At 35.0% G+C, this 72089-nt stretch overlaps 1 protein-coding gene across 2 annotated transcripts; it reads left to right on the top strand.

Moving 5' to 3' along the window:
- Positions 1-14500: 14500 nt before the first annotated feature.
- mirr (iroquois-class homeodomain protein mirror) lies at positions 14501-70269 on the top strand. Of its 2 annotated transcripts, none has more exons than XM_090101626.1 (5): positions 14501-14860; positions 34202-34506; positions 40643-40752; positions 67807-68105; positions 68287-70269. In XM_090101626.1, the coding sequence occupies exons 2-5, from the start codon at positions 34234-34236 to the stop codon at positions 68790-68792; spliced, it is 1188 nt and encodes a 395-aa protein (XP_089957752.1). In that variant the 5' UTR covers positions 14501-14860; positions 34202-34233; the 3' UTR covers positions 68793-70269. The 2 variants fall into 2 exon arrangements, with proteins under 2 accessions (XP_089957752.1, XP_089957747.1); XM_090101621.1 differs by having other exon boundaries at positions 34186-34506.
- Positions 70270-72089: the final 1820 nt, after the last annotated feature.

The following is a 72089-nucleotide window of genomic DNA, read 5'->3' as shown; positions in this document are numbered from 1 at the left end:
GAAAATATGTTCTGTGTATGACTTCATTCCATCTCAGGTACGCTGTTTTACTTGATCAATAATTAAGAGTTATGAACGGTATTCAATGAATTCCAGATATTATATAGTGAGCATGCGTTTGATGTTTGCTTACATAGTGTAAATTTTAGTTAATAATTAATATGTTAAACAGAAAAAAATATAATTGAGTGAATCAGTTGTTCTCGTTGTTTACAAAAGTATAGTTTAAACTAGTAAAGAATTTGCAGATAGATGGTAGTAAAAGAGACAAATATACTTATAGATCAATAAAAACACCTCTAAAGAAAAATACAAAGCCAACATTCAATATTCAGTACAATTTATTCTAGAAACAATCCACAATAACCCTATGAAAACACAACAAAAGCTTAACAAAATTCCGTGTACAATACAAAATCTGAACCTGAATCAATTCCGTAAGGACGAAGCAGTTTAGGTCCGTATCGACAGAGCAAAACAAGTAGAGACATACAGTAACGTTTAATCAGTCTATCCCGCACGGGGGGAGACTTCTAAATGACCATCCCCCTGTTAACCCGTGCCGTATCCGCAAACACCATACTCGGTAAGTGCGGCAAATGATCCAGCCTTGTGAGGTATAGAGCTGCCTGGTTAAACGAAGAAATAGTTTTGGACATGGAATTTTTGAGATTTTGAATTCGGATTTTTGGTGGGTTTAGATTTGGAATGGATTGGTGTGGAATTGGGATGTTGTGAATACTCTATTAGGAAGTACTGGGAGCACTTCGGAGGTTAATTTGGTATACCTATAATGAACGAAATAAACATCTTCGTGGTGACTTACTTTTGGCTCACACATCACTGAAGAGTCGTTTAATTAATCGTTAAATGATCTCATAATTACGTTTGGAGGAAGTGTTTGGAAATGTAATTGGAGACATCCTAAATAAAAACTACAGCATTTTAATGTGATTACAGCATACGCTATGTAAAATTATAGCATTTTGTTATCATCATGGCCACATATTTCAATAGTATTAAATTTCCAGTGCTCATATTTAAGTTCCAAAAGATCACATTCAATCACGCTACAATACTTCAATCGCAACATTTTTATAGAACAATTTCTACATCTCAATGTCACTAATAAAAAAAAAATTACAGAACAATTAACATGCGCTCCGCACTCGTCTAACCGCTCTTAGGTCTGTGGCGCTCGTTTCCTGTGTTGTCGCACCCCCTCCCCGAAGTCGCCCCCCACCCGGATTCATTTCTGCTTTTCGCTACTCTTTTTTGTCTTAAACTGTTTTTCGAACTTGTCTCCCTCCGAAGAAAATGTTTACCTACTTATTTCCCTGATTCTTCTTGCCTTTGTAAGCTCACTTCATTGCTAATGAAATAGAAGTTTTTTTGTCTTTAAGCTCTTTTTAGATTACGTTTATTTGATACGAATCTTAAGCGCTCAGTCGTTAGCATAAATTGTTTGTACTGGTACAACCTTTTGCAGTGTAGCTATTTTATTTTGATTACTTAGATTTTTTTAATTAGGCCAAGTTTATGCTACAGGTTTTAATAAATATTTTGATTGTGTAAATCCAAGTTTATGCTTATTAGAAAGATAAATAGTTTCAAAAGCAAATAATGTCCATGATTAGAGAGTCAAAGAAAATTCCAATTCGTAATTACTTATTACAGAAAAATAATCAATACAAAGTACAAATAATTGTAAAATTCTCAAACTTTCGTACTTTTGCAAGATTTGTCCCATTTATTTCTGTTCCCTGTAATTATTTAACACACACACAAGGTCAGTTATTACGCACACATGCATAATTATATTGATACTCACGTGAACAGGCAATGAACTACATTATAATGTGATTATAATGAAATGCTTACTTATCAGTCTCATTGTTTTAATTTATTGACGTCAATAGATTATTGGATTTTTAACGGATTACAACGATTCTTTATAGTGATTTTGAAGTATTGGCCCTTGTTTTTGTTTACTTTGAAAAATTGCACTAGCTTGCAACCGCGGCTTTTTTTCGCGTGATTAATATATTATGAATTATTTCTTAGATTTTTTTAAATTATCGATAAAAGGTAAAACATTAGATATTATAAAGCGAAAGCAGCGCTTATTTTTGTCTCGAATTTTTTTTAAGTGAAAACTTCTTTAACGCGTCAGGACTCAGGACACGTGGCCTGATCGAAAAAGCGTAAGACGGATCTTTTTTTTTTAGCCCTTGTATTCCATGCGTAAGACGGATACCATTCCAAAATATCAAACATGCTGAACGTAAATAATCAAGTTTTCACCTCTGCCGGCACTCCCGGAGTGCAACCCGTCATTTTTTTAAATAAAAATATTTCATATCAATATTTATGAAAAATTTTCCTACTTATGTACCGGTCTACATTTGTTATGATGAATACTGGTATTTAATTCTTCGTACTCATTTAAAAGTTCCTTTATAATATTTATTTTCATACCGATACTAATAATTGATCTTAGATCGACTAGTCTCGACGCCTTTCCAAAATTCTTTCATACAAAATGTATAAGAAGGACGTGGTGCAAAACAGATTCAAGAGGTGCGCTTATGGCACGCCCGCGCCCGCGCCGCTTGTGTTTGACCCGCGCCTAATAAAGTATTTAACGATAATATTCAAATGTCACGTAAACTGTCAAATACGGCAATTAGAATATACGTTTTTAAAATGGTAGTTTTATACATTATTCGACGAATAAGTTTTATCCAAGCATTGAAAAATCGGCCCTAATAATAAAGTATTTCATACAAAAGTGCGGATTTGTTACATTAGATTTTGGCGGTAGATCGAAATAAATGTGAACCTCACAAAAATTGTTAAATTTCATAAATATACATTACGAACACCACCAACATTATAATTATTTATTGATATGTACATACATAATTAAAGGAAAAAAAAATAAGTGTCTAGTGTTTAATGTTTGTTTGCGTGTTTTTTTTTTTTTTCATGGTAAAATGGGTAACTGAGCTGGTGGTTAGTCTGATGGTAAGCGATCACCACTGCCCATAATATTTGTTCAGGGCCTCTGCGAATTTGTTGCCAACTTTTAAAATGTGGGATAAGTGAAGTCCCATAGTGGGGTAAGGGGCAGATGCATTACATCTGTTATTGTTAACCGAGACATTTTTTTTTCTTCGTCGTCGGAATCGAACCCAGGACCCCTCGGTGCTACGCTCACGCGTCAACCACTGTACCAAGGAGGCGGTCAAAATGTGGGATAAGGAAAGGATTTACCATGGGAATAAAGAAAAAGACAAGTGAAAAAGGAGGAGTAGGAAAAGGATATGGGCCTCCAGCCCTCCACCACTTGAGATAGGAAACACATAAGCAAAGAGAATTCAAAATATCGTTTGAATAGCATATTAACGTACCTGTTGTAATTTGTCGTCGTCGTCGTCGCTTCAGCCGTGGGACGTCCACTGCTGGACAAAGGCCTCCCTCAAGGATTTCCAGTACGACCGGTCATGCCACTCGGCATACAGGTCGTCTGTCCATCTTGTAGGAGGTCGTCCCACGCTTCTTCGTCCCGTTCGGGGCCTCAATTCCAGAACCTTTCTGCCCCAACGGCCATCGGTTCTACGGGCTATGTGCCCCGCCCATTGCCACTTCAACATGCTAATCCGGCGAGCTATGTCGGTGACTCCGGTTCTCCTATGGATCTCCTCATTTCTGATTCGATCTCGTAGGGAAACTCCGAGCATAGTCCTTTCCATAGCACGTTGGGCGACGCTGAGCTTGTTCACAAGGCCCAGGGTTAGAGGCCACGTCTCTGTTCCGTAGATCATCACTGGTAACACACACTGCTCGAAGACTTTAGTCTTCAGGCACTGAGGGATTTTGGACGAAAAGATGTTCTTTAACTTCCCGAACGCTGCCCATCCGAGTCGGATTCGACGATTGACCTCCTTCCCGAAGTTGGACCTGCCTAATTGGACGGTATGTCCTAGGTAGACATATTCGTCAACAACTTCGAGAGTAGAGTTTCCAACAGAGACTGGAGTGGGCACAACATGGACATTCGACATAATTTTCGTCTTGTCCATGTTAATGCTAAGGCCAACTTGTTGTGAAACTCTGTAGAGGTCATCGAGCATTGCATTTAGGAATTAGGTCTTCCATGGATTCTGCCATGACTACGATATCATCGACAAAATGAAGATGAGAGATGTACTCGCGATTAATATTGATGCCAAGTCCTTTCCATTCCAACAGTTTGAAGGCATCTTCCAAAGCAGCGGTAAAAAGTTTGGGCGAGATCACGTCGCCTTGTCTGACACCGCGCTGCAAGGGGATTGCCTTTGTACACTGATCTTGTACTCGGACTGACATGGTGGCGTGTTCGTACAAGCTTCTCAATACTTGGATGTACCGATAGTCAATACGGCACCGCTGGAGAGATCTTAACACGGCCCAGGTCTCGATCGAATCGAAGGCTTTTTCATAGTCCACAAACGCTAAGCATAGTGGCAAATTATACTCCTCGGTTTTCTGTATAATTTGCCGCAGCGTGTGGATGTGGTCTATGGTGCTAAAGCCTTTACGGAAACCGGCTTGTTCGGGAGGCTGGAAGTCATCTAACCTGCGTTCGAGACGATTCGTGATAACCCTGGAGAACAGCTCATAAACATGGCTCAAGAGTGATATCGGTCTGTAGTTCTTCAAAAGGGTCCCCTTTTTGAAGAACAGAACAACCACACTCCTGCTCCATGCTTCAGGCGTTGTGCCCTCGAGTAAGGCGGAATTAAATAGCCTCTGTAGCATTCTGAGGATTTTTTTTCCACCCGCTCTCAGAAGCTCAGAGGTGATTCCGTCCTCACCCGGCGCCTTGTTGTTCTTAGCTGTTTCAGAGCTATACTAATCTCGTACAAGCTGATGTCCGGGATTTCTTCGGTGAAATGTCGGGATAGTCGGGCTTTTGGGTCTTTCGTCGGACTAGAAACAGGCTTGGCAACTGAGGTGTAAAGTTGCCGGTAGAACCTCTCGACCTCTCCTAATACCTCTGGCTTGGCCGACACTACTACGCCATGATCTGTCTTCAGCTTCGTCAGCTGGCTCTGCCCAATAGACATATCTCTTGCAAACACTTTCGAGCCTTGGTTTCGCTTAATCGCTTCCTCAATGCTTGAAGCATTAAAGGAGCGAATGTCGTGCCGCAGAGATTTAGATATCCGTCTATTGAGCTGCCTATATGACTTAGCATCTTCAGATGTGCGCAGTGGCATAGAGCGCCGGTCTGCCATTAGTTTTAGAGTTTGGTCCGAGAGTTTTTGCGGATTTACTTTACGGGTTTTAAAGTGGGACCCAACCGCGCGGATAGTTTCTACCAGCCTGTTATTTAGATCGTCCACAGAGACGCTACTGTCGAGGCAAGCGAAGCGATTTTGGAGCTCCAGTTGAAAGCTTTCGGGGTTTTGGATCTGAGCATGGGAAGAGCGGAGCGTAGACTTCATTAGACGTGATCTTTCACGTTTAACATTAATATTCAAGATGCCTCGTACCATTCGGTGATCGCTTCCGGTTTTCACCCTATGGATCACAGATACATCTTTGAATATTTGTCTCTTCGTGGTCAGAATGAAGTCTATCTCATTTTTCGTCCTTCCATCCGGGCTCAGCCATGTCCACTTCCTGTGATTCGGTTTCTGGAAGAAGGAATTCATCATAAAGAGTCCTTCCTTCTCCAGAAAATCAGCAAGTTTCTGGCCCCTCGGATTACGTTGCCCAAACCCAAATTGCCCCACTCTCAACTCATCATCGCCTCTCTTCCCCAACTTTGCATTGAAATCTCCCATCACAACATTGAAGTGTGTTTTCGAGGTATGTATGGCTCTACTTACTGTGTGTACTTGTAATTTGTAACTAATTAAAAAATTGTCGCCAGCCTGTCCTTGGATTGCCAGGTTTGATCTGAGATAAAAAAATATTTGTAACGCATAAATATGTAAGCTTTTTATTGGTTATAGTTATAGAACTCTCAATACGGTGAGTTAGTTTCTGTGATAAAAAATCTTTAAAAAGCCACTTACTATATTTTATACTAGCATAAAATTTGATATTTAAGCGAGCGAAATCGCGGGCTCCAACAAGTTAAAAGCGCACAGGAAACCGTAGACCTTACGACTCAAACGTGACCATTTCGACGCGGGCATTAATATTAAATGTGCGCTTAATTACATATTTCGCTGCTAATTAACTAATTGTATGACTTGAAACTTTGTCACGTTGTAGCTGGATGCTTGTGGGTATATATGTTTTAAATATTTTTACACTAGCTTTCGGCTCACGGCTTTGACCGCGTCTGTCGGAAACTTAATAAAATTATATGCGAGATTTTACATAGTGGCTACTATGTAATATAAATCTCGCGTCTAACAATTACAGATCGCTTAGTGTGTGTAGCTTTTTCTAGGAATAAATGTTTTTTCTTTCTTTCTAGTGGAAAGTGACCGCCCGCCCAAGAACATTTGCAGATTTAGAGCTTCTGCAAAGCGTTACCTGTATTTATTTATAAGGGATAAGGAAAGGATTGATCATGGGAATGAAGGAATGGACTGAGAGGTAAAGACTACAGGCCTCTGGCTTCCCCTCGAATCGCATGAAACAGTAGCATTGGTAGATACCTATACCTTAATATGACGCTGATCTTCTGTAGGATTGAGGTACTCTCCCTTGTGCGAGCCCAATTTGTACTAAGAATAATCGACTCTCAGGGCCAGTAAGTAGGTACCTACTAAACATAATTTTTGATGACTTTTCGATACTTTCAGAATGTCGATACCTTTAGTTCTCGTCGACATTTTTAGACAATAATTTTAGACCCATAGTCCACACGAAGCACGTGCATAGAAATATTAAAATTGATGACTTTCAAAATAATAAATGGCTACTATATTTTTATTAATTTAATGTTTTAGTCATGTTCCGAAAAACTTTATAATGACCTCTTATCTATTGTCACAAAACCTAATACCATCATACATACCTACTTCCGTCGTCACTTATCTATTATTACTTTTAATATAATATTCTTCTGCAGGAATATTTTACACAATAAAAAGTAATAACTAATTGTGTATCCAACTAGCGACCTTCTGTTCCTTCAATTCTCCTCAAATTCATTGAAGGAAACAATACATCGTTAAAACTTGCCAGTATAAGTAGACCTTCCTTTTGTATGGCCGTTCCTTTGAAACAGAGACCATCGACTTGGTAACCTTTAGTCCAATCATGAAAATATACACCAAGTTTTTAATTGAAGCTATGTCTAATTACGACAATATCTTTTTTGAGTTCTATAAAAACACACTATTCATTTTTTTATTTAATTTCTATTTTTTTCTTGACCAGATGAATTGTAGAGTGAATTTGAAGAAGTTGCTTCATAATAATATAGTATCTCTTAAAATAACTTAGATGGTAGGTAAACCTTCATAGTAATATGAGGATATAGTACAGTGGTACTTTAATAATCTTGAAGTTGTTATAAAACATAAATAGAAAATAGTCCTGTTTAATGTTCTTCTGTTCTCGATGTCCCTGATGAATTAATATCCCATTACAGGATAAATGTTCTTTATAGCAATGATAACATGTTCTCGAAGAGGAGATGTTAGCAAAAAATACCTATATATGTGGAGCTAGGCGACCGGTTTAATAAGTGCAAACCGAGTCGGAACCGCCCGCACCTCCTAAGATCAAAGCGCGAAGCTCGACGCATTCACACGGGCCACATCAGCATCCGTACCGAGTATTTACCAGCAATAAACCAGCCATCTAATACCAACCCCTCCCCCGGTCCCCTCCCGCCCCGCGCAAACAATCCTACACTCACGGACTCTCTCAGTGGACTCATTTCGTATGCAATTTTATTCATTATTTGTAATCTACTCCGATGGAATAGGGTCCCAGTATAAATCACTCTTAGGATCGCGACAGGACGTATGTAGATCAACGCTTTTAGTGTGGTATTTGAATGTCTTTGAATTCCACGCAGACGCTAATAAAGGCCGCATATGAGATCTCAGAAGCTCATTTGGGTAAAGTAAATAATCACATTTTTATTCAGCTTGAAAGACGCCGATGGGTCTTCCGATTTCATTGCGATCTGTCGGTGAGGCAGTTTGAAATGAATTAATCGGTGCTGTGAAAATATGAGCCGTTCAGCAGATGTGACTTCTGAAAACTTTAAAAGATCAAAGATTCGCCCCAATTATTTTTAACACAGACGTCTTGGAGTTATAAAATCTTCACGTGACATAATAATTGTGGTTGGATATTAAAATAATACGAATGTTCGTTTTTGTTCGTTTGAGTGTCGAAACGCAAATTGTTTTATTACTTAGAAGTTTATTTGTGGCAACGTTTACTATAACGTTTTCTCATTAGATCTTACAATGATAATTAAATATTCCTTTTGATATTAGATATCTTAGGTAGCCAAGTTAGCTGAAATAAATTAAAAACATTTTTTTAATTAACGTCCATGTATAATTGTCATAGTACTACTTCAAGTTATCACAATTTATTAAAAAAAAAACACAAACACAATAAAAAATACATTTGGATAAAAGGATGTCTACACAAGATTAGCGTTTAATAAAAATAATTTGCATTTACAAGATAAACAACAAATTGCAAATTAATTATCGAATTAAGATTATAGGTAGGTAGGTAGGTACCTACTATGTAATGGGATGAATAAACCCAAAATTAATATATAAAGAGCTCGTCTGTTTGGTTTTTGCTATAAATATTTTAGCATCTAGACAACAAATCTCTATTTTATAATAGGTACCTACCTAATAAGTAAAAAGAAACATTAAATAAAAAAATGAGTGTTCCTTATTTTAGCGGAATACACAGAACTTCTTAGTTTTGAAATAGTGGATTATGCTCGCCAATATTACCTAGGTATGTCTGATTTTTGTTTGGTAATAGATATTTTGTATTCCTTCGTACCTTCGTTTCAAATTGTATGTAAAATATAAAAAAAAAATAGTATTTAAAATAATTAATAGTTAGGCACCTACTAGATATTAATTTTGTCACTATTAATTGATTATAACATGAAGTTAAAAAAATAGGTAGGTACTTATATCTATACTATAATAAATCTGTAGAAGGGTCAATTCTGTACATTGAAAATATTGAAAAAATAAATAGCAGGGGGTGTTACTGGATCGATACCAAACCCAAATATGTGATTAAAAAAATTTTTGTCTGTCTGTCTGTCTGTCTGTCTGTATGTGAAGGCATCACGGGAAAACTGACGGTTCGATTTCGATGAAACTTAGTATAATTATACCTTATTACCCTGGGCATAAAATAGGATACTTTTTAGTTTTTATCCTGGGAAAATACGTAGAAAAAAAATAAATCTTAATTTTTTCAGCTTCCTCCATAGACGTTGTTCTGTAGAACCGCGAACACACGGTCACATACGGGTCTAATATTAATTTAGTGAGAAACGTCTTCCCAGTTCAAAATGGAGAAATAAACCATCCACGCGAAGACCAACATCCGCGCGGACGGAGTCGCGGGCGGAAGCTAGTTTTGAATATTTCGTATGATATATTACCTAGATTACCTACATCGATTTCCTAGAAATTACATTTGAATAAAAAAAATTGCAAATTCGAATTTTAAAAATTAAAAATTAAAAACATTCTCGATTCCCACGAGAAATTAAAAAAAATCACCTATACTAATGAAAAATAAATATATTTTAAATAACGTTATGCAAAAAACAACATATATATTTAAAAAAAACTAGTAGAGACTAGAGCAGTGGCTGCTGTCAACAAAAAAATGCTTTTTTTATTTAAATAATAATAAAAACTTGTTTAAAAATATAATTTTAATTTGTTTTAATATTTTATTTTAAATTTTACTTAATACCACACACGTTTATATGTATATTCGTTATATTTTTTAACATTAAAAAAAAATATTAGAAATTGTCATAAAACCTGAAAAAAGAACAAAGCGTTTTTAAATTAAGATAATTCGAAATAATTATATTTACATCAGATTCATCAGCATTTCGTCTTCACTATGCGTTTATTTTTTTTTTACCTACGTATTCATTTCTTTAGTTCCTGCAAAATGTTTTGAGATCATCCACGAAAATTGAGTTACTACTAGTTGATACATTATCTATGTAGAGTTGTAAACCATTATCACTAAAATGTTATAAATAAATTAGTCTTTTTCTTATAAATAATAGAGATTTTTCTTGATTCTTCCTTTCCAGATAACACTCGCACACAGACCATGGGTCGGATTATGGACCAACAACTAAACGGTGAGAAGTTATTGGCATTCTCCTTTCTTCTATAATTCTTCTTCGATGTTTATCAGAATGTCTCTTAGCATTCATCCCTTCTCCTTTTCTACACTCCATGTTTCTGTATCATCCTCATTTCTGATCTATCTTCCTCTCCCATCCTGCTCAGATATTGTTCATCCTTTTCAGAGCCTCGGAGGCTAGAAGGTACCTACCTAGCTACGTGACATCCTGTAGGTAAATAAAAACATTTATTTATCTATCTCACAAGGGTTAAAAACATTACAAAGAGTAAACAAAATATAATCAATTAGGCAACCTTATGAGTGCTGGTGCTTAAAGTGGGTTTGTTCCTGAGGCTCCTTTTGGCATATGGGGCACAGTATTTATATTATTTACTAGCTGTGCTCTGCGGTTTTACCCGCAGTGCACTGCTCCTGTTGGTCTTTGCGTGATGATATATTATAGCCTTCCTTGATAAATGGGCTAATATGTTCGTTTTTATTTATCACTGCTACATGTAGGCATCGAGTGTGTGACTTAACATCGTGTCTGAAAAAAAATAATTGTAGGTACCAACTTTCATGTCACCATCAGAGAAGGCTTCTGTTGTTTTGTCTCTCTGTAACATAAAAAAATAATAATTTAAAATTCAGAAATTCAAATAAAATAACATAAAATGACAACTTTTAAAGTCTCATTTTCCTATTTTTTCAAGAAATGAGAACATAAACAATATTTTATTATCAGATGTTTTATAACTGATTTATCATAAATAAGGTTCATTAGATAATATAACATAGGTAATAGGTAAAAAAAATATCAATATTTATTTTTAAATGTATAATATTTAATGCGACGTGACAAAACTGCTCAAATTTGTAGCAAAAAATTAATAAGTCTATTAAAATATTTTATTGCATTAAAAATATGATTTTATTTCGTCTCTACATATTAAGGATAATTAATGTTTTGCTTTGCTTAAAATCATTTGGTTAATGTGTTTATGCAGTTTTTTTTTATTTAGGTACCTAGGTAGGGTAATTGCGCTGGTTTGCCGTCCAGTTTCGGTTTTCGTCCATTTGACTGACCTGCTACAATCACGTGCGTAAAACTTGAATACAAACCTACCTTCCCGCGCAAGTTTGCACTTTTTACGGTCCTTAATGTGTAAGCAACAGTACTATCAACATCAAAATTTGATTTGACAAGAAGAGAGTTCAAAAAATTAACGTAAAAAGGGCCGCTTCCCATCCGTGCCTTGCAGATGTCATCGCGCGAGAGAAAAATTTGCCGGCGAGAAAAGTTCATGGTAAGTTAAATCACTGTTTTAGCTAGTTAACGTAATGTTTTTGGTATGTATGTTTAGTTATAAGCCTATTAAACGCAATTAGAAGTGTTTATCATACTTTTTTTATAATACTCTTCGAAAAATTAAGTGGACGGATACTAGGTTACCAAATTCTCAAAATATTTGGTTTTCGTCCAAGTGGACGAAAACTCAAACAGCTACGTGAATATTTGTTAGGTTCTTTTTACTGTATCGGACCTTTAAAATACTGAATAGTTTCTCCCGAAGTGATCTTTATTGCTATTAGTTTAGATTTTTTGGTTTCCGTCCACTGCTTTGTCAGTGCTGCCAAAATAAAAAAATATTTAAAGAAGTGGACGAAAACTAAATTTAGCTTTAAACGTTTCAGTTTTCGTCCATGAATGAGTATTGGAGTGGACAAAAATTAAAAATGGCTATTCTTTTGAAGTACTTTTCGTCTTTTTTACGTATTGAAAAGTTTTCTATTCAGTATCTTCCTTATAAATAATTGGTGAGGGCCAGAGTGTTGTAGGTACCTAATATTGTCATTCATTCAGTCATGTATCATTCTCCTTATGTGAAGTAGAGTCAATTATTCGTGGCATAAATGGGGGTAGGTCAGACATAATACACTGTATTTTTCTTGATTATCATTCACTTGAGTATCATCTTTTATTCTAGGTCTGTTTTGCCAATGCAATATTTTTTTATTCTACTTACTCAACGTATCCTAAGAAAGATCTTATTGTTTTTAGATGGCCTCGAAAAAAAGGTATTAGAGGAATTATACAATTTGCAAATTACAGTTATTATTGATAATTTCCAATTTGCATTGTTTTTTTTCATTATTTGTTAGGTAATAAATACCTAGTAAAAATAAAAATTGGTAATAAAAACATTTAGTTTATCATAAAAAAATGGTTCCTATCTAATAATATTTTAATTCCTTTCTATTAAAAGACTAGCGGTCCGCCCCGGCTTCGCCCGTGGTACATATGAAAAATAGATGTTGGCCGATTCTCAGACTTACCCGATATGCACAGAAAATTTCATGAGAATCGGTCCACCCGTTTCGGAGGAGTATGCAGACTAACATTGTGACACGAGAATTTTATATATATAATAAAGATATACCTAGTATCAATTACATAAACCCTAGGAAGATAAAACTTGTTGCTTGTAAATAGCATAATAATAAAATAAATATGGAATAGTCAACAACAACGCGACAAATAATAATATACGTAAACGTTATATCAATATATTTTATTATATAATTATGACATAGATTTATATAATTATGACATAAAAATATATTTAATTATCAAACAAAATATGACGAGTTTATTTATAGCAGCTGTGACGGAGCAACATATTATTATGATAATAATTTCAAGTGGATATCTATTATGTAGGTAACAATAACAATAAGTAGGTTTAATGAATGTAGAGCTAATTCTAATTTATTTTTAATAACGGAAGTCAAATCCTTTTTTTTACATAATAAAGATATGTAAATGTGTCATGAAAACAATGCATTTGTTTCATTGTGTTCGTGTTGGTAATAAAAGTTTTACAAGTGTTAAAAAACTTTTAACACTAAATACAGTAAGTAGTAAGTACAATGATCAAGTAAATAAGTGGTTGACAAGGTTTGTTTGTGTTCGATAGATTAATATAAATTAAATCCTAGATAAGAGAAGAGATGGCCGTGCGTGCATCCGCGGCGCGGTGTGCACGACGACTGAGCCGAGCCGCGCGCCGCCCGACCCAATTGGTCGCTCGTCACCGCCCAGGGGAGGGGGCACTCACACAAATAACACCTAAGATAATTTATTTTATGTTACACCGTTTGAATATTTTATATCTGTGTGAGTTTTTTGCGTTCACTGTGAAATATTCGCGCGATAAGAAAGAGGGGATCGATCGAACGCTGCGCTTTTTCGACACTTGCTTTTGTTTAATTGTGGCGTCTTCTTGTTTTATTGTTCAATCGGTCATAGCTTGCCGCCTATTTGACGGACAGTTGGGTATGTCAATGTAGGTAATTATAGGTTTTGTAACAATTGACCAATTATGCTACCTGATATATCAGATATTTTATTAAAACAATTTAGTTCGTAACCATGTACAAGTATCGTAAATGTAACAAAAACATTTTGTATTCGCTCAGGCAATATAATATATAAATACTAATAATTGTTTGGTGTTATCGTAGTGTAAATAATATAACCAATAAATATTGTCCAATGTCAATAAATTTGTCACAACTCACAAGTCACAGCTGTATATAGAGCGACACTTATTGTACAAAGTGAGAATCAAGAGTAGCAGTATGTTAGTCTCGGCGAACGCAATACATACACAGTAGAGATACACACTGAAGAGACCGTTAATACACTGTCACCGCTTACATGTTCCCACCGCGGAGCGACCCCAGCAGTATAAGCTATCGAGTACGCAGGCCGCAACGATTGACTACGAGACCTCTATAGCTACCTAATGTCGACGCCGCTCGAAAATAAAAATTACAAATGTCACGGTTACCTTTAATCACATGCAAAGCTATCATTAAGTCGGCTACGAAGTCGCTCGTCGTGCGTGTCCTCACTGTTAATTATCACAATATATAAGTATGAAAATGAAATAAAAGAGACCGCTTCATACCGACAGCAGCGTAAAAAATACGAGAAAAGAAAGAGACGCTTTTAAAAAAGAAAGGAGTGCATTCCCCCACCTACGTCGCCCCCACCGAACGGGGCCGCCCCGCAGCGGGCGCCACCCATCGCACCGCAAAAATCGAGAGCGTCGCTTGCCGCTTGCCGCGCGGGGTCAAACGGCGACGAGCGTGAAAAGAAGGAGAGGTGTGCGAGCAGCAGCGCCCGACGCACACAGAGCCGCCCGTGCGTGTGCGCGCCGAGAGGGACGGCCGCGCCAGAGAGGGACGGCGGCGCCAATTACTATCACCTGGCGGGCAGCTACCGCATTACCCATTGCCGCCGCGCGCGCGACCACGCGCTCGCAACCCGCGGTCTGACTCGGCCCGCCGGCTCCCGCGAGCGATCGATCGCGCTGCACCGACTGCTCGTGCACTACTAGTGACAATATGAAACTGTGAAGTGACACTCAGTGACTGTGACGGACCTTGCGTGATTTTACCGGCGTTTTATTCAGTGAAAATGACCTCCCAGTTCGCCTTTCGTGGATCTCCTCCGAACCAGGTAACGGCTCGAAGCCGAGAGCTGTACCCGTTGAAATTCATTTAATGCACAGCGAAAATTTTATTTGTTCCATTTATTATTTATTGGAATGTTTACGTGGTTATCTGTTGTCTTACGTAGCAACTTTTCAAAATAAATTCGTGTTAGTCACAAAATAATGTAGAGTTTGAAAGTAACGAATAAATAATTCGAATTAAATTCAACCGATGCAGTTTCGCTGCAACAATAATACCTACATATTATTGTTGTTTGATGCAAGTGTAAACAATTGAAAAGCGATACCATTAGACGCATACAAATGTAATCAGCTTACAATATGCATGATTAAAGAAAAGGATTTAGGTATATCTTAGTATGCTACGATTCGTGTATTTAAATGGAGCCTAAATCGATTTGTTTATTGCATTTTGCACAACAGTAACTAAGTAAAGTAACTTTGTTTCCAAGTTATTTAAGAGGTTAAAAATAAAATGTAGAGTTTAATATTGTATTTAAATATTATTCAAAATTTCTTATCGGGTCTATAAAATATGATTTACATTGATCGATATAAATAAAATCACATATTATATTAAGAATAATAGGACTATTAAATGAAAAACATAAATATGTAGTTTCATAAAACAATGGTGATATTACCTACCTACCTGGTATAGGTATATTATTTTAATGTCTTTAATCTTCTTTCATACTGTAGTTATTTTAAGAAAGTTATTTTCTACAGAGTTGTTTAAAAGAACGTTTATTTCAAAGTAAATAAATAACACATAAATCATACTTAATTATGAGGTTAATTGAAACTAATTTTAAATCTAAAAAACTGCTTGACGTGTGTATCGGTACACTAGTCTTGTAATTATAAAATATTAATTCTGTAATTAGATTAATAATGCCACGCTAAACTTTCAGTTTCTTTAAATATAGCTACAAAATATTTAAGAAGTAGGTGGGTAGGTACCTACCTAATGTTCCAATTGGCTGTGCAGTAAATTATTCATTTTTTTATTAATATTGATAAAATTAATTTGTAGGTTTTATTTTTATGTTTTCTTTTTCTAAATTCTTTCAGATTGTTGCTATTTTCTGGATAAATAAAAAAATACAATTTTTTATAAATTCCGTGAAGCATTATTTAGGCTACTATTGACAAAAAAAACGTTATCTATTATTGTCTTAATTACTTAATAAATCAGTTAAGAATTGGAACTGCTGTTGACTTTTAAATAACTTTATGTTGAGATATTTTTCTTCCTTATTAAGCTATCATTATAAAAGAAATCTAGCTATTTCAATTACTTACAAAAAACTTTATGACATAAAATAGGTAGGTATAGGTACTTATTATCTGTAAAGTGCTATTATATTTAAGTATCATCATATTTAACTGTATACCTATTCTTCTTCATATCAAAGTAAAGATACATAAATACATAATTACTTTAATATACTTAAAATACATTAAAAATTCATAAAACCATTTAATGTTAAAACAAATGGTAAAATACAATTAACTTTTGGAACTATTCTTGATAGTATTATAAATTATGCCACTTTATTACCAATTTAACTTGACATATTCACTTAGAAATCTTATCAGTCTACAAATCTTCGGAATATAATTTAAATTATACTTAAAAACAAGCAAACATAAATATTTTACAACAGTATTACATACCTACTTTGTTGGAAACGTAATATAATTGTATATTTAACATTAATAACTATAACACTATTCATGCAATCGCTAGCAATTAATTTTTTTGCTAGAAAATTAACACACGTTTCTAAAAATGGCCACCGATACTAATTGAATTCATTTAATACTCAATTATAGCGGTGTCAACTTATAAGCAACAAGCTGTTGCCCGCAGCTTCGCCTGCGTGGAAAAGATAAATAAACATGATACAAATTTGCATCCCCTATTTTATCCCCTTGGGGGTAGAATTGATCAAAATCCTTTCTTAGGGGACGCCTCCGTCCTAACATCTACCTGCATGCCAAATTTCAGCCCGATCCGTCCAGTGGTTTGGGCTGTGCGTTGATAGATAAATATATCAGTCACCTTTGAGTTTTATCTAGTTATAGATTAGCATATAAAAATAATAAAATACAGACTGATCAATTTATCACCCCATATCGATTGTAAACTCGCTTCATACTATTTGCATACAAAATAGCATCATAAAATATTTCGTTCGCCCCCATAGTAAGACAATTTTACCGTAACCCACAATTAGGTATAGTTCTTATGACGTGTACAAACTCCTTATAATTACAGAGAAGACGGTTTGCATAAACGTTGAACAATTAACGGGCTAGAGGTAATTAGGTCCTAAGCAAATAAGCTCCGAGTTTCAAATAAGTCCATTTGTGCCGTGTAGTGATGCCGTAACGTCTAAACCGTCGTTTTAAACTTTTATGAACAGGAAAATTATGAGAACGGCTTTTGAAGCTTCAATCTAATGAAGACTGAGTTAGATTTCAAATTAGACAATCGCTCTATTTTTTGTAAGGCTCTTATAAGAATCATTACGTTTCATTTTCTTATTATAATTATTGTGAGATGATAAGTAAAAGTCAGTACCTATACTATATCTACCTATACAACCAAGGATAACAATGTCATAAATTCGTTTCTTGTTTTTGCAATACTTTGTTCCAAATATAACCCTAGTTATTTCTGAACTTTGCATTCACTAAAAGCATTAAAACAGCGATAACTTAGCATTTCCATGAGTTGGATCCAAGGCGTGTATGTGATACAATAGTGAAAGATACGAAAGAAAAAAGTAATCACTATAATAAATAAAACATTACTGGATAAGTCCAAAACCAACAAACGTTATCAGCTTAATAGAATTATTATCCAAAAATCAGTACAAAGCTAGCCAATATATTGGTCATAGTCACTTATTTGTTATCCGATAAAAGTTAATTAAATTTCATGGCTGTCGTATTAATATCGGCCTCATTATATTTATCTGTCCGTGTAGTGGTATATTGAAACAGTGAGTATGTTAGGACATTATTAAAGATAATGTTGGAATGATTCGGTTGCCGCGGGGCGCGAACTACTTTTGCTATCTCCGTGATAAGATGCCACCATGTGGACGGCGGCGGAGGGCTCGACCCCCTGCTTCAGAGGATTATCCTCATTATTTCTTACACTCTAGCTCCGACCGACTGCTACCTAATAGCTTTATATTGTGGGCGGTCAGTCGCCTTTCTTAGCCACCACTTCCAAAGCTTACGGGCTAAGCCTTATCGAACGGGATGTCTTATGATTTATTGCTTCTAATTATTTATTGAGACGAATTTTTGAACGATCAATCTCCGAGTTTTAGAGGCAATGTAATGTGATAAGTATATGACTGTCTATTATAAACAGATTACGTAAAGTGATGATATTTATGATTCAACTTAAACATATGTTGCAATGGTACAATAGTCGGTAATTATTTCCACCGCCCTGGGTGTGTTTAAAAACTATATTTATTGCGTCACGAAACCTTTGAATTGGCGAGTCATTAAACATCTGTAATCATTATCATTAATTACAGGATTTATTTGGTAATATAGGTATTTGTATGTATATTTTTTTACTGTCACTTTGTTTAAGGTAAATAGGATTAAATCTAAAGCCATTTCTCATATAGAACGATCATATATTATTTATGCAAAATACAATAATTTGATATGGTACCTTACAGAAAAAAATAATAAGTACACATAGATAGGTACCTATAAAGTATAAACTATAAAACCTCTTGTATAAAAACATGAATACATTCCAGAAAAAAGAATCAAATAGTAAAAGTATGTGAAATAGTCGAAGGAAATAATACAAACAATTTATTTAAATGTAAGTAGGTACCTACTATTATTTCAAAAACTTAGACAACGTCCTCACACCTTTGATAACAATTCTCAACATAATATACCTAGTAGGTTAATAGATAATATTTAAACTGTTCATTAATTTCAACATTTAAAAAAGTACATATAAGTACAATTTCAGTTAGCTATTTTATAAACAGTGCGTCATTAAGTACCTACTTTTTAAATTTAAATGCAATATTAACTCTTGAATGACTGATTGAATCGATAACGAAAATAGTATAATACAATAATTTACATGTTTTACTCACAAAAGCATTAATAATTCCAGATAGCCAACAGAGACTCAGTATTTTATTTCTCTATCTACATACCATTTCCGTTTTGGACGAAATATTACAAAAAACCTTACTTACTTAAAAATTTCGAGCGTCGATAAGCATAATATAGATATGGATAACTCATCACCTGTTAGTAAAAAATTAATTATCTCTTCTTTTAATTCTATTTCATTCCTAATTACATGGGTAAAGTGCTATAGTGGATGATTTATAGATTTTATTCATTGTTCTTCATATCTATTACTGTTTAGTAGTTTTTTAAGTGGACTATCGTCTGGCCATTATAAGAATATTAATACGCGTGTGTACCCATTATATTCGAATAATGAAACTATTTGGAATTGCTGTTTATGTTTCCGTACGCGATAAAATGGTGTACTTAGTCTCTTTTAAGCAATATTAAAACATGCATAGTATGAGTATAAAAAAGTATATTCATATCGATTGATTCAGCTATAAACCAAACGCATAATTATTTTACTTTGCTAAAAATACATTAGAAAATATGAAAATATGAATACATATGAGAAGCCATTTCGTACGAATCTACCATAACCATTTATATTAATAAAAGTCGCGATAAGTACTGCTGCAAATCGACCAAAAAGCTGATATTTTAAACAAAGAACTCAGTAAAAAACCGTCGTAAAAATGAAAGTATAGAATTTTTGTTGTACTCTCCACGGTCCAACGTTAAAATACGAGGAACGCGACATTTTTTCCCTTCCAGGCGTATCCCATTGCTTTCATGGTTTTTATTTAAATAGCAATTAAGAACAAGAATGGGCTGTAAATGTTTATGCAGAGTTGTGTCGTAGGTTTAAGAGCACGGTCCCACTAAGGCTCTACAATTTACTCTAAATAAACTTTGTTTAATACTCGTATTTACGCACGATTCTGGATACGCTCATGTGTGTCGGCTCGGATGTGTTTCGACTATTTTAAGTAGCGATTGATAAAGATGTTGATACGGTATCTACGTTACTTGTATCGCTTTTTCATATTATCTGCAATCTTGCTATTAATAGTGCAGGTAAAATGACAGTTTAAATTTATCGTATGAGAATGCGCATCTTTTTTATAAATTCAATTATCAGCAGTTATATTTGCTGTCAATACTCAGAAAAACAACTTGCATCCATACAAATCATAAGCACAGTATTACAATATTATTTCCTATATAGATATTGTAATACTGTGTCATAAGCCTTTAAAACTCATATGTAACAAAATCAACATAATATAGGTATTCAATAGATACTGTGTATTAAGTATACGTATAGTTACATAAATGTATGCGTCTAAAATAAATAACATTTGTAGGTACATTCGTACAGTCTGGAAGTAAAGCTTACAAACATTTGTACACAAATGAGGTAGAACATACAAGTTAGTATTTAGGTCACACTGTCGCGCTAAGTGTGAAACTTGCAGTCGTGGTACTCATGAATATTTCGAGACCTCAGACTGATTAAAATTCCCTCCCTCCCTCCCTTAAGTATTGAGATGCCATTAGTTTCGCCTCCTGTATTTGTCCGAATTCAACATCTGTGTTTTGTTATCGTTAAGATATTTCGATTTTGTTTTTAATTATCTTTAATGTTGCTATTTTTACAGATAATGTACCTAATTCGCTGAAACGTTGCATTTATAGATCACGTTTTAGTTTATTTAAATTGTTACATAATAGATATAAAATTAAAGAGGTTATGTTTTGATGATTATAAAACCACAAAATCATACACTACTTGAATAAGACAAAACTAAAACTAAGGTTAGAGTTTAACATCAATGAGACAATTTATACAAAAAACAACTCTGAACATTTGAAAATATGGCACATTGCAAGAATGCATATCGCCCTTATAACGTCTGAATTAAAAATCCTTATTAATCTGTAATCCTAACCACTGCGACAGCCACACTTTCAAATTAACAAAGGAATAAATTCATGGACATAACCCCGTTCCAGGCTGGTCGCAACTCAACAGCTCGGGTCTCAAAAGAGAACAAAACACGGCACCATTCATTTAACTTCATAATGAGCCATGAACAATCTTCATCATTTCTGCAGTTTGCACTCCGACGGAGACCTGACCCCTTTTTGCTCGTACGCGCAATTTAACGTTCCATGCTTACCTTTTCGATTCACAAATAAAGAATAATAAAGACGTAATTAAGTAAACTCCGGCCACTATTGTTCTTCGAGTCAGTTTGTTTTACAAACGTAATGTGATATTTTTTATAAGCTTAAATACGATGTATTTTAATTTAAAAATTCCAGTCGTTCATGATTGGATTAAAGCGCTATAGTTATACAATAATTCCGAACGCGAAAGAGGGTCAATAATCCGCGTGTCGAGTAATAAGTTTTAATGTCTAGCTACTTTTTTTCTATCGGACTCGTATGTTGCATGTGTTATTGAATTTCTACATACCTTTATACGCGAGTTCTTAAGCACAAAAAATGTTGACAGAAAATTTTTAATAACGAAACTTTATCATGCATGCTAAGATGACGCGGTTCGGTATTATAGTGTCGGAATAAAAAAATGTTGTCAAAAGTTAATTAACACCAGATCAAAATAAAAGAGGAATAATTTTCGCACACGGGACATCGATTTTTAGCCAAGCGTGAAATTTGGTCGAGATGGCAAAACCGACACACCTGGCGTTATACATGAAGCCGATAAACACATTAAAATTATCCTCGAGCGAGCCACAACCCCTAATCAGATAGGCGAAGCGATTCTCAGAAAGTTTAATTAATTTCTCCGAAATCATGGGAGTCGTTCATGACGATAAGTATTATTTTATTCACTGGTTATGGTGGCGTAAGCGTATGAGCGTAGTAACCGGATTTGTGTGGCTGTGTTCGTGAGCGAAAGAGATAACGAACGCCATCTATTGTAATATCATCACGCAACAATGAGAGACTTAGAGAGTTGTAATGTTTGTTGACAGAAATCATTTTCCTATCGCGGAGGAATGTGGAATCTGATTGCGTCATACGCGAGCTGAACTGCGCTTTAGCTGAACCGAATTATTCGCCGTATCTGAATAACTCCCGAGGAAGGATCCCACTATCTAAATTACACGTGTTTGACAATTAGTAGCGTTGTATCGCCCACAATCGGAACGTACGAGGTGTGCACATACTATAACTGTCACTTGTCACCTCATCACGGCGCAGAATCTTCGAGAAATCGGCGCGTTCATAAATGTTCTACGCGAGACGTCAACACATCCATCCATGCGCAGGCAATTCCTGGGAAATTAGAAGTCCTACGTTCTGAAAAACATCAAAGAGACGTCCAAATCAAACGTTTATCATATACAGGTTGTAATGATAATATCTTAGATATAACTTATCGACTGGTGCATTGTATTTGCCGCATATCAGTCGGTATTGTTACAAGTGATTGCGACTTCAAAAGAAATATAATTAGCCGATTATTAGCTTTGTCGGCTACTTATTACGTAGTGCGAATACAGGGTGGTTCATTTAATTAACTTATATAAGCTTCGTAAAGAATCCGCAATAAAATAATTAAGTGACACACATATGCGTCCGTAAAACATAAATGTTAATTGCCATGGAGTTATTCCGTTATTAAAAAATGTGAATATCATATGGAAGCTAGGTTCCTTTTATCGCCGTACATTAAAGAGTTAAAAGAGGCTAAATGTAGATTCCACAACCGTGTGTTTGGTTTGGAATTCGCAGTTATTTTAGTAATAGTGGTCGATTAGTAGGTAACGACAGGGAGTAATAAAGGATCGTTCGGGAACAGCACGGGATGTTTTGAATTGGCAGCGCTTTAATGGCGCCAATATTCGATAATTCAATATACGATCGCATTATGCGATTTGAACATGTGTAGGGCTATCGAGTTTTATGACGTTAATGATAAATTCGGATTGGGTACCGGACCGTAACGCCGTAGATAACCGCAATTGCCTAGGTACGAAATTTTAGGCAGCCATACCGTGGAATTTCGGGATTTGCTCTCATAATTGATTAGGTGTATCATTGAAAATTAATCTATGTACTCTCGGACTAATTATCGAAATTGAGGTTATTGGGCGAATTAACGAAATTACGACACAGTTTTTTTATTAATACATTGATATGTTATGATTTAGGAGCATACTGTATGTATCAGTATGAAATGATAAACTGATATTAATCTAATAACTTTAATGTATTGTTATGAAAAGTTCACAGAAGTTTTTCCAATTCGAAACTAAATCCAATAAGTATCAGAAACTAGCTGAAGCATGCGGACATTCTGTACAGGTATTGAAAAATATTTGCTACCTTTATTACAAGGTACACTTAGATATTTATGTGAAATACTTACATGTAATAATTTAACTATATTTTTTTAGCGATAATGCTTGGTCGAAAGCCAAGAATCATTTGAGTTTTCAAATAGACATTTGATTCAAGTAATAACTAATAAGTTTTATAAAATTACTGTAAAATTAATATTTATCAACTCCATTACGGGAATAAAATTTTCGAACTTCCATAAACTATTTCTCGTCAATATACACACAGAAACGGCTAATATAAAAACAGTTCACCCAGGTCAAGCAAAATAGCAACGTTATTATTAGATTCACTCAAACACATGTTATGCTGAAAGCCGATAAATCTCTTAAATCAAAACGACTTCATTTAACGAACATACAATGAGTTAAAGCTGTATGATTAAAGAACAAAAATACACACAATCATATAACTGAATTAACTGATAAGAACGCATCAATATTAAAATTAATATGCAGGTAACTAAAATATTCGCGATGTAATAAAACAAAAAAACAACACCATCTATAAAGGACCTTTTAATTTAGTTTATCAATTTTATTAAATGAATTGAAACATTTTAGCAACATGATATCCTTATCCATTACGCATTAAGTGTTTAAATATATTATAGTTATTGAAAGGAAACGAAACAATTTTCCAAAAGAGTCGTAAAAGTTACAAAAACACCGGATTTGATTGAGCGAATCCAAAGTTTCGGATTGTTGCCATCTCAATTTTATGAATGGGCTGTTTGAATGAAACACAATTATAACGCTGTTTCGCTTGAGATGACCATAATATACGAATCAATGGTTTTGAGATATATTTTTAAACTGGAATTTCATACATAATTATTTATTGCGGATAACTAGGGATGTAACGATACCGATACCGCTACCGATATATCGGCCGATATATCGGCAAGCCGATATATCGGTATCGCCGATAATAAATCAACCGATACCGATATTTTTTTATTAAATTCTTTCTTTTCTTTTATGTTTTTGCATTGTATTCATTCATATTGTTTTATTTCTGTTTCTGTAATAGTGTTAAGGAAGAGCGGAACCTCCTGACACAAGCATTTTATTTGCTTAGTGTTCCAATCACAAATTTGTTTATGTAAAGGAAAGAAATAAATAATTTTGAATTTTTTTAATTTTTAACGTGATAACGTTTTTAAAATCGTTTTAGTCGGGTGACATGTTCATAAACTTGTGTCACACCAAAACCTCACGAGCGCGATCGCAGGTATAACGAGAGAGAGACGGACCGATCTCCCGTTTCATCTCGAGCGCTGCCACTGTTATGACTTATGTTATCACGTAAACATCTCGATCGTAAACCTACTTTACAAACAACCAATTTTTTTGATATCAAATAATTCAAAAATCCGCGCCCAACGAACGATGCGGGAGGCCGCCCGCGCGTGCGCACTTTGTTTTCTGAAAAAACTCTACCAATACTGCCGTCCTTTAACTAAAAAGCCGTTAACCCTCAAATGGTCAATTTTCAGTTTTAAATGTAGGGTGTTAGAGTTCAGAATTCTCTATCTTTCTGTCTAAGAATCATTAATAGTTATAAATATATGAAAATATTGTAAGCCGTTAAGTAACACAATTTTCAGCGATTCCATAACTTGAAAGCGTCTAACCAACACTACTTCGCTAAATTTCCTTTAAAGTACCTTAACCGCCAGATTTAATAATTATTTTTTAGCTTTTTACTTGACTAAAAGTACCTACGTTATCAGATTATACTTGACTATAGAGACGCAAAAGGACTATAACTGCTTTATGATATGCTTTCATGTAACGATTCCAATGGAAATCCTTACCTTATTTGCAGTTACTCGCCCTTAACGCTTTTTTAGTTAAGTAATTTTATTTAGGAAAAATTCTAATAACACTTTTTTGCTTAGCTACAAAGCAGCTAACCCTCATTTTTTAGCTAAAAGGCAGTTATCCGATTCTGGTGATGCATCAGTTTTGGGGATGAGAGTCATGATTTATTTATTTATTTATTTTATTTATTTATTTATTTATTAGGTTTACCAGTAATTGTTACACAAAATAAACAAGTATATAATATATGAAATTAATCTTAAAACTAAGTGTACAATTTAAGGTAGGTAAACACCACATGCATACATTTAAATTTTAAAAGGTTTTATACATGAAACAAAAAGTTAATCTAAAAACTTAAACTAAGTGATGGACAATGTACTTAAATTTATTTAACCTAAGCGAGAACATATCTAGATCTTTAGCAAATTCATTGTAAATTCTACAGAGTCTAGGAATCGGAGAACTGGAACCAAGGACAGTCCTACGTAATGGGGCAGATAGAAGGTTAACGGGATTTCGTGGATATTTAAAAGGAACTTTAATTTTAAATTTAGATAGCAACGCCGAACAGTTAATATGACCATTTAAAATTTTAAATAAGTACATTAAGTCTAATGCGTTTCTTCTTTTATCTAAGTTTTTAATTTTGAAATGAGTTAGACGGTTATTATAGCTTCTCAATTCCTTGGATTTTCCTACCGAAAATGCAAGATGTTTTAGAAAACGCTTTTGAATTCGCTCTATTCTGAGACTGTGCACTGCATAATGAGGTCTCCACACAACAACACAGTACTCCAGTATACTGCGCACCAGCGTATTGAATAATATTATCTTGGTTTCAGCTTTTTGGAACGATTTGGTATTTCTAATAATAAAACCCAAAGATTTTGAAGCCTTTTTAATTATGGCATCAATATGAGGAACAAACGTCAATTTTTTGTCCATAATAACCCCTAAGTCTCTGATAGATTTCTCAACTTGCAAGTGAGAGCCATTCATCGTGTAATAGTGGATGATAGGATTTGTCTTACGTGTGAATGTAATGTGCGAACATTTTTTGATATTCAGCTCCATACCATTGCTTTTGCACCACGCGTACAAATTATCGATATCATGTTGCAGCAACAAAGCATCATCCGTGCTATTTATAGTCATTGTCAACTTAAGGTCATCGGCAAACATGTAAGGGGTCGAGTTAAGGAAAACATTTGGCAGATCATTTATGAAAATGTTGAACAGGACGGGCCCTAGGTGCGAACCTTGCGGCACACCTGAAGTTATATCATATATATCAGATTTATAGCCATCAACAACAACATAGAAATACCTGTTAACCAAATAGGAGTTGAGCCATTTAAGAAAATGGCCTGTGAACCCATATGAAGATAGTTTGTGAATTAGTACACTATGATGAAATAATGTCGCTCCCAAGCAGAGTACAGATTGTTTTTGATTTTCTTTTACAAGACGTATTGTTTCTGATCAGGTTTACTAAGTTTTAAACAATCTAGCAGCTAAATTACGGAAAATATAACAAGTCAAAGTTACGAAAATTTGGTAGGTAATGGTTACGACAGTGCGAACTTTCAATCGTACTTCTCTGTTTAGACTCTGATTTGTCTCTGTAACCGAGAAAGAGAAGAAAGACAGTCTGTACTATTTAATTTTTAAAACTATTTATTAATTATGTAATTTACCCCTTGGGTGGAATTAGTAATCGACTGTCAAGCAATGTACTAGAGATGGTGATACAAAAATTGTTAGGAGTACACTACCTTTGACCCGCTGACGGGGAGTCCATTTTGCAACTATTGCTATTTTTTCTTATCTTTATATGTATTAGATTATTAAGATTTGTATTTTTGACATTGTAGCAAATAAAAAGTTTTCTACCTCCTGCTATTTTCCACATATTCTGGTATATTATATTTTCTGAATGTGGATGAAAGAGTCTTCTAATCATTTGATAAGCGGTTCTACATTATTTATTAAGAGCGTCCCACATGTAAGAGCTTGAAGCCCTATTGAAACCAGGGTGTATTTTTTCAAAAACCTTGTGCACAAGTCTTAATTTTTTTTCAGGAAACGATTTATGTTTACATTGTTTGTGGTTCTATATGTACTCACATATCCGTGACTCGTATGATGGCTTCGCAGAAGAATATTTATAAAATAACGTTAAAATTGCAATTCTAAATGAATATACGGTTCCAAAAAAGAAAAGCGAGTAGATTTATCTCAATATTAACTCCTTAATGAGCCACTGTAATGAAATAAACGTGAACATGACGAGAAATAAAGGTTAATTTTATCGAAAACTTAAAAGAGTCATTTAGTAAAAGAGTTTAAAATACTTGTTACTCACAATAAGACGCTAAAACAATTAATTTAGATAGTGTTTAAATCCTTTATACTTAAACCTAAAAGCTTTTGATCCTTTTCCTTTCCATTGGTTGACCTAGAGGATGTAATTCCCGAGAGCAAAGCCTCAGACAGCAGCAAATTTTTAACATTAGTAAGATTAAAATTTAGTACAACTATATAGAATCATAGTACAAAAGCATCCAAAAGCCCTTAAACGCTGATTATAAAGTTTTTGAAATTTAAATTAAAACGAAAGTCATAGCTTAAAAGTAGTTATAGTAGCTTAACGACGTTTTAGGTAAGCATTTTATAACTAAATAAAAAAAAAACACAAAATGAAAATAAAAATACTAAATTACTTAGCTAAAAAGTCGCTATGGTATGTGAACGGCCGTCTTGTCCAGTAAATAGTTAAAATTTTCAGATTATATGCTGAACTAAACGAGAAAAAGTGAATTTAAAAATAAATTATGTACAACAGTTTCTGGGTAAAAACTAATATATAATATTATAATTAAATGTCGATCGATGTATCTCACAATAATTATTGTAAGTGTCATAATTTTTAAGAAATAACGATTTCCGTGTTTTTTGCCATTTACTCGAAACTCACTTCGTGGGCTTAACGGCTTTCTAGTTAAAGGACGGCAGAATAGTAAACTTTTATTAGGTACTGATTGTATGTGTATTACTTAAAGTTTAACTGACTTCGTAAAATAATAATACCTACTAAAATAAATGGTTTTGTTGTTTTTTGATTTGGCATTTTTATTTAAAAGAATACGATTAACAGTTGTCTCTGTTAAATGTTGGTAACTTTTTATGCATAATTCACTATTTATTTTTCTACCAAGCCATCGATATCGGTATCGGTATCGGTATCGCCGATACATTACTACAAATATCGGTATCGGTATCGTATCGGCAAAATCATGTATCGTTACATCCCTACGGATAACTGTAACCTTAGAATTTAAAAATAAATGTAAGCTAAGCTACACCATGTAGAAGTACAGAACTTTCAAGAAATACTTGTAGCCTAATTAGTTAATCATAATAATATCTAACTATCGGTGAAGATCCCTTCAAAGCGTTTGGGAGCTTAGCCAATAGCCAAGATAAATATACCCTCACATTTTTGGGTAAGTCATTAGAGCAGTTGCTAATTTCAATTGCGTGATAAGCTTATAATTTGATATAAAATCATAGCCTAATTATTTACTCATAATATCTAATATCTATCTATCGGAGAAGATCCCTCCAAAAATTAAAGCGTTTTGGAGCTTAGCCAACATAAACATACCCTAACATTTTTGACTAGATCTAATCCAAAAAATAATATGTTCAATTGCTTAATAAGTTTTTAATTTAATATAAAATCATATTTTTCTATATACTATTTTTAAAACCGGGCTACAATCAATTTATTATAAGGGTTTGTGCTTACAATATATTAGTCATATTTTACAACAAAGAGGGCATTCAAGAAACAAGCGAATTCTTAAAGGCCAGAAAAGCAGCTGTTCACTTCAGATAGTGAGATTGTTTATGGCGTACAGTGATAATTTGTCTGAAAAAATAGATACGATAAAATAAATTGTGTTCTTAAATTGTTTTAAGTTCAGAGAAAGCCGTATGTGTTGTTGTAATATTTGCAATCTTTTGGAACACTTTTATCGGATTAATTTTCTTGATTGCCAGTGGATTGAATATGATTACGATTATAAGTCTTTAAAATTTCTCTAAGACATGATCCGGAAATAAAGATCAGCCCGAAATATCTCTCGATACACTATGCATTTATAAAAGCATTACAACGCATTTATCGTTTTAGTGTTGTGGCATATTTATAAGTTGGCCGGTTCCTTCCTATACCGGCAGTATATTTCACCGTTCCCCAAATCGTCCTTAATTAGGGAAGGTGTGAATTCCACCAAAGGTATTATGCGTTCGGGGGTGGGCCAATTTAACTTATCACCGTGGATATCTTTAAGCGGGATTCGGGCGGGTAGTAATCGCTCGACGCACCATGTAATTGTCCAATTAAATACACAATTTTATGTAAATATCGCGAGATGATTATACCAGAATAACAGCCGTTTTGAATTTTACAATAACACATTGTTCGAAAGGTGTTTCGGCCGAGTCACTGACCTGTGTGAATCCGATGAAAGTTTGAATTAAGTTCCACATCGATCGCATGTTTCTAACGTCGATGTTTCGAGAAACTGCAAATAGTAGTAATTAATTAATGTTCTCCTATTATCGCTTAGTTAAAAATCACACGATTATTAGGTGTTCATTGTTTAACAGAATAACGTTTTTTGTAACAGTAAATGTTGCAACGTTACACATTAAATGCAAGCTTGCTGTACTTTTACCCATATTGATAAGGTCAACGATGTTTTTATTCGAAGAGGAAATTATAAAAACTGCCCTAGAGGTATTCGATATGACTTGATCTATTTAAATGGCGTAAGTTAGTTATAGTCTCGTATCCTGTTATCGTAGTTAGCTTGAGGTTGTTATTCAATATATTTTGTGTAAATATTTAATTTTGCAATACCGCGATAACAAATGCTTTAATATGTATGTATATATTCATATAGGATGCATTTGCGTTAAACAATTATTGGGCTTTTGAAATAATAAAACGAGGTTGACGTGTTGCGCGGAGGTGGGTATGTCGAGTATGTTACTTTTAGAATGCAGTGCAGTGTTAAATCCAGGTAGGTCATTATATAAAAGGGGATTTCACACGTCTGAGCGTTCACAAGTTGCCCTAATCCAGGTGTTACCGTTTAGTCCCTATGACGAACTGATTCACGTCCATTCCAGCTTTCGCCTCTCGATTTCTAGATATTCTGTGGGTTTTAAATAATGTTTGGCTTAAGATAGACATCGAAAACCTTTTTAAAAATTTCTATATAAAAACATAATGTACTTTCACAAGTACTAAACGGTATTTGTTAATCATCTTATTTGATTCGAACCTTCTTCAGTTGTTTACATTGAGGATCCAAGCGTGCTTTTTGCACGCATAAATACAGTTTTGTACAAAATTAACGTCCACGTGATTGTAGATTGAACAAATTATGATATAATTAAATTTAATTGCAATTAACAAAGTGCAGGATCGAGAATCACTCTCAGGCACGGCGTGGAAGCCAACGCTCCGTGACGCTGTTCCCTTATCAACAATTTAATCACTTTGTCATAGTTTTTGTTTGTATATAGCATGTTATATTACCATCGGCTTATCTACACGAAGTTCATCTATGTTTCTCCCATGGCAAATATCTAACTGAGTTCCATAACAAAAACATAATTAATTAGCTCTGATTTTAATGTATTGGTCTTTGTTATACTTACATTAATAATGCAAATGATATTGCGTGTTACTTTATTATTCTCGTACTAAAATAGAAGCTTCTGATTTCCCTCCATTTTAACAAACAAATCAATCAATTGATAATTGAATGCCGTTACGAGAAAAAATATAATTAAATCAAAGTACTTTTATTGCACTTATTTTCCTTGCAATTTGTCCTCTTATAAATTACAATATTGTATATCACTAACCTACTACAACCTCTTAAAATAATCTTGATGCTTTATACATTTAATTCAAGTCAAGGCACTACAAACCTAAAACAAAGATAACACTAACGTAGGTACCTAATGTCTCGATAAAAAAATACTATCATTTGTAATTTAATCCCGCGGAATAAGTTGATAACGTTTTAGTGACACAGGTTCCTTTGTCCGTCTTGTCTTTGAGCATATTAGTCGAATTACTATACAAGGTCCAACTTACTGTAAATTTCTAAAACGTCAGCAAAAAAACTAGGTACCTGCTGCGTCGTCACTCGACATGTCACCAATATTTTTTGCTTGCTGATGTCTTTAACAAAATCGATGTCACCGGGTCCGATTTCTCGTAGATTAAAGTTTTTACATTATTTAACAAATAGATCGGGTCGCGTACGTTCGAATATTCAGATACATGGTTTAACACTTAAAAGGGCTTAACGACTTTAACACATCCTGCGGGTTACGATAAAAAAGGGAAAAAGAGAATACTTCTTGTGTTTGTTTTTTAAAAGATGTCTGCAAGAGATAAGATGGAGCGGCACTTTAATCCTGAACCGTCCGATATTTGAAAAGGATGCGATGACAACTTTTTTTTTGTTTTTTTTTTTAATCTAATAAATACACATTAGTGCGTATAACTAATACTCAAGTAAAACACATATTGTAGAGAATGGTAAACTTTTAATATTCATTAAGTATATAAATTTCTAGTAATTACAATTAGTTCTGTTTATGAGCGAGCCTCCTAGTATTTATTATGTTTATCAATGCAATTACTATTTATTAAGATGCACTAAATTTATTCGCTAAATCAAATGCCTATTTATTTGATAGGTCCTTGGTATATTATTTATTTTATATTTATAATATACGTACATATTTCACTTATAACAAAAACTCAGTAACAAATCATCTAACATCTAATAACCTACAAACAAGTCAGATTTAAAAAGCCATACAACTAACCATTTATTAGTGCGGGCGTTATCAGACCGTTTTGCTGTTCCAACAATTAATGCTCCTGATAAGGCGTGCACTCACTCATCGAAGCACTAGACACCCACTTAGAATCGTATAAACTACAACCAAGTGATATATCGACTCGAGATAAAACTCACTTATTGTATTCATAAATATTATTCAAATCAATAGCTTAAATTTATCTGGTACTTTTGTTAAAATGGGTTTGTTTGCTTAATTATTATTGTTTATCTTGTTGTTTTTTAATTGAACGTTAATTTCAATTCTAATAAGTCTCTTTATATATTCTCTTCAAATACATTTGTTTAATTGCACTGCTTCATCAATAATTAGCAAACTTTTGAAACAATTTCGGTAAAAGTCCGAATATGCCACATTGCAAAAACGTTGACAACGATGGGTGTTACACAAATGGTCTTATAAGTGGCTGTTTCCGCGAGCGTCTCTCGAGACCTGGTGGTGATAATCACATGTGATGATTATGAGCCCTTCGAGTGTCAAACACTTGTAAGCATCGGTCTCTTAGGGAAATACATACACAAACATAGAAAGCTTCGACATTTATATTCATAGCCGTGATAACTGAATGTACCTAGCCAATACCAATCGGTACCTATTTCTGAACTATAAATATGCAATCTATTTATTCGTACCCATGTATTTCCTAGTATAACTCGTTCCATAATGGCTGCCTACACGGATAAATCAAACATTATGTTATACTGATATTTCGTCGTTTCATTCAACCAACATTCGTATCATTTGAACGGATTGAATCCCTTTTAAGCACCGGCGTCAATTTCAGTGGGTGACGTGGAACACTCCGATTCGATCTCTATTACGATCGACATTAGGTCGGGTTAACAGCGGCACGGCAATAATACCTATAGCACTGGAACCTGCGGTATAGGTAGTGTTGCGAGTAAGGATTAAATAACTATGCAGGGTATGTAATGTACGTAATGCAGGGATTCGACATTTAACGGCTTCGGGATTACCTCGATAATACCCTCGGCACAATAAATGTTTTCAGGCGCGGTGGCAAGCGCTGCCTCGCGATAGGTCGAAATTTTCAAACAGCCATGTAAAATGGCGTTAGCGTTTAGGGTGGAAGCCCTATTTCTTCTAGGTCACAGCTCCGCCTCGGCCGGTCGGCAGCGTCGTGACCATACGCTCCTATCGCGAGTCGCGACTCGCAACTGTCTTACGCAACTAAAGGTTAAAAACGACACATTTACAAGCGAAACGTTTAACGCCACACAGAAAATGTCAGAGAGCGTTATCACAATGCGAGAGATCTATACTCAAATATAATTTATTTCGTCCGGAAATATCCTATAATAACACGGAAAGGACACAAAGGCAGTATAATTCTTATTTTCTTTCAACTGACGGGTAGTATCATAAGCGGGTGGCATTTCTCGGTTTTTAATCCTATTGAGAGCAGCATTTGTTAGGTCAGCGGGACCATTTTTCATCCGAATGACAAATATTTAGAAAGTTATTTATCCACGTATGAATCCGCAACGCTCAATCGGAAAGGACGTTAAGGGACGGTTCGCGAGCTTCCTTTGTTCGCTTTCAACGATTCAATATTTGCTCTACGACCGCGCAATCGATTCAGGTAGGCCGGTAGATAATTCCATTATGACAATAATGTGTTCCGCCTGAGCCCATTGTAATCGTATTCAAAATTTATCAATCGCGTCGCATTAGCGTCAAGACGACGCATAATCTAATTCGCACAATGCGTCGAAAGGGTTTCGCGAGCGTGTCCGATTTGCGTACGTCGACTGATGAGGCGGCGGCTACGCCCCGGGTGCACCCCTTGCAATCGTTAAATCCTCATCTATAACCCATTTTTTCGCGCTCGTATTTCAATATGCGTCAAGACTGATGGATAACCACGTAAGCATGCAACGCGACAGTGCTGTGCGAGGAGGCCTCCGATATCTTTTTTTGTGTACCTATAACATTGTGTGTGTTGCAAACGCGAATGTGGAAACTCGCCATAAAGGCATTTCAAAATTTACAACTTACAGAGCACCATATCGACAGCCTCCAACAGTCCGCCGCCGGCGCAGGCGGGGATGAGCGGGGGGGCGGGGGGTGCGGCTCGGCCGAGCTCGCCTGCCGCCGCCGCCGCTCGCTGCTGCGACACAGGCCGGCCGATCTTCCAGGACCCGATCACGGGGCAGACCGTGTGCTCTTGTCAGTACGAGTTCCTCAACTACCAGCGGCTGGCGTCGGGCGTGCCGCTGTCCATGTACAGCGCACCGTACCCCGACGCGGCCGCCGCGGCCGGCATGGCTGCTTACTTCCCCGCGCTGGCCGCGGACCAACCGCCCTTCTATGCCAATACAGTAAGTATCGCCTAATGTAAGCCATACATGCTACGTTCTAATGTGCAGGTATGCTTACGCAGGTCGCTTGACGTATGTGGGGACGATCAGGTGTACCGTTCAGATCTTGTTCCAGTCGCCTGTACAGGCTCACAACACAGGTCTGCTCCCACACACGTCCATATACAGGTCACCTCATATGTATGTATGTATAACGGTTGAAGACTCCAACCAACTTTTATAGGTGATATTCAGAAAATGCGTGATAAACTTTTTAGGCAAATCAATCAAATAAATAATAAAATTAAAATAAATAATATTTGTTTTTATCGTAATCACACGTCCAAATATTTATACGATTACTTTTTATGATGTAGATTAAGGATTCTTCATTAATCTTATAAAATCCGCGTAACATCAACTCGTGTCATATAAATTTAGATAAAATTGGTTGATAACAATAAATAAATTAATAACGGCGGACACACATACTTAGGGACTCCATGAATGATGAATCATTATACATATTATAATACCCACCTACCTAAACTTTATAATTTAGGTACCATAAATAAGTACTTACATTATAATAAATTATGCAAAATAATACATTAAGGAATTAGGCTTAGTAGTTTACCAATTAAAAAAAACACATCAAAATATATCTACGTACGAAGTAGTGCGTTCTAAATAGTAATTACATAGAAATATATTCAACTTACACAAATAAGTGAACCAACAAACGCCCGAAGAATATTATTTGACCCACATTCCAATGATTAAATCGAAATCCGCGTCAATCAATGTGCTAAATTAATTATGTATTCTGTTCAATTAAATTGAAATGAGTTGTGTTATGGTGTTTTGCTTTATGTATGTCGAAACGTTGGAATTGTATAGGTAATTCGTGTGTACACTGTACAGCAAATGTATTTTTATTGACACGAATTCTCTCGTCACGAAAACAACGACATTAATTAATATTTATATAACATTTAAATTGTCACAATTCAATTTTTATTTGTTAACATAGTAAAACAAAATTTGCAAATTGAGACATATATTCCCGTGCAAAATTAGATCGAAAGTATGTACTACATTTTTACAATCGCTAAACCAAATAAAAAGTGTTGTATAGGTGTAAAAAATGCGACATTCATAATCAGTTTCTATGTTACACTTGAAGCTAGATCAAAAACACGATTTATAAACTTGTTCGCACGTTGTATGGCATTGATCTTTATCTGACATGCTAATGTGGGCCTAATGAACTAAATCTATTTAATTATAATTACAAATAGGAAACCTCATTTGACAACAGGTGCCATTGTGACCTTAACACCATGTTTACCATTTTATCTATTAAGGTTTTAATTAGGTATGTGGTTGAGCGTATAGAAACATTTTTATACAGTTATTTTTCAAATATATGAACATTGGTAAATACTAAATGTTAATCGTGAATAAACTTGAACGTTTAAAAGTACTTTGCATCTTAAAACCATAAAAGTAATTGACACAAATATCTTATAATAAATATAACATTTAACTATAATATGTTACCTATGTAGGTACTAGGTACGAACTACGAAGTATAACAATGTCATACACACTTGTCATACATTATTAAAAATACTAATAAGAAAGGTTGATATTATAATACGAAAAATGTCGCAAGAACGCAAGTGTGAAGTCACCTTAATAGACATATGGTTCAATATGTATGAAACCACACTGCTTGTAATTAGCTATGTTATATAAACAGGTAAACTTATAGAAAGAAACATGTCGTGTTTAATGTCAATAAAATGCCTATTTGACAACATTTTTTATTATAAATGGCAATAAATCTATTGTTATGTAAAATAACTACGTTTTATATCTTAATATAATTACATATAATAAAATTTGAATTATGGTTTTTGTTGAAAATCTTAGACGTTTGTAACAATGTAGGTAATGTAAGTAGGTATATGAAATGAGTGTAGCCTATAGCCATACCAATACCTTGGTAAAATATCGCAACAACACTATGTTTTAAAAAATTGGTTGTCTGTAAAGTCGGTACCTGTGGTCGGTACTGACGATAGTTGAACGTGACCACGTCCGTGTGCTTCTTTGTCGCTCGTTCCGCGCTCTCGCTTGCACAAGCCTAACATGGAACGCCTCAGAGCGAGGTAACGCCGCGCCACATGAGTCATGTTTTTTCGTGCGTGCAGCCAGCTCTATCGAATTATTAAGACGTTGTCAAAAACCTATTTCCGTATATTTTAGATATTTCTTAACCAACGCATTTTATTCTGGAATACATCTCGTTTATTTAAAACGTATTATACATATTATATAACCATCTGCTATATCTAAACAGGTCCTAACAATTCGCAAACACTCAAACAGCTATTCGCGTAAACATCAATGAATCACTTTTGGAATAGTTGTAGAACTATATTATAGACAAGGTAACGACGGCTATCAAATTGTGATGATACCAAACCCCTCATTAATATATTATACGAAACGAGTTATTGACACGTTTTCGCACTATCTCGCCAGTATCAGTAGACAATCAGACATTGTATAATATTATACTTACATTATTAAAAAGCGGGACAAATTAGATCTTTATCATTTAAAAGCAAATTCGTTTTATACTAGTCGTCAAGGAAATTATTCGACGCCGTATAAATAAATGTCAAATTTAATTATTGTATAGAAATGAAAACGTTTTTTTGAAATCAATGTTTTTCGAAATATTTCGACTCCCGTGCTCGCTTCATACGCTAAAGGATGTTTTCGATACACGAAAACTCGTTTCATCAAATCGAGATATCATTAAACTAAAGAAGATTAAGAGCCAGCACTTATAAGTACCTTTTTTAATGTCTTTTTTGTCCTCTATAAAAAGTATTACCTTGAAATAATTAGGATCCGATGTCAAAATATCCCAGTAAAAGAGGCTGCGAGCATCTTTCATCGTGTTAAGTAGATTTAACAATAACCGTCTCCGAATAAAGAATACATATAAATTAGAATCATAATCCGATGATGCATGTTCTTTACAAAAAACGCTCCTACCTCGGTCGGGTTTAATAACTTAATACGTTTAACAAATGTATTGAGATTCCAGCGACGCGCTGAATAATGAGTTATCGCCTACCGAATTCAATACGTGATGGTGATAGTATTGTCTTACCGCGTTTCACATGTGGAACTGCTATGCGGTGATAATAGCCGCTATAGAGGTACGACAGTGTGGGTGCAGGGTGACGGAATGATAATTATGTTAATATAAAAGTAGCCAGGCGCGTTATATATGACGTAGTAAAGCTGGAGGAAGGTGTTAAAAGGTGTGGTCGAGAACGTGTGCCGGTAGACGATTCAATCATTCATGGAGATATGATCATTTATCATATGGCGAAAGTGTGAACTTGCGGCCGATCCGTGCTCTCGGTGGTATCTTTTTTTCCATTCACACGTTTTATTTTGAATACGACGTTTGAGCGTTCCCAGTTTTTTTTCGTTTTTCATTCAGCGGTAGTTATAAAATATGTCGGTATGTTAAATATTGGAAGTTTTTAACTTAATATGTGAGCTTGATGTTTTTGTTGCATTCTCGGTTTGATAAATCTTCGATATAAGTATATGGTAGTCAATTTGCAGATCGATATAGTGACAAAAAGGTAGTTCAACTGTATAAAAAAACGTAACGTGTGTACTTATTTACTTATTCCTGTATTTTTTCCTCAAACAAGTATTACTAATCTAATGATTAATAAATCTATCAAAAACTGTCAAACAAAAAGACAAAACCAAAAGAAAAACTATCCAAATTCAAATTAAGGTATTCATGATGCGTCGAAATAATATTTACGACGTATTTAATTGATCAATGCGTCTACGCATATGGTGACACAGAACGGAAACTACCTAAATCATAACCAAAAAAAATAATTTATAGTTACAATGAAGTGGATAGAAATAAATACATCACTTCGCTAGAACTGATTTAATATATAGTTTATTATTAAAAGCACTTTTATGAACTACCTACAGTTCCACTAATTCATATGTTAGGTTAATAAAACAATATTTATGTTTGTGTTTGTTTTATTATAATAGACCTCGTTACACTATATCTAAAGAATAAACATTGAACAAAATATGTCATTTTGTTTTTGAATGTATAATGGGTAGTAGATAGGTATTGAATCGATAATCGCGATTGATTTGATAAATATTATTATCTTTATAAATCAACGTTTTTAACTTCAGTCATTAGTGTTAAGATAACCTAGTCCAAATAAGGATATGTATTATACCATTTATGACGTGCATCTTAAATATAATTTTAGCTACGATAAACACATTTCATCACACCCCTTACTTCTCTAAAGAACTGCAAATTGAAAGTCATTATATCGAAGATTATGAAATACAACACGTTGCGTATAAAATTTCATATCACAAAGTCAAAGTTATAACAGAATGACGCTCCGAATTCACCCTGCTACCCTCACCGATTGCGTGTCAACAATATAATTCAACGGATTATAAACACATTCGTCCCATAAAAATATCCCTTTGGAACATATTATTATTAATGTTAATGGAAGAATAGTTTCCATTAAGCTTACAGAACCAATCAAGATTACGACGACCTTTTTATTTGTGACTATCGCGATCATTATCAATTCCACCTTACAGTAATGTTTTAGCTACAAATGAATCGAGCGCTTTGCAATAACTTCGTTTATTAGACGTCTAATTAATTTTTGATTAATGTTGTTATTACCTTGTATTACCATGTTCAGTTTTAAATGTTACGACGTTTTAAGGATACCTAATTATTACAATTAACGTAAACAATTAACATTTTTTACAAAATAATTGGTGACTTAAAACAATGGAATTGATTTTATAAAACGTTTTCTTTATCTATAAAATTGTGTAGCGTTGTTTCAAATTAAACTTCATTAATTACAAAACACTTAACAAAAACTAATAACAACGCACCAAGTAAATAGAACGGCAAAGATAACATTTCAAAATAATACGCTCACCGATACGCTCACCGATTCGGTGCTCAAGGCTGAAAACGCAAATCATAATCGACAAAGCAAACATTACAAACAATGTGACGCCAATAAATCCAGGTAAGTGCAGATTCTCGTCACGGCTTAGCCCGATTATTTAACAGAAAACTGGAATTGTACCAAAGAGATCGAAGCAACAAAGAACATCACTGCGACTGGATTACGCTGTCGTACTTGAGTAAAATTTATTATCGGATTTTCGATTCGGCCACCAATGAAGTTGTTGGACAACAAAATCTTTTGATAGATTTATCCTGGCTGACCGCATTAAGATCCGCTCCTGAGTTATTTTTAATGTGTCACTATAAATTTGACCCTCATCGCACTATAGCGACGTAGAAATCCAAAAATTGCAACGATTTATATATACTCTTTTATATTGTGTCGTTGTCGAGGCCGACTGATATTATACTTCAATTAAAAATACGTTTCAATGAATTTCGAATCGTCGAAGAAGATATCGACGAATCGTAATTTAGAAACTATTCTCTCGTAATAATTGAATGAGACATCTGTTAAATAAGGTCACGACCGGCGAGGGCAAAACAAATCCCTTTTTAAAGATACATTTGTCTATTCCAAGATGATTGATGAACGCCTCTCATATCTTTAGCCATTAAATAATAATAGTTAAGACAACCGAGCGATCGATCAAAAAATCAATCCGTTGAGGTCCATTTTTGTAATGGATTAAGTTAACGCTTCCGTATACGTGAATGGAATTCGATAGTTTAGATTGTATTATATTCATTTCATTGTGTTTACAATTACCGCGACTGTGAGACTAAAGTATAATTATTAATTTCTTAATAATGTTATAAATCCAGCAATAAATAGACATTAATAAGAGCCAACAGGCAAGGATTTGCAAGCTTTGAGTGACTTATAATTAAGAAATATTTCCAGAGTGAAACAAAAAGATAATCCGTGTCCTTTTAATTATCATAAAATTTAAATATGTTTAAAAATAAAGAACCTAGGTATCTACTACCGATGCTTTTAAGTGTCGTAGATTGTATATTAAATTGATAGTATATTTTAATAAAATAAATTATATTCAACAGGCAGCGGGCATCGAGCTGAAAGAAAATTTGGCAGCAAGTGCCGCAAGTTGGCCCTACCCGTCTGTTTATCATCCTTATGACGCCGCGTTTGCTGGATATCCTTTTAATGGGTAAGTTTATGTTCTATAAATTTTCTCACAATACTATTGTTATTCTAATACAATCCTAAGATAAGATCTTCCGGTCCTAGATAATCTTTACGTAACCAAAACGTAAACATGAAATCTACATCAATCGTCTATTCAGTTTTACAACCAATCACTGCAATGCTGAAATAGGCAAATTAATAAATTTGCAATGCAATGGATTCCCAGGGAATGATCAAATATATCCGTAAGCAGCGGACCGGCTTAATCTAAAATGCATCCCCCAATGCGCGTCAGAGCACTGTTTAGAACCGGCATAATTAATTTTTAACTACACGTTGCATCGCTGAAATCATGGCCTGGGCTTTGCCAGCGAATTGAGCGACGTAACATACGTGAAAATGCGAAAAAGAGCATCACACACGCTTCAGTCTTTCACGCTCCAATTTCCAAAAACCTCGCGCGGCCTTTCGTTCCTTTTTGGGACGGACATTACCCAATCGTGAATACGTGAATTTAGGGAATTTCGCTTCGTTTTCGCCAGATTTTTTTGTATCGGTCCCCGATCGTTCATCAACATTCATTTATCAGTGCGTCCAGAGTACCGTTGGAGTCGAAGGAATAAGGATCTTGTGTGAACCGATAGCAGCGTCCTGTAAAGGTCGGAGAACATGAGTTTATTAGATATGAATGTTGTAGCAGATTATCTAAACTGTATCGGATTGTCGGCGAGCTACATAGAACATGGCGCCTTATCGCCGACCGCGCTTTATATCAATTTTCGTAAACGATTCTATGGTGGCGGCAATTATTTGATTTGTAATTAGCAATTCAATTGATATGATAGCGTGTTTGTTGGTAGCCGCTGAAAATCTGATAAGCTGATTGATTTTAGTGATTATTTCAAATACGGAAAATCGTGGAATAATAATTATTCAATAACCATGTTGTGACAAAATACCGCGCGATATAAATGTATAAACAATCGAGGAATATGATAAAAGCTGATTAAACTATGATTCTTTGTATCGAAACTATAAAAGTTAAAAAATATTTCATGTCCATGTCCAATCTATTCGATAGCATTTGACGTAAGTAAGTGGTTTTCGCTGAAAATGTTTGGTTTTCGTCTTCACGCAAACTCTAACTTAAACTACCACTTTCCTTATTGTAAATCATTTCTAATTACTTATATTAATTCCTGAAATGCATCACTACTTAAGAGAGCTTGGGGTAAAGATGGGATTGTATCTTATAACTAGCTGCTCCGCGCGGTTTCACCCCCGTGGCTCCACTCCTGTTGCCCGTAGCGTGATGAAATATAGCCTATATAACCTTCCTCGATAAATGGGCTATCTAACACCGAAAGAATTTTTCAAATCGGATCAGTAGTTCCCGAGATTAGTGCGTTCAAACAAATAAACAAACAAACAAACTCTTCAGCTTTATAATATTAGTATAGATGAGGAAGAATATCATTATAATATTATAACAACAACATATATGCCATGGTTTTCTGTGAAAGCGTGGAATACCTAGCGTGGCGTTGTTTCTTGCCGAAGCATGCCAGAAATATAATTGTAAAAAAAGCTTTTTCCTGGTGAGATTGCCAATTTCAAAAAATATTCGTTGTACTCTCGAACTTGTAACTACGTGCTTGTAGTGAATAGAAACAGGCATAAAATTGAATTTAATTTAAAAGGAAAAACGAGCATAAATGTAAATCAATAAATACTTGAGACCCTTTCAAATCAAACATCATAAAATGTATAGGTAATACAAAAAATCCGAATCACTAATTAATTATTTTAAAGAAGGCGTTTTATCAAAAGATCAACATTGATTTATTATCTATCAATAAAAGTTTGTGAAATCGATGTAAACTAAAATATTTAAGTTGACGTTAAAGATAAATACCTTAGATATATAATACGATATTTCTTACATTACTTGTGTTTTATTTTAATCGTAATCACTGTATACATATATAATTACATGGAAATGCTACCTCTTTTGAAACATAATACATATCACAACGGTTATTATCGTTAAATCGAAATGAAACCAAGGTTAGATTGTTTGAAAGTGATTTCGTGAGTGCCAATATTATTTTTTCGAGTCTACAGTCGATATTGACAAGTTAATTACAAGTAAAGGATTGAAGACATGTCAATTGTTATTTAGAACAATATTGGAATTATTATTAGATACAAACGAATGAATCTGGGTGTGTTCCTGACATAAATCAGCGAATTACATGAAATTTCAATTAATAAACGACTGTTAATTACTTGGAAACAGAACTCGATACTTTACCGGTTCTTGGAGAAAAATATATAAATAATAATTAGAAGTAATGATGCGTAAATACATGTTACAAAATTGGGGAAGCATTGCCTAAGAAAATACTCAGTTAATTTTAGTATGATAATGTAGTCCGTACAGAAAAAAAGTTTTTGGAAATATCAAAGCTTAACGCATATAACATTGCATAAATAATTTATATGTTAATTGCACTATAAATAATTATATAAGAATCTTCGAACCATCATTTCTATTTGTCGTCACAATTACCTTGAAATCACTTACCTAAAATTATGCTATGAATATTGAATAATAAATAATACTTAAATAAATTCTTTATTTGACAACAAAAAATATACATGTACATGCAATTATGGGATAACTTACATAGTATAAGTAATTAATTGCAATATTTGAACAATGTCTCCTAAGCTAGGAAATGTCCTGTGTTACAGGAGACATTTATCCGTCCGTTGATACAAGTTATATACCTGAATATTATAACAATTCTATACTATGCAAGTATCACTTTAGCCAAAAATTTGATGATTTAAAAAAATAAACTCTTACAAAAAAATAATAATAATAAGAGAAATTGAACTAAAAATTTAAAAGAAAGGATATACGTATTGAGTGTGTGTGTGAATAATAGTTGTAATTTATTATAATTTGCATATAGGGAGTGCCGGCCGGATAAAGTCAGTATTGCCCAGTGCCTGCTAACGCAGTGTCTTCTTCCGTATCGTATTATACAATATATGTACATATTTGCTTATGACCACTCTAACAGAACGGAGTAAATCAAGCTATGCCTCATTCATTGAGAGATATTTGTTAAGTACCAATAATTGTTCAGAAATATTCTTTATTGAACAAAAATGTATAAAAGATCGCTGCTCGCCGATAACGCTGCGTTTTGTTTATTTTTTATTACCTTTTACATTCAATCTATTGCTTGCTATTCGCATCTATAAGAATTAATGGAACAGTTAACAGACGCGCTTTTAATTCAATCTAATGTAGGAAAACAGATCTCAGCGGTAATTGTTGATAGTGAGCTTTAAAAGCTTCGATTAAGGTCGGCTTTTCATTGCAGTGACTTGATTACATAGTGCGTCTTTCCTTGTTAAGTCTCAATCTACACCTATGAACTAATTCGATTTAATTACCTTCAGTGGTTTCGGATCAGCACTGATGAATTAAGCCAACCGGGCCAATTTCTATTTATATGTCAGTCACAGTGTAAAGCTGATTGGTCAGAGTTAGTATTTTATTGTGTTTATTATATCTGTTATGTAATTTAGGGCCGATTTTTCAATGCTTGGTTAAAACTTATTCGTCGAATAATGTATAAAACTACCATTTTAAAAACGTATTCTAATTGCCCGTATTTGACAGTTTAAGTGACATTTTAATATTATCGTGTAATACTTTATTGGACGGATAAGTTTTATCCAAAGATTGAAAAATCGGGCCTTAATACAAATAATACATTACTTATTTACAAAGAACTAATTTGAAAAGGCATAATTCAAAAGATAGAGCGATAGAAATTTGCCATAAATAAAGTCAATAAATTCTCCTTTCATTAATTTGAGAAAAACAAAACATTACAACTCATAAAATTCGTACCGTCACGGGATGTAATCATCAACTATGAATCACTTATTGGTACGGTCTATTGAATTTTCTAAGTGCAATAGGACAGCGAAATAACGATTCAACCAAGAATCCAATTTACTAGAAACTAATGAACCTCATGACTGAGTTAACTGCGCTTGCATCTAAATTCGCTCCAAACACGGTAGATTATTCGAGAAAAAACCGGCGGAGGTATAATACGGCAATAGCTGACACCTTTTTCGTCACTGTTATTGATTCACATAATTAGCTTAGCGCCTCTTCTCGGAATTTTTTGCCCGAGTTAATTAAAACTAAGTCTTAGTACATCGATCGTATAAACTAAAGACCGTTCTTGATGTTTTTACCAGAGAGTTAGCGAGCCGCGACGTTGTAGTTATAATTAGCAATTTATATCACTTTAAAGAGTGAAACATGATTTTTCTATTACAGAACGGTCATTAATTTGTGTCGGTAAAAAGATACGCATGCGTTGGTGTTAATGAAACGTTTGGAGTTCGGAGAGAAAGATTAATATTGTCCACGGGTACTTTGTCAACATCATCATTGGCAGATGCCTCCGCCCACATGGAATTGCTGTAATTAACTACCTACTTTTTCTAAATAAATCTGCCGTATTTCGGCTAATTTTCGTTGGTCGTAGCGTGATGATATATAGCCTATAACCTTCCTCGATAAATGAGTTATCTAACACCGAAACAATTTTTCAAATCGGACCAGTAGTTCCCGAGATTAGCGCGTTCAAACAAACAAACAAACAAACAAACTCTTCAGCTTTATAATATTAGCATAGATAAGTATATTATAAAAAGGGCTTTATCGTGGTTACCGTATGTAGCTTTATAATAAACAACCTTATAAATTTATTACTTTGTTTGTCAATTTCACAATAACGTAATGAGAAGTTATTATACATACTTTTTACCCGTATGTATTATACATGCAGAAAACTAATAGACTTGCACTTCTATGATAATTGCAGTTCAGTTACATGAATATGATAATTAAAAATTAAATAATGGGCTATATTTTACATTTTATAAAATGTTATTTGACAATCTACATTCTACAATGATAAAAGGATAGTGTTGAATGTGTTTTGCATCTAATTATGACTTGTATTAGATACATTTGCTTACCTTATTTTTTTGCAACCATTCAACATCTAAAATTGTCCACTTAGAATATTTGCGTTAGCGCCGTTAGAATTTAGTGTGTATTTAAATTGTTTGACACAAATTACAGTATCAATCGCTTCAGCTTTAGAACTTGAGATTTATTTCTATACCTATGGTATAACAATTATATAATAATAATTACTCAATTCTCTCACCGCTTACAATTAACTGTAAACTAACTGTAAAATAATTATAACAATAACATCCTAAAAAAGCTATTCCGTTCTACATCTAGTAACAGAAAATCGATCAATTTCAAACCATACAAAAACTATAAGAAAAAGCTATACAGTCAACACATGACCATAAGAATTCTCGATTAAACTTCAAAGATTAGCTCAATTGCCTTATTTCTATATTAGCGTGGGTGAAAACATGATTTATATGTTTTTAATTGGCGCACTGTACCGGCTCCATACATCGAATATATATCACGTTCTTTTACAAGAACCATAATATTAACCGTTATTTTAATTACTAATTGAATAACTTGCAAGCAGTGGGTAGATACCTAGTAGATACTTTAAAAATTAAAATAATCACTACATAGTATAAAAAAGCGTGTAACAAAGTTGCTTTCTCTGTTCCTATGTCCCTTTGTATGCTTAAATCTTTAAAACTACGCAATGGATTTTGATGCAGTTTTTTTAATAGATAGAGTGATTCAAGAGGAAGGTTTTAGTAAGTTAAGTTATAATTTACTAGCGACCCGCCCCGGCTTCGCACGGGTGTAAATTGTAATGCTGATACTAAATACACTACAGAAAAACTGTGAACATTGTATATATAAAAACATAGCGGCCCGCTCCGGCTTCGCACGGGTATAAAATATTATATAGCCGGGCGGCCGGCCAGTTAACACAAACGTAGCAAACGCTACGTCCCGCAATTTTTAAATCTGTAAAATCTTCGAAAATATTCACTTAAATCATACGGTGTAAAGGGCCATATAGATCTATATTAAATGAACAGTGTATTCAATGTATTTATTTATTTACGACATCACATTAGAAACCTCAAAAATAACAGTACTTCTCCATTATTTAATGGATGTTATTATACATATAAACCTTCCTCTTGAATCACTCTATCTATTAAAAAAACCGCATCAAAATCCGTTGCGTAGTTTCAAAGATTTAAGCGTACAAAGGGACATAGGGACAGAGAAAGCGACTTTGTTTTATACTATGTAGTGATAGTGATGTAGTGATTAGGTTTTAGACAAAGCGGGCGAAGCCGCGGGCGGTATGCTAGTTTGAGATAAAATGAATTGCTTTAAGTAAACAAATGAGTAATAATAATGCACTTATTGGTTGATTCAATTAATGTGTTTATATCATTTTGTAAATGCACAATTTGCACCTCTTTATCCGTTAAGTATTTATTATGCTGTTTTAAATCTAGATGATGATTAAACGAATAATAATACAAAATTATGTTTTATCTGTATAATATAAACACGAAATAACTTTAAAAATATTATGCAATAATTATACATACTCAAAATAGAACGTGTTATTTAAAACTTCTTACTATTACGAAATAGTATTCCTTTTCAAAGCTTCAATGCACTTAATATAATATTTATGTTACCAACTATTAAAACTTTCACACAAATAAAGAATTTAGTTAGTCAATTACTAACTAAATTCAGATTATAAAAAAACGTCCATAAGCTATGAATGCTAAAAGAAACATACACATATTCAATCCATCAAATCTTTAAAATCATAACAAAATTGGAGTATCAATTATATTGTTATAAAATGGGGGGTGTTACAGAACTAATAACGGTGTAATAGGCCGTTTTTGATGCGATCAAAGGCAGGTGTACGTCACTCTTATCTGATCTAGCACCTCACATCAACGATTTGATGAAACCAACTAACGTGTAATTATATTAAGTTTTGTAGATTTTACGTAATTATTAGTGGAATAATTATAAGAACTTGTATGCATTAAACATTAGCTAAATGAATAACTAACGGTGGAATTATTGAGATAACTCAAAATTTATGTAAAATAAACACAATTATGTATTTCTAGTGTTAGTCTAGAAATAAAATAAAGATGTCTGTCATCGTGCTCGCGTAGCTACGCTTTATGAAATACTAGCGATCCGCCCCGGCTTCGCCCATGGTACTAAGGTAGGTACATGGTACAACTCGAAGGGTTCAGCCTGCGTTTGCAATGTAAGCGGAAAAATGTAATTTTTTACGACATCACATTAGAAACCTCAAAAATAACAGTAGGTACTTCTCCACTTTTTAATAGATGTTGTTATACATATAAACCTTCCTCTTGAATCACTATATCTATTAAAAAAAACCGCATCAAAATCCGTTGCGTAATTTCAAAGATTTAAGCGTACAAAGGGACATAGGGACATAAGGACAGTGAAAGCGACTTTGTTTTATACTATGTAGTGAAAGAATTTTTGAATCGGTCCAGTACAAACCTTTATATGCATATTAGCGATCATTGAATGTATAACACAACTTTTTACATATTAATTAATAAAATTAATAAAACAATAAATGGATTTATGTAAAACACGGGTTTGTCGGGTTGTATGCATATTCAAGAAACGGAAAAATTTATACTTATATTGAAAACATTATACATATATTTAAAATATTGAATTTACTTAAATCAGAAGTTGGAGCTTCCATCAATGATAATTACGGCTTGGATCAAATCCATTTATTTTAAGCCTTTGCCTTTGGGTATTCTGTTCGGTAGGCCTAAACTAATTTGCAGATCGTCTAGCCAATTCGTTACACCAACTTGACGTCATGATTATTGTTATTCTGTCCCTGAGTTCCAGCGTGCGAACTTAATGCCATTATATGTAGATATATGTGCAGTCCATGCAATCCGGTACAATATTCAATATCGAATTGGCATATAGGGATTTGGTTCTTTTAAGCTAGCGTGTCAACATTCATGAATGTACTTTAAAGTATTGTTAGCTCTAACTATTTGGAACATAACTTTTAACTACGTAGTAGGTAGGTAAAATAAGCCCGTAAAATATAAAAATCATATTATAAATGTCATTCCTTAAAATCTATTTCTGGTATGAAAAATTCTTCCTAATTTTTTATAAATCCTACGCACACATGCAACGATCACACACACATATTTTTTTTAGAATGTCAGCGTTTAAACTATTTTAGCACAGACTACCAAACTCATAACTTAGTTATTATTTATACCTAAGAAGCTGAACGCAACATTAATATTCCTGTTACGATACCCGTTTACGATTTGTTTAACTGTGAAGATGTTTTAATTACATAGTCCGTTGATATTTTAATTTTAATTATTTTAAATCGACCTTTACCAGTAATACTTCCGCTCAAATGTCAGTTCCACTACTTAAGCTCAAACAAACACACACACACGTACATATTATTAGTTGTTAAGAATTATAATTACGTTGTGTTGTTGTGTTCTTTTTCAAATGGCCATAAACTAATCCGCCACCGCGATATGCGTTTTTTCATTGATTTTTTCAATGTTTTTCAAGTTTGTTACAAGCAAGTACAATTTTATGGATACTTATTGTAAAATATGACTGTTCGACCACTTCTATGAATAAAAACTGTTGTAACTGAGAATGAGTTTAAAGGATATACGCTTGTGAAGAGCAAATCCCATAGCCACTGTTGTTTATAACGAAAGTTAATATAAAAAAATGTTGTGTGGTTTTATGAAACCACGGTAAAAGTGAAACTGTTCGAACGGTTCCGAACACTGCTTTGTGTAGCGCATGTCGCGTGACGGTCGGCTGCCGAGTAGGTACCTATACTTACTCGGCAGCCGCGATACACGCGACATGCGCTACACAGACCAAAAAGTTTGAGACGATGTAATAAAAGTTTCACTTTAAAATATTACGTAATAAATTATGATATACTGTCGAACTAATAAATACTCTTTTCCTGTTACATAAATGCATCAAGGTTAAGGTTTTTCGTCAATGCATAATTATTGTACGTTCAACGAATTAGGTATTCTAATTAACAACTTAGAATTTAGCTGTATTAACATATTGTTACACATTAACATATTATAAAGTGTGAAATTAAAAAGACTATTCCGAAAAAATCTCCATTGATTTGAATATGTTTAATGTATAAATTGGACACATCTTTCTGTTATAATTACGGTAGGTAACATGAATTTATTTATTTACAATATATTGATTACGTAACTGCCCTATGTTACATTAACTAATAAAAAGCATGTAAAAATAACAGCGTTATTATCATAGGTAGGGTACATACAAATTTTCTGTAACAAGTGTTAATTCCACAAGGTTACACGTCATACCGGCATGACTTTCATCAGAAAATGCAGTACACAATACAATCGAAATTTTCCTCCCATTGTACCTATAACAGAAACTCCCTTGCGATATAGTCGCGCCGATCACCATAAAGGTATCGAACCCGTTACCCGCTGGTCGTCACCCACGATCGTGACCGGGGTACCAACCTCTGCCCACACTTCCGCTCTGCTGCCGCATAATTACAAACTACACCATACGCGACAATCGAGACGAATTTCGTCGAAGTACAACGAAAATTATCTACAATATCGCTTTAACTGAAACACGACCGACGTACCCGGGATTAAGGGTGACAATCGCGCACATGTAAACCTAGAGTGCCGTAGAGTCGGGATGCGACGCACGTACCAATCTATTTGGCCTCCACTCGATTCGATATCGTGCACACAAAGTAATGATTACTCATGCCGAAGTTTATTTACGACAGGAAGAAATTGCGATTGTTTTCTCCTAATGGTTATAACTTCCCAATACGTCGGCGCCCGATTGCTCGCGCACATAATTAAATAATCGAATTACATTTCTTATTTAATGAGCTTTGTAGAGCTTAGCCTTTTTGTTTTGGGCTCGACTCCTCGCCTATTCATTCGCCTATTCATTCATAGCAACCAGTTATGTACAATGTGACATGTGTCTGATATTTAAATGTAGTAAATATGTTGCAGGAATACCTACGTACAAAATTATCATATGATTCCTGATAAGGTGTTGAATTTTCGAGAATGACCATGTAATTTCGAAATGAACTATTTTTAGATAATGTAAATGTGTACTATTTGTAAATTTACAAATCAAATTCATTTAAATAAATAATTCAGTAGCTATTTTCATCCATATCTTGCAAAAAATAGGGGGCAAAAAATTACCATATGACCCAGGATTTTATAATATATTAGGTAGGTACATTTATTGAAGTGAAAACTTATTTAGCGGCGTTGGGTATAAAATCTTAAACTCGCGTCAGGAGTCAGGACACGTGACCTGATCGAAAAAGCGTAAGACGGATGGATATATCAAACATGCTCAACGTTAATAATCAAGTTTTCACTTCTGCCGGCACTCCCGGAGTGCACAGTGCAACCCGTCTTTTTTTAAGTACTTTTGTTTTTCAAATCAAAATATTTGTCATATTGTTTTCTAGAAACTTCTAGGTAGAGCTTTTGTTTTTATGTCAACATTGAAAGTATAAACAAAGACTCTTTCAAAGTAGTAACAAGTCATGAACTTTGAGCACTCATTAAAAATTTTCCTCAGCCATATATTTTTACTTTGCGCTAACTCTTCCACAGTACCTACTCATAATATATCCGCGTCCATAAAGTATAAACAATGTGTCAATGTGTAATATATATTATTAATGTTGTACTATTAGAAATGTTATCTACAAGATAATAATATTATTGCAACTTCAATGAACCGCATTCAATTAAGAGTGGAAGAATACATGTTCGATGCATAATCTAGTCGCGTATCTGATACACAATAATGGGAACTGTGACATTTGACATCGTTAGCAGTTTACGCATCGCACCTCTGTCGGGCAGCGCGAACGAACACGGAGCGATCTGCAGCGGACGAATGAACTCGATCGAACGAATCGATTACATAAGATAGCGATGCGCTATGTGTCATCTAGATCATCGTCCACTCACGTATCTTCACGTTTTGTGTGGCCGGCGCGGACATGACATCACCCCGCCGGCGTGTTCCGACACGCAGCGCGTTCCTTCTACGGCGCTGGCCACAGTTAATCGAGTATACGTGTACAGACAACGATTTACAGCACAAACTGCCAGTCCTCCGTGTATTACCGAAGTATGGAACAATAAAGAGAGCGCGCTGCTGCATATCAATGAAGGTGGCGTATGCAGGCAGCGCGCTCGTGCCATTAGTACGCCGCTGCCGGTTCGAAGTAATTGACCGACGGGCTAATTTCATTCTAGCCGCATAGGTCGCTTCCTCTTTCCTTTTTCCTATCGGTCAGCGGCGGCCACGAGGCGGCTCGCGAACAGGATTTGTCATTGCTTCGTTTAATATTGCTGGATGTTCTTCCAGTACCGTGTCATTCGATATTCGGGGACACGTGTCGGCGGTGTACATTGTCGAATGTTTATTAATAGGCTAGTTCTAAAAGTAGTTACATAAATTATTGTCCGGCTTTGCATTCAAACAATATATAATTTCGTTAATTTATGTAAACAATGCAATATTATAGTGGCCGGTACACAATAATCAATAAATTAAAAAAAAAAAACATATGATGAAAAGTTTAACACGACTACTATACACTTTCATCAATTATTAGGTAAATCGAAATCTATGTATCGGAACAGGAGTAGGTAGTAACTACATAAGCGAATTTAAGCCAATGCGGCTGCTCGGCCATCATAAGGGAATTAAGGCCAGTACACACGGTGCACCTTCATACAATCCGTGCATCTTGTGTACTTTACCGGCAACATATGTATTACATAGCGGCATGTGGAGTGTATCTCGGTATGGTCGTGTACATAATATCTGTTATCGGACAAACAACGAATTAGTGGTCACGTTAACAGCATTATGTACGTCCTATATTCGTATTAAGGCTATGCCAAAGCTGTTGCAGCGGTATATCAGGATATTACGCTTTACGCGTTTATAGAATAATAAAATTATTTAAATGCACGACATCTGTTTGTTGTGTATTTGTGAAATATGAAAATCAGAATGTAGAGGGATTAGTAACAGTTGTAATTACAAGTTTAAAATGATTATATTTAAATACACATGTTAAATAATGAATCAATTTTAATTAAAAGTGATGTCATAGTGTCTGTGATATATAAAAATATTAATAAATAAAAATTAAAAACATACATAAGTGTAAAAATAGATCTTTTACTAAGGCAATATGAAAAAACGTATTGAGGTTACATCATATATTTCTAGCAATTTTCAAATGATAAATAACTGAATTGTATGTTAAATTGTCCACATTCATTTACCGAAAATAAATACCTTCAAAGACGTACCCGCTAAAAATAAAATTCTAGGTCAATAGTTCAATCTTCGTGACCACGCCAATATTCATTAGATTCGGGCTATTTTTGCTCCAACGCAAATGGAAATACTTCCATACTTATTACAAATTATTATTCAATCCAGAACAATTAAAACCAAAGGTCACTCTACGTAAACACGCATTTATTCTATATATTTTGTTAATTGGAATTAATTGTAACTCGAAAACTACACGACTGACTTTTTGACAAACCAAATAGATTAAATAACAATGTGTTTAAAACGGCCACGTCATTTCCTTTTGTCATTGTAGCGCAATTAAATGTCTCTTCTCAATCTAAAACGGAGCATTTAAAAGTGCGTATAAATCACGATACTAGACTATAATTAGGCGTTCGAGATAAAGCATATTAATACAATTAATTTATACCATCGCGTCGATAAAAACTCGGCCGGCGATAGCGGATGGCGTTGTGAAACGATGCCTTGGAAGTTCATAAAATTCAATGTTCTCATCGATATTATTAATATGTGAGTAATAAAATATGACGTGACCTATGATAATATGTGATCCGTGGTCGCGACACTTAATTTTCACTACGCTCATGCGCTCTACATACGGCGTCTTGTGCGGGCCGGGCCTTGGCGCCGAAGCGATGCCACCGTGCGGTGACGACAAACTCGACCATTCGCGAGAACATCACATTCGCTATACTTTAACGTTATAATGTTACTGGTTTAGTCGCAAATTTTACTATTGAAAAGGTATTTTGAGGTGAAACTTCAGGGAAAACCCTAAACAATCGGATCGTACGTTTTATCATTTTATGAATGACCTCAGAAAAACTATTATAGTATACTTTAACGTTAAAAATGTGTGTTAAAATTCTGTATGATACTTTATATCAAACAAGTGCACTTCATATTTAGGGTTAAAATGTAGGGAATAGAATATTAGATCAACTAGCACTTTGTGCAACTTTCCTGTAGCTTCCAAATTCCATATCCAAATATAGTATTTAATGCACATAGCATACCAATCATTTTTGACCCTCAAAAAGCCACAATGTCACTTAGTAACAGATAACATTCACTTATATCCATACGCCATAGTTGTGATAAAATCAATCTCCACGAATAACGCAATAGTAACAAATACCCTTGTTTGCGTCCACCGGTGAACTTCAATAAACTGCTGACTGACGTTTGATAAATCGCCACCGTTGACATGTCTAGTGGGAACTGATAAGTTCTGGGTGGTAAACAAATTTGTTCGTTGTAAGCAATTGTTGCTAACTAGTGTATTATATTCTTTATTTGTTGCTATGGTGTGCATTATAGTTTATCTGTTTAAGGGCCGATTTTTCAATGCTTGGATAAAACTTATTCATCGAATAATGTATAAAACTACCATTTTAAAAACATATTCTAATTGCCCGTATTTGACAGTTTAAGTGACATTTTAATATTATCGTGTAATACTTTATTGGACGGATAAGTTTTATCCATCATTGAAAAATCGGCCCTAATAAAAGCTTTGCGATTTAGTTAATTTCAAGTCTTAGTTCTATGGGAAACAACATAACTTTTTTATAGCATTTATTTTCAGAGAGTTGTTTCAGAGTTAATTATTTTTTATTTTTTCAAATCTTATAGTTCTATAGACAAAACTGCGTCACAAGTGGGATAAAAAAATACTTGATTTCAATGTAGGATCTGCTTATCAGTATTTGTGCATACTGCACTTTAAAATATTCTCAGTATAATATTAATTTGAGTTATCTTTTTTTCTATATATCGCTATAAAAAAACCAGTATTACTTGCAAACACGTAAGAAATAAGACAATTATATGTTAACAACTATGTCTAGGTGATTTAGATTGATAATTATAAAAACTTGCCTAAATAATTTAAATTAAGACAAGATGAAGTGATTTTGTTATTTTTCATATTAACTGCATTATCTTATTGTTATATCTAAAAATATTTTAAGATTTATCTAATCGCTAAGTGCAGAGTGACCGCCCTTTATTTGACTTTAAAAATAACGTTACCAAAATAATACTCGAAAAGCAGTCACAGAATGCTTTTATAGCTTGCAAAATTTAGAAGACGTGGAAATTGCTAGAAATAAAACTGTTACATAGTTGAGATTAAATTTTAAATCTTCATTCTCTTGCTAACATAGTGCTATGTAAAACATGGCTGAACAAAACTAATCTATAAGCGCATGTTATGAACCAACTAGGGTAGGGCGGGGCTAGTTGAGCATAGGGGCAAGTTGGGCAATCGAAATATCTCGCAAACTATTCACCATACGTATAGGCATCGTATGGAGGAAAGAAGGAGTCGCGGGAGGGGTAATCACCACGCGATCACTAGAGGCGGCTGGACGAACGAGTGAAGCGCCCGTGCGTTTTGTTTATTTTGTGCCCAAAAAGTAAAAACGTCGTTTATTGCAAGTTTTCGTCTATATTAATCAATTGTTGTCTGTTTTCAATCAGGTAAGTGTTAATCTTCCAGATAATTATTGTACTTTTGATATGTAGAGAGGTTCTGGGTATAACTCTTACGATTTTTTTATAACCTCACTTTTGTTCTAAAATTCCGGGTTGGGGTTAGTTGAGCTATAGTTGCTCAACTTACCCCACGACTCAAAAAACTGGAAATTGTACGACCATACCCAAAGGCTGGCCCTAGAAAAGCAGCTAAAACTAACAGAAGAAAGAGGAAAGCTGCAATACTAACAGACACTCCCGAAAAGAACGCTTTAGAAGAACAGCAAAATAAAACCACAAAAAAAAATAAGAAGCCAAAGAAGAACATGGGTAAGAAAAGGAAGAAGGGTGTCTGTAAAAAAATACTCCAGTCAAGTGAAGAAAGTGATGATAATGATTATTCCTGTCTGATTTGTTGCGAAGGCTATGCTGAAAGTTTACCAGGAGAAAATTGGATCCAGTGTCAAGCTTGCAGGGAATGGGCACATACAAAATGTGTTCCAGGTGCTGGTCTTACTTTCGTTTGTGTCAATTGCAACAGTGACAATGACGATTAAGTTGCTAAGATCTTAATAATATATTTTTTTAAGATATTTAAGTCTGATTTTAAACAGAAAGACTGAATCTAATCCTAAAGTTAGTCTTAAGTTACGTTGAAGTTTTGTTTATTCTATTTTCAGTTAATTATCCAAAGAAAATTATTTTAAGTTTTGTTTTTCTGTCACTAAAAGACTATAAATAAAGAACTGATTGTCGAACACATATTTCACTTCTCTAGTCAACATTGAACCCATGGTTTGGTTAGACATTCTTAGTGCTCAACTTGCCCCATACCCTTGCTCAACTTACCTCACCTATGGGGTACATTGAGCGTACTTGACTTTCTGCATTTAAACAGCTGTAGCTCTTAAATTCGACTTGTTACAAAAAAATTACTATGGACACTTTTGCTAAGGGATAAATTACTAATCCATCAAGCCGCATAACGACTCATTGAGACTTATTATTGAGGAGCTATATCCGCTCAAGTGAAAAATTGCTCAACTAGCCCCGCCCTACCCTACCTACGTATTATATTGTTTTTTGCAAAGGTATGGCAGTCAAGTCAGTCACGGTTGCTAACGTTCAACTCTCAACTATTTATTCTAATAAAGCATTGATAACATTTATCACAAGATTATGTATTGCAGTGAGAACACTTGATACGATTCGTTCTGACCCTTGTGAATGTGAAAGAGATAAGTTAAATCATTGTTTATATACTAAATTGATTAATTTAAGGTTATTTGAACACTTCTATTAATTAGCGACACTGTTCGACGAATTATTTACCGCGTTTATCTATGTTATTTTTGTAAGTTTATCTGGTAAGGAGGCGTTTAAAAGTAACTTTTGCGCTCTCTGATTAATAGGTGTAAATAATCTCGTTTGATTTATTATGCTATTTGTTTTTCTTTCAAGTACATATTTTGCTTGTCGAGTCTCATATTAATTATATTTATTTAAATTGTTAGAAAAACAATGTTTTGAATCTAAAATGTTCATAGCTTAGATGATTTAAATATTGTTAGACTAAAAAAAATTAATATCAAACAATTAGCATATGCATATGTAAAACAATACGAAATAACAGTAACATATAAAACAGAGAAAGTATTATAAAACGTTATATTTTCTCTAAATTAAATATAAAAAAGAACTAAAATATTTTTACACGTGTACCCACCGTGAGATTACTTTCTAACAAGGTGAGATATTTTAAACAATGTGCACTAACCGTTATAATTGGCAGACCTACAGCATATCACTGTGATGTATTATTATTGTTAAATTAATTAAAACCCACTGCCCGAGTATGCAATAAAGCGTCTTATCAACTACGTAAAAAAGGGGTCAAGACTCAAGTGAAACAGAAAAATAATTTGCCAAAGATAAAGCCAATCATAATTTATGCCTTGTTTTCGTAAACCGATCGAACTTACAAGAAAATATTGATATTTTTTTAATTTATAAACAACGCTTTAGATAACTGACGAGTTTATTGAACACTAATCAATCCGTTTCAAAATATGAGCTTTATCTCATAATGACGCTCAAGCAAATTGCTACAACGTATATGAAATTAAAAATTTTACGATCGAGCAATATAATCAAGCATGTAATAAAACTTTTTACATGATGATTAATAAATTATGACCCAAAACACAACTTATACATAAAGGCCATCTACTTACATGGATCATTCTGAATATAAGTTAGGAAACTGAAAATATTTGGGCATCGAGGGGACGCACTAACCCTCTAAGCAAAACAAGTATGGCTGAGGACACCGGTGCGCGGTGGTGTTCACGCTTCGCTTGTCAGCACGCACCGCCCAGCCCGTAGAACGCCCTACAAGTTTAATAAGGTAACCGACTGATTGGCGTTTAAACTCGTCCGAAATTCCGGCCGATTATTGCTTATTGCATCGTATTACAGGCATCCCTCGACTGTTTCTATTAGGGCTTTTTATGCACGAAGCCGGCCAATTAGTCCCTTGATATCATACGGGCAGCAGGGTTATCGCAACGTGGATGCGTGCGGTAGGCCTTAATAGCGCGTTCCGAGCGGGTAATGTGTTTTTGGCGTGCCGCACCCCTGCCCGCGTATCTGCCAACAATATTTAGTACCTGTATACTACCTTTTTAAAACTACGTCCATACCCTCAGATTGGTCGTTGCGTGAGTCCATTCGTATATTGCTACGACGAATAATTAGCTTTATCGGACAGCGTTTTTACGAACTTTGTTATTTATTTGTGGCATGAAAGAATGTTTGCGTTATTTACTCTTTCAATACAGCTTGTTTCGCGGTTGTTGGAGTTGTTCCGGAGTGCGCTCTTGTTGTATTTTGTTATTAGCGGGTTAATTTGGACGCCGGCCAAAACGGACAAATGATTATAGTAGCAATTGTAGCGACATTATTAAACAGTTGCAATGCAAAATAGGTAATGATACCACATGCAAATTGCAATGGAAAACTTGCTTCCTTGGAGACGTTACATTTTTCAGTTTCGTAATGATTAAAACGTTTGCAAGATTATGAACCTATATCTTAACCCAACTTAAGTAAGTACCTTAAGTTCCTAATAGAAGTCATAAAACATTACTTTTCAAAATAATTCCTGAAACTCTTTGTCTAATCATTACGTCATAATACATACTGTGATGCATACCATTAATTCTTCTCTATTTAAATTGAAAGTTAAAAAAAAATAAAAAAATATGATGACGCAAATGAGTGTGAGTAAATTTCCAACAAATTGTGGCATGCTTTATTATTCTTGCCACCTTGATAGCTGCATTATGAAAAAGTATGAGAGCTTTTCATATATGCACGTGACAATTGACAAGCTACGTCCAGAGCGCCGAGACAAACGTCAAAACGTGATGAACGTGACAGTGATCAGCTGTGCGCGATTACGCACGGACGCATATTGTGTGTGACCGCTGATTCTGTGCTGAGGGCAATGACCTCTAATGTAGTGAAATGCGCGAGTTGTAATATCGTTATTAATGAACTCTTGTCTTTCTTAAGAAATGTGCTGGACTACATGGACGAAGATAGTATACACCAGCTATGTACTACTTCTTTTTCGACTGTGGAAATCGCAAAAGCGAAGTCTTTATTATTTGATTCGCTTCCTAATGCTAAGAAACCGCCTCCGCGAAGAAAGGAACGAAATAAAAAGTCATCGCGTGACCTGGACGAGATTATTTGTGTTATGAAAAATAATAATGCCGAAACATTCCCGATATTTGTGGCAAAAGACCTACACAAACTTCCGCCGGTCACTTTTGACCACGTAGATGCGACTAGACTTTTGAAGGATATCCTTTGTCTACAAACTAAGTATAATTCATTAGAGGAGAAATTTGTGTCTATTGATAAATTTGACTTACTAAAGCAAGAAGTTGAAAACATAAAACATGCATCTTTAACCGATCCGTTTAAAAATGTTAATACGAGAAGAAGAGGTGCATGTACCCAGGATAGTGCTTTTATGAATAGCGAAATTGTTGATTTGCAGTGCTTAACGGTTAATAAGTCACCACTGTTGGGTACAAAGTCCAATAACCGCTGTCCGAGTGCATTGAACTCAACGCCGTTGTCAGCTGACGGTCAAGATAACTTTGTCTCTTTCGTGCATGAGCAAAATAATGTATCGGCAAACACAAGGCACGTGGAGGCACCAATATCTACCGCGGTTTCGAACACCGAGTGCGAGAGCAGACGCAATGGATACGACGGCCTTAAGGGATCGAGCGAGATGGTGCATATAGCGAAGCAGATTGAGGCCACCGCGGTTTCGTGCACTATCGACGGATCGACATCGCGCGTTGCTGCTCGCTCGTGCGCTCCGTGCAAGACTGATTCATAGACTGCGAATAATAAGTTGTCGTCGCCCGCGCCTGCGCAGGCTAATACTAATAACATTGTATCAGAGATGACCAGTGATAAACGTGAACGAAATGAACTTTATGTAAACAATGAATGGCAGGTTGTGCGCAAAAAATCTTCTAAAAGGTACAAATTTTTAGGTATGAAAGGCTGTGCCTCGTCTTTACAAGGGGATAAATTTAAAGCCGCAGACGTTAAGGTGCCACTGTTTATATCAAACGTAAGTACTGAGACTAGTGAGAGTGATATAGTGAATTATATAAAAGAAAAAACGTGCGAGAGTGTAACGCTTAAAAAGATTAATATGAAAATTAAAAGGCAATATAATGCGTATAAATTGTACGTGCCGAAAAATAAATTAAATTTATTTTTGAATGACACTTTTTGGCCTAACGGCATAACTTTCAGGCGCTTTGTACAATATTTAAATAAAGCGAAAGGTCAAGTTCCTACTGAAATTAAATAATAATTATTAATATGGATTCAGAAAATAATATTTATTGTAAATTTACTACTTTTAATTGTAAATCGATTAAAAGGTCTATTGATAGTGTTCGTATGATTTGTAGTGATTCAGATTTGGTAGCCTTACAAGAGACATGGTTACTACCTCATGATATACCGTTTATTGGAACTGTCTCTAACAACTTTGAATATACTGGCAAATCAGCAGTTGATACATCATCCGGCTTACTGACTGGTAGACCTTATGGGGGAGTAGCCATTCTCTGGAGAGTTGGCATATTTGACTCGGTAACAGTAATACAGTGTAGTAGTTCGCGGTTGGTTGCTATAAAAGCCACAATAAGGGGCCGCGCTATAATTGTTTTTTCTGTTTATATGCCAACGGACTCGATACTTAATCTTAATGAGTTTACAGAAGTCCTAAGTGAGATAAATGCAGTTGTAGTGAGTAGCGATGTTGAATGTGTTTTTATTCTAGGAGATTTTAACGCCCACCCCCAGGAACTCTTTTATAAAGAGCTGCTTAATTTCTGCACGGATCAGTCCTTAGTATGTGCTGATGTGATTAAATTAGGGGAGTCTGCGAGTAACTACACATTCATCAGCGAGGCTCACGGATGTAGGCGATGGTTGGATCATTGCGTTGTATCTCAGTCTGCCTGGCATACAATTGTTAACGTAGGAATAGACGAGGGAGTGTATATGTCAGACCATTTGCCTTTATTTATTAAATGTGACTTAGGTGCTGTGAGGTCACGGCACATGGCCCGCGACTTGCATCGGAGTTCGGTTATTTGGGGTGAAAGAAATGATTCTCAAATTGATAGTTATCGCGAGATATGTGACGATCGTTTAAAAGAAATTGATCTCCCCCAGGAGCTGTTCAGTTGCAGTGGCGGGTCGTGTTCCTTGGCTGAGCATAGAATTGTTTTAGATCGACTTTATAGTAAAATTGTACAGAGTCTATCTGAAGCGGCGGTATTGTCTTGCGAGGCGAGGCACCCTAAAAAAGATAGACGAAATAGATTATGTGGGTGGAATAGGTATGTGAGAGAAGCTCACCGGGAGGCGAAACTTAGTTTCAAGTTGTGGGTATCTCATCAGCGTCCGAATTCTGGCCCTGTTTATAATCAAATGTCTATGGCTCGAAAAATATTTAAAAGTCGACTTAAATGGTGTCAAAATAACCAAGACCAGATTAAAATGGACATACTAGCTGAACAGCAGGCTTCAAAAAATTTTGTTCAATTTTGGAAATCCACTTCTAAACTTGATATTAAGCCAAGTTTGCCGGTGAGTGTGGAGGGGCGTAATAAACCTGAAGATATAGCTAATATGTTTAGAGAACATTTTAAAGTGCGATCACCTTTGGGGCCTTCGGCCGCGATTTACCAGGAGCCCGGCAGGTGTGGGGATGAGCCTCTGCTTCATGTCTCTTCTAAGCAGGTTGCATCTATCATAAAAAACATGAGTAGAGGTAAATCTCCGGGCCATGACGGACTCAGTGTCGAACATTTAAAGTATGGGGGATGTCACTTGCCGAGGATACTTTCCATGTTCTACACCTTATGTATTAGCCACGCCTATCTTCCCGCGGCTCTCATGAAAACTGTAGTCGTGCCTGTGATTAAAAATAAGACGGGTGACATCTCCGATAAGGGAAATTATCGCCCCATATCGCTCGCAACGATTCTAGCCAAGGTGTTGGACAGTGTGCTTGATGCTAATCTTAATGGCTTTTTAAGCCTCCATGACGCTCAGTTCGGTTTTAGACCCGGACTCTCTACTGAAAGCGCTATTTTGAGTCTTAAGCACACTGTTCAATACTACAACAAGCGTAGGACTCCTGTGTATGCTTGTTTCCTCGACCTATCCAGGGCATTTGATCTGGTGTCGTATGACGTCTTATGGAGGAAGCTGAGGGACAAGGGTATACCGGCAGGCATATTAAATACGTTTAAATTCTGGTATGCTAACCAAAAAAATGTTGTTCGATGGTCTAACTCATACTCCGAAGTGTATGGACTCGAATGTGGTGTTAGGCAAGGCGGACTTTCGTCTCCCAAGCTATTTAATTTATATGTCAATGACCTTATTGTCGGGCTCAGCAGTATGCATGTCGGTTGCAGCATTGGAGGTGTCTGCGTTAATAATATCAGTTATGCCGATGATATGGTGTTGCTGGCCCCGACTGCTTCTGCTCTGTCTGAATTATTGAGAGTTTGTGAGAAATACGTTGAGGCACATGGTCTGCAATACAATGTAAACAAATGTAAATATGTTGTATTTGGGGACACCGGTAAGTATCCTAGATGTACTTCCACCATAGCTCTTAATGGTATAGTTATAGAAAGAGTTAAACAATTTAAGTACCTTGGGCATATGCTTACCGATGACCTCCGAGACAATGTGGACATTGAGCGGGAGCGACGGGCGTTAGCGGTTAGAGCCAATATGTTGGCTCGTAGATTTGCTCGTTGTAGTAAAGACGTAAAAATAATGCTTTTTAAGGCGTTCTGTCAGAATCTCTACACGAGCAGTCTATGGGCCAACTATGCGGATCGATCGCTAAATGCTCTTCGTGTCCTATATAATAATGCCTTCCGAATGCTGTTGAAACTGCCACGCTTCTGCAGCGCCTCCGGGATGTTCGCTCAAGCACACACATCGGATTTCTGGGCCGTCATTCGTAAAAAAACAGCTTCTCTTTTAATGAGAGTGCGGGGCAGTTCCAACAGTATTATAAGAACCATCGCGGAGGATGTAAGTGCGCCAATCATGGGACACTTTGTGCGCACACTTGTTGCGTCAAAGCGACATGTCTACGCGTAGAGTGTCCTATGGTGGACTTAGTTTTTAGTTTTTTTTAGATGTAATTTTACTAACATTAATACTTAGGTTTATTTTTTTTTTTTTACTAACAAATGGATCTACGATATCCGAATTTTTGATGCTAAATAAATAAATAAATAAATAAAACGATAAGGAATAGAATACGCTATCGATACAAATTGACATAAGCTTATGATGTTTTGCGGTCGTCGTCGTCGTTGGTAGTGTGACCGAACCATTACCAAAATGTCATGAGCTTATGTCAATAATTAGCGATAGCAGTTTCTATTCCTTGGCGATACTGACGTTTGTCTAAGGGCCCAGTAATTTTTTGCTTTAAACGAATAAGGAGAACTTTATAGAGACACTTTATACTGATATTCAACAAGGTAACAAAGTTGCAGAGTATTTCAAAATTGATGCGCTAGTAATTCACCGCTACATCGTTGCATTTTTTCTAATTTCCCTCAGAACGAAACATAAGTCGATGTCTAGTTGACATGTAATTCGATCGCCTACACAATGCCCGATAAATTTTCAACACAAAACTGTCACCAAGAGTTAAAAGGCGTCTTTAATTTCATAGGCGGTGTATCATTTGACTGATAAACTCGTTGATCTGGAAGAAATAGGTGAACAGTCGGCATGCCAAGTTGTCGTCTCTATAGCTATGTAACTAAGTTCAAAATAGAACCACCCCTCTGTCGCTAACTGTACGTTACTTTGTGCACATTTGTTTGAGGGCGATGTCATTGGTAAAATCGAATTCGTAATATGATCCTAGTTGTACCGACTCATGAGGCGGTACGTCAAAGGCAAGGCTACTTTTTTGTTTCATTTAAGCCTGAAGAAATAAAAGTGGTACCTGTTTAGATAAAAAGTGAACACATTACGTGACCATCTATTAGTTCATACATGAACACGTATCTTAAAATTAGATCCAAGATAAATAGATGCAAAATATTATACTCGAACTATCGCAACTTGCGCTCCGTGAATTTATACCTTTTATTGTGCAATAAATATTGTTTTTAATAGAAAAACTATGTAGTCTTGTTACTTGTAAATGTTATAATCTAATAAGCAATAAAATTCATTGATATGCATCGGTATTACAATGAATATTAAATGCGCATGTCTTAATAAATTAAAGATAGTTTAAACTCAGTAAGCTAAAGCAATTTCACGGTTTCAAATCCAAAAGGTTTTATGAAAATCCCGTAATATTTATTGGATATTCAGATTAACTTTGCCTTTTTCATTTTTAAAATCAACAAACGATTTAAATTTATTTAAAGTAACCCTATTCTATAATCTACGACTTAACGTGATGAAATTGTGAAGAATTATGCTACTAATAAATTATTGTAATTAACATACTTTAATAATTACAAAAGTATTTATTCTTTGAATACATACTTAGAAGATCATTATTTCACAATGGATAAACATAATAAATTAATAACAATTACGTCTTACTTACAAAATCTTGTTTTTAGAGTTTAAATTTTGTAATTTTCGTTATTTTTGTCAGGATTTTAAAATTGAAGATTTTATTTGATATTTTTTTTACATACAATTAATAAATGTACTTGGTATCGCAATCAAACTTATTGTGTCAAGATGAAATTTAGCTCAATTTAAAGCTTGATGTTAGTAGATACTTTTAGATATGGTTAAAGTTTTTATGTAAGTAAATAAGCCGCAGTTCGCGACAATAAAAATAAAACAATGGTTTTATTCAACACTTCAAAAATACTTTATCGAGTTTAAACTAACGATGAACGTTAAGTTTTACATTTATTACATAGGTAATTTTTTAATTTACTAGACAATTAATGTGAAAAGTAAATCGTAATAAACATTATTTAAAATAAATAACGTCGAACACATTCATTTCAAATATAAATTAATGACACTTATATTGCAAGAGAGATAGATATATGTGTCAAAACAGAAACTTTTACTTTTTTTTTCTATTTATTCGGTATTATTACGACTTAATAGTGATAAATATGATCATTATAAATACAACTAAGAATTAACAATATCACGAACTCGTGACACAACTAGAATTTTACCGATTTCATCCGTGGTCATACATGTTTTTAAACAAAAACTTTTACTTTTATTTTAATTTATCCGGTATAATTAAGACTTAATAGTGATACCTATGATCATTATAAATACAAACAGGAATTATCAATTTCACGAATACGTGGCACAACTAAAATTTTACCGATACCACCCGTGGTCATTCTTCTTTATGTATCGTTTACTTACGTTGTGTCTAGGGATATCTACAAGAATTAAATAGCGCATGTCCACACAAGGCTACTCAAACACAAATACTCCGCCTTAACTTTATGAGCTTGACGTGTGTAGACTTGGCATTACGTCCATTGTTATCTAACACCAAGTGATCAGAACCATTCATATTAACATTTTTATTTAACTTTCACAAAGCAATATCATGCCTAATTGACATTTGTCTAATTGCATGTGTTTTATTAGTCGAGATGGAATCTGACTCCATAAAAACCATAAAAAGTAAAAACATTAATTCTTCACTTTTATCTGAAAACAAATAAACATTTGAGCCAATTACAATGATCTTAATAAATAAGAAATATCTACGCTTCCTGCCGAACATTCCCATAAAGATACAAATAAACATTTCATTTGGAAGACTTATAAAAATGCACTTCATTCACAAAATGAACGCGATAAAAGCCAAATAGATATTATCAAAAAGAGCATTCAAATCAGGCGAGGGCGTGATTCGTTTTAATAACAACAGCGATAGGTGGCAGCAATAATTTTGTGTTTATCTCATTTTTATGAGTTTAAGTAGGAAGTGCGAGGTGGATGGCGGGCTTTAATTGAAGGCTGGGGAGGCCCCCCCGCTGCGCCGTTGAAAAATAATAAAAAAATGAAGCGTCGCCATCCCCGCGAGCTCGGATGCTGTGAAAGTGGCACGTTGTGAATAAATGAAGATTTTTTTGTGTGCGGAATACGCCTAAGCCGCGTCGCTCCACTTCGTATTATCGCCTCAATTCTATGCTTGTTTAGCTCATTCATCTGCGACGTCATTAAAATATACCGAGATTTGCTCTTGATTATGTAACGCTTTTACATAATGCGCTATTTAATCATTGCAAAAAATGCCACAATGCCCGCAAACGTTATTAAATTAGGCTAGTCGGCTGAGTTAATGAAAACGGTAACAAAACAAAATATTCCATTTCATATTTATTTACGAGAATCTCATTCTGTTGGGGGCGAGAAGAATTAAGTCAACAACGAACTTACAATAGACACCGTGTTTATTTTGTGTGGGTCGTTGAGTGAAATGAAGCTCTGTGTCTTATCTGGTAAAGAAGGGAATCGATTGCGCCGCTCTGAGACAGGGGCGATGCCCGTCACTTCTGCGATTTAAGTGACAGTTTTATTAATTTCCCATAGTACTCATCCCTATTTTCCACCCTTCTCAGTTACTGACTGCACTGGCGGCATATGGATACTATTCTGTTTATTATTCGCTTCATAAACGAGTTATCAAATTAAAAACGGTAATAGCTTTCTAACGCACAATTATATTCAAATTATTTAAATCAGTTCCCACAATATCTAATATTAATTCAAAGTGATAATACGTAATAAAATTAGTAACTGAAGAAATGGTCTTAACAACTCACTATACATCTCAAGACTCATTCAGTTCTATCAAATTAATCAAACATTATTACTACCACCATGTTGGGTTAGCCGGGCGTTTAATTAACCTTAATAGAATTTTGATAGCAGAGTATCATAAAGATAGGCATACATCGGTGCGTGGCCTGCAAGCGAATGCGTACGGGACGGGAGATAAGCTGCAACCTAAAGCCGGCACAGTAGCCAGAGCTTTATCTCGATTTCAATTATTATACTAGCGTTCATTGGGCCGGCGAGGCGGTCTCGGGAGGCAGGCGGCCGAGGGGCGGTCACGAACCAACTTATCTAAAATCTCTTCCAAATCGCATACAGCCATTTACGCTTGATTATGCCTACCTTAAAACGTTACAGTTGAATTGCTCCAGTGTTCGGAACAATACGTTGTGTTCAATGTTTTTGTCTCTAAGTATCTCAATTTAATCCTGTCCGTAAATTCAACAACATTATCAAATCTAAACAGTTTTGTTTGGGTGATAAGTGGAAAAGTTAAATTGATACATAAAGAGGGAATGTAAATCCAATTATAAATTTGAGCTTGAGACGTTATCTTATAACAAATTGTATATTTAGACCATTCAATGATTAAGAAGCTTAATTTTAAATAATCGTAATGACATTTTTAAATATTCCTTTTGTCGGCAGATATGGAATGGATCTCAACGGAGCAAGACGGAAAAACGCCACTCGAGAGACAACGAGTACACTGAAAGCGTGGCTGAATGAACATAAGAAGAATCCATATCCAACGAAAGGCGAGAAGATAATGCTCGCAATTATAACAAAGATGACTCTCACCCAAGTATCCACCTGGTTTGCGAACGCCCGCAGACGCCTCAAGAAGGAGAACAAAATGACGTGGGAGCCGCGCAACAGAGTGGATGATGATGACAATAATAATGACGACGATGATCACAAAAGCAATGATGGAAAGGATGCTTTAGGTATGTATTGTTATTTATGCAAAGCGCTTTCTAATAACATAACCTCTGTTTCGTCGTTTGTTTGCGATTACATAAACAAAGTCTGAATATTTTGTTACTTTTGTGCAAGTGCCAATATATATGTGTATCGATCGGGTAAAGTGTAAACAATATATTTTAAACATCAAACTCATTATTTTAGATGGAAAGGACTCCGGAACAGGATCGAGCGAAGACGGAGACAGACCGCAGCAAAGGCTAGACTTATTAGGGCAAAGAACGGAGTCAGAATGGTCCGAATCCCGTGCAGACAGCGGACCGGAGTCACCCGAGCCGTACGAGAGGCCCATCCACCCCGCGTTCCAACATCTACCGTCTCGGGCTCCCCCAGGCAGCACGCCGGCTTCGGCCAAGCCGAGGATATGGTCCCTCGCCGACATGGCCAGCAAGGACGGCGAGGCCCCCGCGCCGCCGGCGGCCGCGTCCGCGTTCTACCAGTCGGCGGCGGCCGCGGCCGCGCGCCTGGCGCACCCGTACAGCCGGCCGGAGCTGTACCGGGGGCTGTACCCGCCGGCGCACCCGGCCGACGTGGCGCTGCTGGAGTACTCCCGCTCGCTGGCGCTGGCCGCGCCCGCGCCGCCCGCGCCCTCGCCGTCCTCGTCCTCGACCTCGTCGCTGGCCGAGCCGCCGCCCCCGTCCCGCGCCTGACCGCTCGCCCCTCGTCCGCACCTGGCGCACCGACAATAAACGCGATCTCGCCCCGTGAGTGAAGCGATTGTACATAACGATAACTATAAATATGTATACATGCATATTACGTGATAATAATTTATGCACCGATAGAAAAGCTTAGATTGTGATAGTGGACACGGGCGAGCCGCGAGCTCGAAGACTCGCGAACGAAGTCGCCGCCTCTGCGCCGACTGACCGACAATACTAGGTGCTAATTCAAATTGGACCTTGCGAAATGTTACTTGTAGTTATATTGGAGGGGGTAAACGAAGTGATTAAATAAAAATAGATATTAATATGTGTTTCGTTTCTACAACAACGTCACTATTTTAGACTATTATTTAATATGTAGAGTGTAAATTATTATTTTGAAAATGTTCTCTTTATATTTAGTGCCTAATTACGTCCAATTTTCTCTATTGTGTAATAGTTTCGTAAATGTCTATCATACGAATTATAATATTTATTGATACGAGGTCAGTAGTAATAGCAGTTTGTTTGTACGATATTAATCTACGGTCTACCCATACCAGATTGTGAGAAATCTGAATTATTAATTTCTAGTCAGACGACTACGATTGTCTATGTTAAACATTAAATGAATGACGCTTTAGATGGACTAACTGTTAATATTAAGGGATTAGTTATCAAGTAAAGGCTGGGCAGGTCTTCGTTCGCGGAGGCGTTGATAGCTATTCCACGCAATGCCTATCATACCAATAAGCATTTTTATAATAGAAATATTTAAATTAGTTAATATATACCTTTTGTTCCTGACACAACGTGCCCAGTCTTTTTTCCTAAACAAAGACTCCTTTTGCGTATGTTAACGAAGTAACGAGATTTGATTTTAATTTCAAACATTCAATTACTTAATTTGTTTCCTATATTTTACTAGATCTATTCAAAAATGTGTTGAATGGCCTTGTATATTGTAATAAATTAATTGTATAGTGACACCGTTTGTTTGTTTCTATATAGTGTAAAATATTTTTTCCAATATTGTAGAGACTGAAAGTCCAAAATTGAGTCTATAGTTTTGTACATACATACGTCTCTGTTATTAGTATACATATATTGTAATCGTAATATGAATATTTAAGAGTGATAAACACAATAATTTCTGTATTAGAGGAAAGTTTTTCATGTAAATAATCGAATCAGAAATATATATAAATACGTGTGCAACGAACGTATTCTGGGAAGATGTAGGTTCTTTGTGAAAAAAAAAATTCAAAAACATATGATATATCAATAAATATTCCTATGTGTTAGTAATAATGTTAAAATTTAGACAGATTTACGTTTTCGATGTTTAATTGTCCATAATTACTCACACGAGCACACTTTCACAAACTAATTTAAGCAATATTGTTTATAAATGTATAATTTTGTGAGCTTCAAATTTGACCATACTACAGGAAGGTGTGTGAATAGATGCAATAAAATTTAATACACAAAATATATATTCGCTTTTCATTATTACAACCGCCCTTTATATAAGTTAATATCAAAGAGAGAACTCTCTCATACTACCTACCTAGTATCTATAAAAACGTATTTATTAATGCATTTGCAGATACAGCGCAAAACAGTACGCAAATCAAACTAACAGCCGCTATTGCAAGCAGCAAGTCGCTATAATACTTACATAACTTACAAATGTACTCAGCGGAATAGTGCTCAAATTATGAAGCAATTTTGTATAACGAGCTACACGGATCCACGCACCTTTCAGAGCACACTAAATCAATCTAGAATAAGACCTAATTTAGACTTAGCTCACGCAAATCTAATTAGAACATCAAAGAGGCAAACTGGTAATAACTTCACTATGAAAATGCACAAATTTTCCATCGCGTAATTGGGTCGTAGTTAAACAAATACACATAAATCAAGAACATATAGTCCTTTGATGTGACCGTGTCCGGTGACGTCAGCGGTTCACCTCATCATATGTCGTACATTCATTATTTGCCCACGTATCGTAGATGAAAGGCGCGCACAATATAAATAAACAAATCGTAAAGAGCCTGCGACGGCGTTGAAAGGGTGCACGATAGAATTATATTGGAATTCGTGAGAACTACTCAATTATCCATTTCATCCGTTCTGTTTGAACATCTCTGTGCAATGAGTGATTTACTATTGCGCTGGTTCCCTGTACCGCGGCCGTACCGGAGCTCTCCGTTTTAAATGAGAATTTCTAGTTAACACAAAACTATAATAAATTATAAACCAGTTCTTAAAAGGATATTAAAGGCTTTATTAAGTAAATCATTTGAAACTGACGTTATTATATTAATTGCTTATCGTTATAATTCTAGGTAGAGTCGAAGAATCTTAATCTATATTACACCTATTTATTATTATCAATACAATGCAGTAGGTATGCATTATTTTATAAAAGGAACACGATACTTAAAGAATAAGATTTATTAATTTATAAAAAAAAAATATAGTGCATAAAATAACTCATAAAAATATATCGTTAAGTATTTCATTGTCACTCAAATAAATCGCAAGACTGTTAAGTGAAGTCATCATTTATTAAATCGCAATGAAAAGAGATTAATAACAATAATATTTATTAATTAAAGAATCTTGAGTCTCGCCGGAGCTTAAATATACATGTCAATCTGATCTTTAAAGTTTTCATTGAAATGTTTATCGACACGTCGGCCTAACATCTTACCACCTATCAACTTTTGGCAGTCGACACATTTGTACATTACGTTTAATGAAACCAACAAGGGCAATCGACATTTCTTCGTGATGATTCACTTCTGAATGTCTTCTCATTTCAATTAATACTCTCGTGCACCAATCACGCGTCATTGTCACATCGGACGCTCACATTGTTCCGTCTTCACCCGGCCCGTAACCTCCGTCTCTTATAATAAAGCTATCAAAACGATTCGAATAATCAAAGCAAATTCTAACGTCACAGCGCTAAGTGACTCGAAGAATTCGTTCAATACCCCAGTGATACACGCTGACCGGCCAAAAAAATCTGTTATTTTTATAAAGCACTCTGAGAAGCGTGTTGGGTAAATAGTCCAACATGTTTCTACAACAAAGATGTCTTAATAGTCGATGACGAGCAAAAGTAATGTAACAATCTACGGGTTGATTGCTCATAAGTATAAATGAACGAGCGGACACTTCGGGTGAGACGCGTCAAAATTATTTTCTTTGTTGGACATCGGGCCGGGTGGAGCTCGAAAATTTCTGAGTTATGTTACTGTTTATAGAATTAGCATAAAACACGAT

This window comes from Colias eurytheme, chromosome 1 (genome assembly GCF_061535395.1).
Source record: "Colias eurytheme isolate Ceu_HAF_F1 chromosome 1, ilColEury1 Martin Lab GWU primary, whole genome shotgun sequence".
NCBI lineage: Eukaryota > Metazoa > Arthropoda > Insecta > Lepidoptera > Pieridae > Colias > Colias eurytheme.
Note: the sequence above shows the minus strand (reverse complement) of the source record. Positions and strands in the feature narration are given on the sequence as shown.

Bases quoted from the DNA above. Each gene is read 5' to 3' on its own strand.
- mirr (XM_090101621.1), top strand. From the start codon at position 14,819: ATGACCTCCCAGTTCGCCTTTCGTGGATCTCCTCCGAACCAG. The intron at 14,861-34,185 runs GTAACGGCTCGA...TACAACTTACAG, and splicing joins GTGGATCTCCTCCGAACCAG to AGCACCATATCGACAGCCTC. The intron at 68,106-68,286 runs GTATGTATTGTT...TCATTATTTTAG, and splicing joins TGATGGAAAGGATGCTTTAG to ATGGAAAGGACTCCGGAACA.